At 41.2% G+C, this 64,894-nt stretch overlaps 1 protein-coding gene across 1 annotated transcript; it reads left to right on the top strand.

Moving 5' to 3' along the window:
• Positions 1–8,163: 8,163 nt before the first annotated feature.
• LOC147430982 (uncharacterized) lies at positions 8,164–11,504 on the top strand. The gene has a single exon (XM_086494490.1). The coding sequence runs from the start codon at positions 9,648–9,650 to the stop codon at positions 10,329–10,331; it is 684 nt and encodes a 227-aa protein (XP_086350616.1). The 5' UTR covers positions 8,164–9,647; the 3' UTR covers positions 10,332–11,504.
• The last annotated feature ends 53,390 nt before the right edge of the window (positions 11,505–64,894 follow it).

The raw sequence follows: 64,894 nt of genomic DNA, 5'->3' as shown, positions 1-64,894 counted from the left end.
CAAATGTCTGTAATTATTAGACAAAAGAATAGTCCATCTGGGACCTTTGAGAGCTGGTTTCGCCATTGTGCTATGCTGGAAGTTACTGTGATCATCTTCCCATATGAGAACAACCATCACTGGAGTCTCATATGCCTTGATGTTGACCAACCAGCAGTGTGGGTGTTCAATTCAATAAAAGGAACCCACCCTGAAATTAAGCTGTAAGTGTTTTGTGTCAGAAAGTGTTTATTATAGATATCCATGTAAATTTGAAGACTCATGCTAACATCTTGACATTGCCTTGTGCAGTTGTATAAAGAGGTTGTTGCTTGCCTATGGCAAGCTATGTGGAAGGTATGAACTATACAAGGCCACAATCAAAGAAGTACCTGTCCCAAATCAAACCGATGGGAATTCTTGCGGCTGGAGATGTCTTCTCCATGCAGAATATGTCCTGCAAAGCTACTTTGCATTAAAACCTTTCATGACTAAGGTACCCATTTTGCAATGCATTCAGTTAGTTTTGGTTTAGTCTATAAAAGAATTCTCATCATGTGGTCTTTCAATTTTGCAGAGTGCTTTAAAAAACTACACATATGATTATTTGCAAAGATACCGGGTAAGTTTAATACAACACCTGCTTACTATGTCTAGCCCTAGAGAGCTTGAAGATAGCGGCTTGGATGAGCGCACTATTGATCTTACAAAACATGACGTGCCACCACGACAAGCCCCTACATCCGATACAGTGGAATCGCATCGGGCCGAGGGTGTCATATCAGCAGAAGATCAAAGAGTCGAGGATGAGGAAAGGACAAATGAGCATATGGAAGCTGCTAAGGTTCAACCGGAGGAGACAATGAAAGAGGCAAGTCAGCCTGTGGAACAGCCAAAAGAGCCTATGGCTGAAACCGAAGATGAGGAAAGCAGGCCTATAGATGAGCAAAAGGATATGGATGAGGAAAGCAGGCCTCGGGATGAGCAAAATGATATGGATCAGGGAAGGATGTATGAGGCAAGCCGATCAACCTTGAATCAGGCAGAAAGGGCCATGGGGGAGACCCCTGATGAAGATTTGAATGATGACTATGAAGATAAAGCGGAGGAGAGCAACAACGACATGAACACTACAGAGACCCAGTATGGACCCTTGCTACCTGTAGATACGGTTGTTCCGGTAATGTCTATTCAAGTATGGCAAAATATGTTCAGCTTCTAACTACTTATATGTACTTGTCAACTTTTACAGAGGTTGATTATCTTGGACGTCAATGGATTGCTGTTGATGCGGGTGCCTCTCGGTGACAGAGGACCCTTTGAGGATTTGCAAACGTTTCGGATGGGAACTTGTCGAGTCGTGGTTCGTCCAGGAACCAAGGAGTTTATTGAGTTTCTTCTTCCGCGCTTCAGAGTTGGCATATGGTCTTCAATGCAAAGGCAAAACTTATCGCCACTAGTGGCAATAGTTTGCAGTGTATGCCAAGCTCACACGTCAGATTTTGCCTTTTTGTATGATCAAAGAAAATGCGTTACTGTTGAGGGCCACTACCACCCTAAAAAACCAGGATTACCTCTTTTGTACAAACCGTTTAGCCAAATCGGTGTACCCTTTGATGCAACTAATACACTACTAATTGATGATACTCCCGAAAAGGGAGAACTAAATCCGCCGGGAACAACTATCTCACCACCGTCTTTCGAGGGGCATTCCTTCGATTTTTACCTTGAAGACATTCTGATTCCATACTTACAGAAATTGTATCTCAGTCCATTGTTCACGGACGAGTTTGTACTTTCTAATGAATTAAGATGATTCTTCTATCTGTCTTTGTCTTGTCTAACATATATATATATATATATATATATATATATATAATATAGATAGACAGAGAGAGAGAGAGAGAGAGAGAGAGAGAGAGAGAGAGAGAGAGAGAGAGAGAGAGAGAGAGAGAGAGAGAGAGAGAGAGAGAGAGAGAGAGAGAGAGATTTGACGTGGTAAAGAAATGTATTTCAAGCACACTTTTTCACAGGGCACAATTGAAAAATGAGATCAATAAACTTCATGTCTTGAAAGTCATTTGTATACACTTGGGTTTACAAGAATATCTGTTACATTGACACTACTTCAACCCGACCATCCAACTCTTTGCACAAAATATCTTTTTCTCTTCGCCGCATCACCTTACGGCCAGCTAAGAAAAAGGAAAAATCTGATAGTTCCTTGTCCATTGACTCTTCAATGATGTCATTTCGCAAATGCTGAAGACTGCATAGCTCCCTTATTGTAACCACCAATAGTAGGCCATTCTCTTTATCAATCACTTCCACATCCACAGTAGGATTATCTTCCAAACCTGCAGAAACTTGGTCCATAGGAATGTACTTACCGTTTAGCATTTGTGATCGCATATACCAAAATGAGAGTAATAGTGATTGGCTTGCAATCATGTACTTGACAACTAGAGTATCAAGCGCGACCTCGCACTGTAAACCAATCTCTTCCTTTGCATACCATCCTTTGTTAAGAAGTTTGTCACAGGATGACTGCTGAAATGACTTGCACATGAACATAGTTTTTGTAACTCTGATGTTGTAGCTATGAAACAGCTCTATGAAGAGTGCAACAGGACAAAAGTTTGCAATTCGAACCAGTTTGGTAGGAATAGAGCTACGTAGAGACCTTTGTATATCCTTGTAGAGCTTACTTCGCATTGCCTCCACCATTGTTTCCTCGGGAACTGGCCAGTCCACAGTGTTCCAATCGGTCGGTAGAGGCAGTTTCACCAACATGCCATTCTTATTGCCTGAGCTGAGTTGGTAAAAGTGGTCATAAAAAAAGATTCCCTCATCAGCCAATCTTTTGCTGCTCCTCTCTGAATACTGTAGAGAACCAATATGGGCATGTACAACATGGAAGAGGCCTATTATGCACTCCACAGGCTCCCATTGCTCATAAGAAGAGGGATAAACATCTGCAATATATATAAGAAGAGTTAAACTAAGAGTATCAATAAGTACAAATGACAAATCTAATGTAATTGAGTTGTGAAGAGTAGAGACATTACTCATAACAAGCGGAGAAACATTGCAAAATATATAAGAAAAGTTATAATGAGAGTATCAGTAAGTTCACATGTCAAGAGTACTTACAATTGCAACGTGGTTGATGTATATTTGATACATTTCCACCGTTTGCTATCACCTCTGGATGGGTAAACACATGCTGAACAAGAACTTCCTTTACAGATCTTTTGCCGATCTCAACTTTGAAATCCAACACCCTGGCCTTCCATGCTGAGCGGTAAACGTTGATACCACTAAACCTCTTGGGTCTTCTTGGTTGCATGAGGACCCATGAACCTTTGTTTATCCTTTGTCCAACCCATTGATTGTCTGCACTTATTGAAGCTGGTATTGTAATTGAGGATATGCTACTACTTGGCCTTCTAGGCAAAGTGCCGTTGTTGTTTGTTGGTGTGAGAGACAGTAAACACCTTGAGGCTCTTGGGCGAGAAGACGTGGATGCCATAACTCTCAGAGAAAAGCTTTAGTGGAGGGAGATTCACTTTGAAAGCATTCTAATGGAGGAAAAGTGTTTTAAAATTCCAATATCTTGTGCGGGCTTAATGGTCACCCTCCAGTACGTTAATGACCATGAGAGAATATCAGAAGTGGGACCACACGCAAGCACCTAAAAGCTCGGTAAAAGTAAGGAAATTACTATGCTACAATCCTAGTTTCGTGAAAGTTTTATGCTATTTTCCTATTTTTTGAGTCTTTCCAGGTACTTTTCTACGTAACGTAGCCTTCATGCTCATTGGACGCGCTCTATTTTTCTCTCTCTTCATATGGCCCTCCAAATGACCTCCAAAATTTCCTAATGGGTTTCTCTCTCTCGAGCTCTCTCTCTTGAGCCAAAATAAAGCAAGAGCTTCTCTCTCTAATTTGCATGGAAAAGCAAAGTTAAATTGTGTAGCCAAAATCAGTCAAAAAAAGTAAACTGCCGCACGCTGCTACCACGTCAGCACTTCGTAATGTGCACCGCAAATTTCGAGTATGCCATGTCAGCAGTCAGTTCGTATTGTAGGCCACGTCAGCATTTTCCCAGGCTCTCTGTAGGGCTATTTTTAGCAACAGGCAGCCACGTCATCATTTCTACATCCTATGCCAGAGGGTGTGTGTGTACTAAGTAGCCACGTCACAGACTTGTGACATCCAACAACAACAACAATAATTAGTCCAAGGAGAAGGGAGTTTACAAAGGCAAAAACAAATTCTCTCCTGAAGAGCTTGAAGCTTTTCGCAAGGACCATAAGTGTTTCAAGTGTGGGGAGCAAGGACATGGCTATCGTTCTTACCCCAAGAAGAATTTTCGCAATGAGACTCCTAGGGCTTCCACCATCGAAGCTCCAAAAGAGGATGTTCATTGCAAAGGATCATCATTTTCCTATGCTTGGGGAACGGTAAGAGAGCATGATGCCTTCATCTTGTTTGACCCTGGCTCTACTCACAACTTCATATCAATGGAGTTGGCCACCAAGTTGGGCATTCAAGCTTTCGAGATGGGAGATGTGGTAACGGATGACACAACTTTCAAGGGACAACAAGCCTCCGTTACTCCCTTGATTGGGAAGTTGAGGCTTCACGTCCAAAGCTATGTTGGCAAAGAAGACTTTTTCATCTCTCCTCTCCAACATGAGGATGCTATTCTAGGGGCGCCATGGTTTGATCGCATGGCTGCCAATATGAAGTTCCCTAAAAGGAGAATCGAGCAGAGACATGTACGCTCACTAGCATCCATATACATGTTCACTATCGAGCACTAAACCATATCACTATCAAAAACAAATTTCCCGTACCTCGGGTTGACGATTTTTTTGATAAGCTACAAGGCTCTACCTACTTCAGTAGGATTGACCTTAAAAGTGGCTATCATCAAATAAGGATAGCGGATGAAATTATCTTAAAGACCGCGTTTTGCACAACATTTGGTCTTTATGAATATCTAGTCATGCCTTTTGGCTTGACTAATGCACCAGCTACGTTCAATCGTCTAATGGAGAAATTTTTTAGACCCTACTGCAAATTCACTGGAGTGTTCTTTGATGATATTATCATCTACTCCAAGTATTTGGAGGAATATAAGCAACATCTCCAAGTGATTTTTCAAGCATTGAGGGAGAACAAGCTTTTTCTCAACCAAAAGAAAAGCAAAGTTTTCCTTCAAGAGATTCAATACCTAGGTCATATTATCTCTCTCAAGATGGTATTTGTATGGATCCATCAAAGTTAGAGGTAATAAAAGCATGGCCTAATCCAAGGAATCTACATGAGCTAAGAAGCTTTATTGGTATGTGTGCATACTATAGACACTTCATAGAAAAATTCTCTCAAATAGCAGGACCACTACACGACTTAACTAAGAAGAACGTTAAGTATATATGGACTGCTAAGGAACAAAATGCTTTTTATAAGCTCAAAGAAAAGCTTACCTCTCAGCCAGTCCTCATGCTTCCGGATCTCTCAAAGCCATTTGAGGTCCAATGTGATGCTTGTGGTGATTGCCTTCAAGAAGGGCATGCCATAGCATATGAGAGCCGAAGGCTCAATACCGATGAATGCGTCTTGGGAATTTATGAGAAAGAGCTTTTAGATGCTCTACATACCCTAGACACATGGAAGCACTATGTATTGGGGACTCCATTTATTCTACGAACCGACCACCAAAGTCTCAAGTATTTCATGACGCAAACCAAGCTTTCCGACAAACAAATGAGGTGGGCAAATTTTCTTTCATAATTTAATTTCCATATTGCTCACATCGTTGGTAAGCACAATCAAGTGGCCGATCCACTTTCACGACAACCAAAAGTTAATGCGGTGTCTATAGCTACTCACAATGATCTATCCTCTATGATAGATGAGTATGTTACTAACCCTGACTTTAGAGACATAATGTCAGCCCTTGCTTTGGGGAAGAAAGAAGAACAATTTACCTTGCAGGATGGTTATCTTCTCCACAGCAATAGGCTATGTGTTACCCATTCCCTGAGAAAGTTATGTATGAATCCCATGCTCCTTCCTATGCAGGGCATAGAGGTATTCAACCTACTCTTCGAGGAGTAGAGACATATTTCTATTGGCCTACCATGAAAGTGGACATATAAGTGTATGTTTCAAAATGTGTAGTATGCCAAAAGACCAAGTATGATAGAGGGAAGCAACCTGGATTACTCCAGCCATTGTCTATCCCAAATTCACCACGGGAGAGTATATCCATGGATTTCATCTTTGGATTACCCAAGTCTATCCATGAAAATACGGGAATATGGACAATAGTCGATAGGTTTAGCAAGCAATCACACTTTACTCCTTCAAAAAGACTATTAAGGCACACCAAATGGCAACTCTCTTCATATCTCAGATTTTCAAACACCATAGATTACCAACATCCATCGTATCAGATAGAGATCCTAGAATGACTAGTAATTTTTGGAAAGGTCTCTTTGAAAATCTAGGAACAAGATTGAATTTCTCTTCGGTCTATCACCCACAAATGGTTGGCCAAAGTGAGATAGCCAATCTTACAATACTCGATCTACTCAAGACTTATGTTACCGAAGTAGATCAACGCTCACAAAACGAGAAAAGTACTTAACTCTTGTAGAGTATGCCTACAATAATACTGTACATACTTCTACGGGAAAAGTCCCTTGCTACTCAAAGTACATGGGAAGATCTTTGCCGCCGATGAGTATAACCGTGACCTACAAGAATCTTTTCAAAAGATTAAGGAGGCTATATCCATCTCTCAACAAAGGCAAAAAGCTGTTGTCAACAAGCACAAAAGGGCCTTAGCATTCAAAGAAAATGATTGGGTCTTGATTAAGTTTCCTAAGGCTTGATTGAGGCAAACCACGGGCAAAAATCCTACAGGCCATCAAAAGTATTATGCTAAGCTAGCAAAAAGATCCTATGGTTCTTTCCAAATTTTGAAGCCTATCAATGAGACGGCCTACAAACTCAAGTTGCCCAAGCATTGGCTCTTACACAATGCTTTTCATGTGAGCCTACTCAATCCTTACAAAGGAGAGCCCCCAAGTGAACCAATTATTGAAGTCCCTCCCAAAGTTGAAGACCAAGAAGAGGTGCTACAACCCGAAGTTATCCTTCGGCATGACGACAAGGTACTACGACATGGTAAGATTATTCGATGGTATCTTATTAAGTTTAAAAATCATCCTTTTAAAGATGCTAGATGGATGCAAGGAATATAGCTTAAGGATAGTAAGAACCTTGTCAATGCTCTCAATGCTACATTAGAGTAAGCAAATGTACAAATTTCTTTTAAATGACCCATCTTTTTGTCTTATAAGACTAGTTCTCTTTTTAATTGTGCACAAATTTAAATAGTATGCATGCTTAGAATCATGTTTGTGATGACGACGTTGGTACATTTGAAGATGATCGACCTATGGAAGTGCAAGAGGTCCAGGCATGGCCGTTTGCAGGTAGGTGATGGGTACATTGGGCAGTTATTTGATTGAGCCAGGAGAGAAGAGTAAGTATAGATATCACAAGCTTGGGAATGGGACGAGGAGTGCTAGATACAGGTGCTATCAGGTTTGTAATATGGGATTTGGGGCAGGCTGTCTGCATGACACTCTACTGCCTGGATGTGTATGCCAAATGCGACATTGTACAGGTCATTTGTGGTTCTCAAGACTTGGAAGGCGAAAGGTGCTATAATGTGTATGTCGGATCGGACATCAAGAGCAGCATGTGTAGGGCTTATCATGTGCTTGAGGATATGTGTTTTCTGTTTGTCGATCGAGTCCTCGGGCAAGAGGATATCCCTTTGATGTTGTCAACGTTTGTGCCGATTGGCGCTTCTATTGGCGCATATCTTGACACCTTGAAGCTTTTTTTATGCTCTTTTGTGGCTATCAAGCCTTGGTATAGGATGCGCTTTTGTGGTATGATATGAAAAGCCGATATCAGTATAGCCGAATGTCGGTTGCTCTCATGGTGGGATGCTTGCCACAAGGAATTGAAAGTGTGTGCCAGAGGAGAAGTCGAAGGGGATTTCTTCAACCGATCGACAAGGGTCAGTAAAGGACAGTGTGGGAAAGCGGCCCAAGTTTAAGGGTTTGATAAAAAGAGAATGCTTGCAAGGTGGTGGGCTGCAGTTTGTCAGGAAAAAGAAAGCCTCGCTAGTTGGAGGTTTGCATGGAGGGCGGCAGTTGCATGAAGGGAGGGAGTTTCTATAGAGGGAAAAAATCCATGGGATGGCATGCCAGGAGGGAGGTCGCCATGGCACCACTGAGCAGAGCTTAGGGAGGTGAAGGGGCCAGAATGAGGGGTTCCACCTGCTGGAAGGGCCGCCAGAGCGCCACTCAGGAGAAGGAGGCCGTGAGCTGCATGGGGAGGGAACCTCGGTGGTGAGCAAGCAGGGCCAACCGGTTGTGGAGGAGGGCTGATGCAGAGCCCCTATGTGCAAAAAGCGCCAGAGAAGGCGGGTTGGTTGAAGTCATTGAGGAGCAAGGTGGGCCGCCTTGTGGCGAGCAGGGACAAGGAGGGCTAGTAGCAAGGAAGGGGAGAGCCACTCCAGAGGGAAAAGGTGGCGAGGGCTGCGGAGCCTCCAATTGAGAAGGGGCGGGTCCAGAAGGAGAGAAAAGGAATGCCGCGAGGGCTGCAGTAGACGGGCAGAGAAGGGGGGGCCTGAGACCTGGTGCAGTTGACGAGGGAGTCAGGTGATGGTGTTGCTGAGGGGGAACAACACCATAAACAAGGGAGGCCTTTGATTATCGCAAAGGGAGGGCTGCCTTGGGGTAGTCCGTGGAAGGAAGAAGCCGCCAAAAGGAGCCCGTGAAGGCGGGCAACAGGGAAGGCAAGTTCGGGAGCAAGGAAAGAACCGCCAAGGTTTTGTGTAAGGGTGAAGGAAGCGTGGATGATGCCTTGTGCACGGGCGATAGCCCGCATCATTGTTCCGAGGTTTTTAATGGATAAGTGAACTTACGGTTGTTAGTTGGCTCCAATCTATTCTTCGTCTAGTCTTTTGCCGAAGATCCGCGGTAGCTGCAGCTCCGGATAGTATGTGTGTGTGTGCAAAGAGAGAGGGAGAGATAATATTGTGTGAGCGAAGTCTTGGGGGTGGTCGAGATGTGTGTCGTCTCCTAGTGTGAGTGCATTCACAGGTTGGGGAATTGTAGGTATCCATTGGTGTCGAGATCTAAGGGTTTGTTGATGGATTTATTGTACTGAAGTGTTCATGTGGTGGGTAGTCGTGATTGCTCGAGGGTGGTGTGTGTTGTGAAGGTTGGAAGATAGTGTGCATGTGTGTGTGATTCTGTGTGGGTAGGGGTGCAGACTATTACCTTGGGCTATAGAGAGGTAGTGTATTGTGTGCAGGGTGTTGTATCCTTTTCCCCCATCCCATCACTGGTGCCGCCACTGAGGATCTTGCTCCTCAGTGAAGTTTTAAAGCCTGAAGATGATGCATGATATTGACTTGGTGCTTGTTGGATTGGTTTTCCGATCTGGAGCTATACCTGTTGCAGTTGGGAATTTGTGGACATGAAGCCAAATTGAAGGCCCTACCATTGGTTCTACAAGGATGAGCCAAAGCCTGGTTTGAAGGATTGAAGGTTGCAGATCGTCAGTCGATGAGCGAGATTCACAAACAGTTTGTTGAAGCCTTTCAAAAGCAAGTTTCTCCATTGGACTTGGGTGAGAAATTGAGCAAGCTCAAACAGGATGTAAGTGAAGATTTTGCTTTGTTTTTGGATAAATTTGAGTCTATTTGGGAGAGACTAGCTGCTGTTACATGTGTGCGAAATGGAGACCATTTCAAGCAAGAGCAGTTTCTAGCATGCTTGCATCCGGGAATCAAAGCAAAGGTCGAGTGCGGTGGTGTAGAGGACTATGCGCAAATGGTTTGCTTGGCAAAGGCAAAGAGCAGGAAAGCAAAGAAGAAGCTAGAGATGGGTTTGTCAAAGCCGGCAGACTATGGATATAGCTCGGCAATGGAGTTGCGTCATGCCATGAAGCCAAAGGGGAGTTCAAGCGTCAAAGAGGTGGCTGCTTTGCCATTGGTAAGCTATTCTGGTCATTCATTTCCATTTGTGCCTCCAGTTTGGTGTGCTGCTATACAAGAGTCTGTTAGCTCGACTAGCAAGGATGCAGTCCTAGCCAAAGAGTGTATGCATGAAGAATCCAATGAAGCTATGGATCAGAGCTCGCAGGACAAGTTTGACGATGTTGGCAAAGCGATGGTCAAAGATGTAAAGGGAGAAGCTAGCCAGGGGGTTGGGCAACCTTGCCCTACCGATTGTGTTGAAGAGTGGTAGTGCATTCCAGAAGGTATTGCTGATGTCGGTCTACCAAAAGATGAGGTAATAGATCATGGCTTTTTCTTTTGCTTAGCAGATGATATGGTCGTAGAAGAAGTCCTTGAAGAGCAGGCAAAGGTGGTTGAGCAATCCAATTTGCTCTCGCATAAAGTGGTTGAAGATGAAGTGTCAAAGGCTATGGCAGACAAAGATTGGCATGGTGAGTCAGGTATGGAGTGTATGCCATTTGAAGAACCTACAATAGAGGGTATGCTTGGAACACATGTAGGCTTGGATATGCAGCAGGTGGAGGCAAATTGCAGTGTGTTGCTACTTTATGCCATGACATGGATACATATGGTGTTGAGGGTTGCTCTAAAGGTATCTTTGCATCGGTTGCTAGGATTTTTTTGAAGAGGATTATGCTATGGAGAGCTCTCTAGCAGGTGAGAAAATCATGATGTATGGTGGAAATGCTTCACAGGTTGGTATACAAGCTTGTTTGTGTATGAAGCCGGTGTATGGATACAGGTTGAAGGTCGATGTTATGTCAAGTTGCACGAGAGCTTGATTTTTGGGCTTACATGTGCAAAAAAAGAGACTGATTATGCATGTACTAGAGACAGATGGCTATGTTCAACGCCATGTATTTGACCCAGATGGGGCCTACACTGCGCTTGGGGAAGCTCGAGGCTTTCCATTCGATCCGGGGGGTTTATGCAGCTGTCCCTCTCTATCTATCTATATAGTTCTACATACTACATATAACCTCTTATTATACTATTAGGTTCTCGCTTCTTATGCAATTTTCTATTATCTAAATAATGCTATGGTTGAGCATGAATGCTCAACGTGGGGTTGGGCAATGATGGTACTGCTGAAGATGATCGACCTATGGAAGTGCAAGAGGTCCAGGCATGGCCGTTTGCAGGCAGGTGATGGGTACATTGGGCAGTTATTTGAAGGAGCCAAGAGACAAGAGTAAGTATAGATATCACAAGCTTGGGAATGGGACGAGGAGTGCTAGATACAAGTGCTATCAGGTTTGTGATATGGGATTTGGGGTAGGCTATCTGCACGACACTCTACTGCCCGGATGTGTATGCCAAATGTGACATTGTACAGGTCATTTGTGGTTCTCAAGACTTGGAAGGCGAAAGGTGCTATAATGTGTATGTTGGATCGGACATCAAGATCAGCATGTGCAGGGCTTTTCATGTGCTTGAGGATATGTGTTTTTTGTTTGTCGATCGAGAACTCGGGCAAGAGGATATCCCTTTGATGTTGTCAACGTTTGTGCCGATTGGCGCTTCTATTGGCGGATATCTTGACACCTTGAAGCTTTTCTTATGCTCTTTTGTGGCTATCAAGACTTGGCATAGGATGCGCTTTTGTGGTATGATATGGAAAGCCGATATCAGTATAGCCGAATGTCGGTTGCTCTCATGGTGGGATGCTTGCCACAAGGAATTGAAAGTGTGTGCCGGAGGAGAAGTCGAAGGGGTTTTCTTCAACCGATCGACAAGGGTCACTAAAGGATGGCCTGGGAAAGCGGCCCAAGTTTAAGAAAGAATTCTTGCAAGGTGGTGGGCTGCAGTCCGCCCTCAGGAAAAAGAAAACCTCTCCAATTGGAGGTTTGCATGGACGGCAGCAGTTGCGTGAAGGGAGGGAGTTTTTACAGAGGAAAAAAAGCCACGGGATGGCATGCCAAGAGGGAGGTCACCATGGCACCACTGAGCAGAGCTTAGGGAGGTGAAGGGGCCATGACGAGGGGTTCCACCTGCTGGAAGGGCCGCCAGAGCGCCACTTAGGAGAAGGAGGCCGTGAGCTGCATGGGGAGGGAACCTCGTGCTACAAACAGAGAACGCGGTGGCCCTGCAAAACAGAGAAAACAACATATGGCAAGCCTAAGAATCGACAAAGCTGAATACCTGACAACCATCCTCGCACATATCCCACGCCATACACAACATAGAGAGACATCGAGCGAGAGAGAGAAGTAGAGCACGTGCAGATACGCCTCCTAGAGCGGAGTGCCACACCGGCACGACGAGAGAGAGAGAGAGAGAGAGAGAGAGAGAGAGAGAGAGAGAGAGAGAGAGAGAGAGAGAGAGAGAGAGAGAGAGAGAGAGAGAGTAGACACAGGCGCTGGGTGCAATCTCCCCCCGTGCAAGAGTGACCCTTTCCCTCTTGCACGTATTTGATTTATAGATTCTTGAATAGTCAAAGTGAGTACAAACTGACTGGCCGGACATAATTGGCCAAAGCTCACAAAGAGCACTTGAATAATCAAATATACATAAAATGTAACATCCTTCTGCATAATCCATTATCTGTTGATGCTCTTGCCACCTGTCAGTTACAATAGATAATAAAATATCAATTCTATAACATACCTCTCCGTTGGAAAGCAACTGTCCTCAGTTGCGAAGATAAAAATCTGCAAACAATACTTGTAAAAAACAGTAATTAGTATGTTGTGTCAAAAATAGCACATAATAAAAGAAAAATTTATGAAACTAAACAACATTAGCTTATGCCTGTCGTCATCTACATACTACCTATTCTAGTGTCCCATACCACTAGAATAAGAAGTATATGTCATACCCTGATGAATCAGGATATCATTGGTCACACTCATCATTTAATAATCTATTCCCATCATTCTCAAGTTCAATACTATCACGATAGAAAATCAACATATATCCATTCCAAATCCAAATCCAAACATCTGTCAACATGTACCCATTTCAAATCGAAATTCAAATATCCTTCAATTGTGTACCCGGGTAACAAAATCATACCAGTTAAAGTGGTCACCAGCCACTGCAGCATGATTTTGTGATTGGTGTTGCCTCATCCGGCGAGTCTACACCAATAAAACGTGCTGCCTAAATCGGCGAATCTGCACTAATGCTGCCTAAATCGACATATCTGCATTGGGTATTTTTTAAAAATTATAGATCTGAAGTTTATTATTGTGCTGCCTAAATTGGCGGATCTGCACCGAGATGAGTATCTACACACTACTTAGATCGGCGAATCTGTGTGTGTGTGACCAATGGACTAGGCAAGACATAAAGGAAAAATATTTACTATGTTGTTGACATCACAGTGCAGTATGTCAAAGCACTTACAAATTGTTATGCACTATCCCAGAGTATTGTAGCTCATATGAGTAGCTACATAGCTTACTGACAAAGCATCTCAAAATTATCTCACAAATTTCCTTTGAATTTGATTAAAGTCAAGCAAAACAAATAATTTTTAATATTTTCTTGTGAATTACGATAAACCGAATAAAGGTATGGGGGTTGAGCAGTGCTATTGTACATTAAATAATGAGCCATTCGAAGAGGAGAGAAACCAATAAAATCTTCAAAATTTGGTAAGTCCTACAAATTGCAAGTCCGAATGAAGAATGCAGAACATTTGACAACGGTGGTCGACAGAAGGAATCGCAAAAGAGCATGCAATATAGCCATGTCACAATTAGATGAAGTTGCGAAAAGGGTCACCGAGCAAGCTGGCAGTAGTAGTATGAGCATGAACTAACATGTGTTAATATTAACCAACTTAAAATAAAATGCGAATAGCATTGCTACGTACCCAAAATCATGCAAGTCTTGCCAGAAATATCTAAAGATTAGAAGTAAAATTAAATTTCTGCAAATAGTGTGATGGAATCCATTGAAGATATTAGAGTTATATAAACCTAATTCTTATGAGCACTTTATGAAGCTTGAGTGTGGTCGTCTCCAGCATAATTCGTAGTGGTGTTCCAAATGCTTTTTGCCTTAGTCATATTGTAATCGTCGATGGGGCATATCGTCAACGTAATTCTGAGGGGGGGAAGGGGGGGGGGGGGGGGGGGGAAGGGAAAGGGGACGGGGGAATACGAGTAGAGACTAGGGTATAGAGACTAGGGTATAGAGACAAAGATAAAGCTACATCACATGTGTCGTCGTCCAGTATACTATGAGATATGAAGCCACTTGCATTGCCTATTTAGTGTGTGAGACCACTCATTAGAGTTATGAGAGTCCTCAGGTTGTTTATGCTAGAGTGGGGCAACACGAGGAGAGACATTCACAGAGGGAGATGTTTGACTGTGTGAGGGTAGAGACTAGACATTTAGAATAATGAGATCAAACGGATAGAATCTGGGTGGATCTAATCCAATATATGGGTGCCGGTAAGAAACTCATTGCAAGTAAGTCGTTCAATTGCGTGGCTAAGAAATGCAAAATCTCATCCATCTCCTTTAAACTCCACCAAACACCATGTGTTTTGCCGGCTTAAGACCAGGTAGAGGTGTCACTGAGGTTTCAACATGATGTAAGGTGTCCCCAACTAGTGCTTCATGGGTAGATCTCATTCCAGTAACAATGTACCCTACTTGACCACTCAATAGCAGTCGAATAGGTGTAAGCTCTGGATACATAATCCCTACATCCATGACTTCATAACTTTTTCTTGTACCCGTTGATGCTATCGTGTCCCCCTTTCGCAACATACCAGCAACATGGCAAATGACACCTCTGTACTCATCGTAATAAGAATCAAGAAGCAACATACGTAAAAGAGAAGCAAGCAATCCTTCTCGAGAAGGGATCCTCTCAACAACAGAGCGTAAAACCTTTGAGAGGCCTTCCCCTGTCTTGGTGGACGTAAGAAGTGCACCTTTCGGATTTTTTCGAATATGGACTTCAGCTGTTCTTTGACTCTTCCAGGTTCAGCTTTAGCTTGATCTATTTTATTAGGAACTGGAATGATAATCAGATCAGCCTCAAATGCTAAGTAAAAATTAGCCACGGTTTGAGCTTGCACACCCTGTGCTACATCAACTACAAGTAGCAAGCGACCTTGAAACCTCATAACTAAATTCCACATGGCCTGGTGTGTCAATAAGATGCAGAAGATAGGATCTTCCTGCAAGAGGAGAAGCGCAACTTGCTTCATCAAGATTTTCCCTCATAACAGTGATGCCTCTTTCCCTTTCCACCTGGAGCTTGTCGAGATACTGAGGCTGTCCATGGCCCTTCTTGATGGTGCCTGGGAGTACAAGAAGGCGATTAGCCACGGTGGATTTTCCGTGGTCAATGTGGGCGATGATGGAAAAGTTTTGGGTAATGTCAGGAAGGTAATCATTGCGGTCGATGTGAGGAAGGCGTGCTGCATGGCTGTTGCCTCAAGCCTCTATTTATCTTAGCGAGCTCATGTTTGTCTGTGTGTGTCTGTGTGTGTGTGGTTGGGCACCAACATGCTTCACCCAAAGTCAATGTGGGCAGCCCATGGCTGCAGAGATTTCGGCATCATGCTGGGCTGCTGGGATGGTTATGTGATGTTGGCGCAGCAAGGGCAGCCCACAAAAGGTGCGGCAGTGGAAATGGCCGCAGTAGGTGGCAGCGTAGGACTTGAGGAACATCTCGGGGTAGGTGTTCTGTAGAACAGTGGATGCATGGGAAGAGAGGCTTAAGGGGCCACCAGCTGACGAGCGACACAGAGAGAGCAACTATCTGGTTGGTTGAGGCTTGCCAATGTAATGTACCCAACATTTACCCTTATAAATCATTTCAGATATTTTACAAAGTAATTGAGATTCTCAATTTTGTGAGTCATCATGAGTTTATCAGAGCAATCGGATTGAAAATCGGGTTCCGAATCCATTTGTTTATGATTTTTCTTTAGGTGGAACTATAGGTTTATGTGGGAACCTAATCTATGTGTGAAGAAAAAGCTTGGAGATAATATTTTTAGGAAGGAAAGAGAGGTGAGTCAAAATTAGGATACTTCTTTCTTTCTCTCTTTCAAAATAAAATGAGAACTTGTAAGTATAGAGCTTTTTAAAATCGCGCATAGGATTCGCGAACGCAAAAAAAAAAAAAAAAAAAAAAAACAGAGGCCGCGACGACGCACGAGCTTTTTTCTTCTCCTATTCTTGAAACCTCTCAGTATTCTTAGCAACCCCCTAGGGACTATATAAAGGACCCTTCCCCTCTCACTTTTAACACACACATCTACAAAAGCGGAAGCTCTCTCGCAACAACGCACCGGAGGAAACCTCTCTCCCTTAACCCCTCACCTTCAAGCCATCTCCATCTCCAATCTTCGACGTGCCTTCACTCGATTTGTGAACACCCTCTCTCTCTCTCTCTCTCTCTCTCTCTCTCTCTCTCTCTCTCTCCATCAACGCGCTTTTCCTTTCTCCATTCCGAAGCTATGGCTCCGAAGCGTGTAACGCGAAGTTCTAAGGACGCCCATGCCGTTACACCACCAAGGAAGGTGGGAAGAAGGGTGTCAACTCCGAATGTAGCTCATGCGGAAGCATCAACCGAAGAAGAAGTCGAAGCCGTCCAAACTCCAGCACAGGAGTTAGCTATACGCGTTCCAAATCCGGTAAGACAAGTTATAATTCTGCATTGCTATTCATGTTGACTTGGGAAGCTAAGCATAGAGAACCCTTAAACCGTCCGAGAAATGTGATTCTATCACATGAAACAAGCATATGTTTTCATAGACTAGTGAAAGGACTGTTTGATAAATTGTTACTGTTTGGGATTGTTATTGTTTTTTATTGTTTGATAAGCAATTTCTGATTGATATGAAGAATTGGTTGATTATGTTTGATGAATCATTAATGAGATGAATTGTTGAAAGAATATATTTTGTTCTCGCGGGTAGCGAGATGATTCTGCGGATAGCGGAGATTAAAGCTGAGGTTATCGGCTCTCTTTTATTCCTCGCGGTTAGCGAGATGCCTCGCGGGTAGCGGGATGCCTGGCGGTTAGCAAGATGCCTCGCGGTTAGCGAGATGCCTCGCGGGTAGCGGGATGCTTGGCAGTTAGCAAGATGCCTCGCGGGTAGCGGGATGCCTCGCGGTTAGCGAGATGGGAAGGTTGTGCAATTCGCGGTTAGCGAATAAATCCTTTGCAAAGGCTCTGTTGGTTAGACAGAGAAAGTCCGCGGGTAGCGGCAAAATGATGAGAAATTGGAAAAGTTGTTTTTGTTGAATAATAGGGTTGCCTTCATTAGCATTGTTTGAATTGTTTTGGTATTGTTTGAAGGGCTGGATAAAATAACCTGTGTTTGGAATTAATTAAGGAACACTGTTTGTATATGTAGAACAGTGTGGAAAAAAAAAGTGTGTGTGTGGGGTGGAAAGTGGGGACTGGCTCAGGTTTCCAGTCAAGGATGGGTGGAATCGATTAGTCGAGTACTTTTCACTTTGTTTTAGTTAGTTAGAGATTTATCTCTTGTCATATTTCGGAATCAAGGATGGCCGCCGTGCCTCTTAAACGCGGGGAAAAAGGCGTTGTTTTTGGATCCCTAATATGTGAAAGGGATTTCTTCTCTTATAATGTAGGATCTAGAGTCCATAGAATCTTTAACTCATCGACTTGGCTTGTGGCATAGGGTCTTGCAACTATGGACACAATATGTGGAAGCCTTCTTCTCTTTCGTTGCTCGTATCCTTGCTTCGCCTTATCGGAGTAGGGTGTTGTCAACGGATTTAGAGGATAAAGAAGGATATCTTCCAAGTCGCCCCGATCTTTTAGGGTGGGGACCTTACAGCCGACGCCATGCATAACATGAAAATAATTAATAATAAAATGTGGACAAAAGTGATTGTGTGTGTGTGGCGAAGAGATTGAGAGTGGGCGATCACTCTGCATGGCACAATTTGCTGGTTGTCGTCAAAAGCAGGGCGAGCAGCGTATAGGCACGCTATAGGTGGTGGAAGGTAGGGAGTGAGAGTTGGAAGATAAACATGCACTCGAAGTAGGAGAGGTTGTGTGGCCTGCATGGACCATTTGTTTGCCGATGTGTGCAATCCTCACGTTTGTGGGGCTCAGACTAGCTGAGACGACAACCAGTGGTGGTTGCAGACAACAATGGTGGTGCTCCGTGTGGCCCATGGTGCCGTCGTACAACATGGTCTGGGACGACGGAGGCCGACCCCTCTAGTCAGTTGTGCTAGCCTATGAAGTCTTGCAAAATTGGATTTTTCCTAAACGTGCAGGGAGTCTGGTCTATTGCCCACTAATTGGCAATTCCCGCAGTGTGTAGTCTTCCAATCCACCTTTGCTAGCTTTGCTATACGTTTGTTTCCACAGTGGGTACCATACCAAATGGAAGCCTGGATTCAGTTCTTGAATAAACAGGAAGCTAAAGAGTTTTATCCTAGGTGCGTTTCCACGATGGAGAAAAGTTGGGGTAGCCTTGTAGCTTCCCACTCAACCCCTACACGATGCAGCCCCATCAACCACAGCAAGAGCCATAACCAAGATTATGCTCCATCTCTGGTTACTGGATGATGCTAGGATCAATGATTATGATCGCAAATGACACAAGGATTTCTCAATCATGAAAGCCTGGGGGATGACACCTGCACTTCCTCTCCCCCTTTTTTTTGTTTTTTTACCAAACTTTCTTATCTAACCTTTCCTAGTCTCTAAGATGTTTATCCTCTATACTTCTTACATAATAATTTTCTCTGCTTGGCCTAGTTCAACTTACCATACAGGCAAAAACTATCCTATTATGTCGTCTTACTCAGGCATTAATTGCTTCCTAATCACGCAAATCTCTTCAAAAGACAAGGAAGAAAATAAAATCATATGGTGCAAAAACAAAAAAATATTGTTTTGACTTAGCTTTAATGATATTTTGGTTGCTTGGATCTTCATAACTCTATGTCATCACATCTTAGGGAGCGAACCAAGGCTCTGATACCACTGCTACAAACGGAGAACGCGGTGGCCCTGCAAAACAGAGAAAACAACATATGGCAAGCCTAAGAATCGACAAAGCTGAATACCTGACAACCATCCTCGCACATATCCCACGCCATACACAACATAGAGAGACATCGAGCGAGAGAGAGAAGTAGAGCACGTGCAGATACGCCTCCTAGAGCGGAGTGCCACACCGGCACGGCAAGAGAGAGAGAGAGAGAGAGAGAGAGAGAGAGAGAGAGAGAGAGAGAGAGAGAGAGAGAGAGAGAGAGAGAGAGAGAGAGAGAGAGAGAGAGAGAGAGAGAGAGAGAGAGAGAGAGAGAGAGAAGAATAGAAACATGGCGCTGGGTGCAATCTCCCCCCGTGCAAGAGTGATCCTTTCCCTCTTGCACGTATTTGATTTATAGATTCTTGAATGGTCAAAGTGAGTACAAACTGGCCGGCCGGACATAATTGGCCAAAGCTCACAAAGAGCACTTGAATAATCAAATATACATAAAATGTAACATCCTTCTGCATAATCCATTATCTGTTGATGCTCTTGCCACCTGTCAGGTGCAATAGATAATAAAATATCAATTCTATAACACCTCGGTGGTGAGCAAGCAGGGCCAACCGGCTGTGGAGGAGGGCTGATGCAGAGCCCCTATGTGCAAAAAGCGCCAGAGGTGGTAGGTTGGTTGAAGTCAGAGAGGAGCAAGGTGGGACTCCTTGTGGAGAGCAGGGACAAGGAGGGCTAGTAGCAAGGATGGGGAGAGCCGCTCTAGAGGGAAAAGGTGGTGGGGGCTGCAGAGCCGCCAGTTGAGAAGGGGCGGGCCCAGAAGGAGAGAAAAGGAATGCCGCGAGGGTTGCAGTAGATGGGGAGAGAAGGGGGGGCCTGAGGCCTAGTACACTTGACGAGGGAGTCAAGTGATGGTGCTATTAAGGGGGAACAACACCATAAACAAGGGAGGCCTTTGATTATTGCAAAGGGAGGGCTGCCTTGGGGTAGTCTGTGGAAGGAAGAAGCCGCCAAAAGGAGCCCGTGAAGGCGGGAAACAGGGAAGGCAAGTTCGGAAGCAAGGAAAGAACCGCCAGGGTTTTGTGTAAGGGTGAAGGAAGCGTGGATGATGCCTTGTGCACGGGCGATAGCCCGCATCATTGTTCCGGGGTTTTTTATGCATAAGTGAACTTACGGTTGTTAGTTGGCTCCAATCTGTTCTTCGTCTTGTCTTTTGCCGAAGATCCGTGGTAGTTGCGGCCCCGGATAGTATGTGTGTGTGTGTGCAAAGAGAGAGGGAGAGAGATTGTGTGAGCAAAGTCTTGGGGGTGGTCGAGACGTGTGTGGTCTCCCGGTGTGAGTGCATTCACAGGTTGGGGAATTGTACGCATCCATTGGTGTCGGGATCTAAGGGTTTGTTGATGGATTTATTGTACTGAAGTGTTCATGTGGTGGGTAGTCGTGATTGCTCGAGGGTGGTGTGTGTTGTGAAGGTCGGAAGATAGTGTGCATGTGTGTGTGATTCTGTGTGGGTAGGGGTGCAGACTATTACCTTGGGCTATAGAGAGGTAGTGTATTGTGTGCAGGGTGTTGTATCCTTTTCCCCCATCCCAACGTCTCTCAAACACCAAGTAGAATTTGTCACTCTACTTTGGAAGAATGAAATGGACTAAAGATCAGACATGCTTGTGGCAGCTATGTCTCCCAAGCACCAAATGGATTAGTCATCCATCTTGGAAAGATGTCATAGGGTAAAAAGGGATCCTCTACCCGCTAAGTAAGATTGACTAATGACTAAGGATTTATCTCCTCTACCTCATAATTGAGGACGACTATGATTTCAAGAGAGAGGTAAGGTCATAAAATCTAATATCTAACCAACCCAAATGATTTTCTCATATTAAACTGATCATTTAATGTGGGAGAATAAACGGGAACAAGGGTTAAGATATATACATGTGCTTATAGATCTATCTCAACACAGGGCTAATGGTAAAAGGGCCCAAATGAGAGATGGTCTATCAAACAACAAGGTTAAACAATGGAGCATAAAGAACTTAGGGTTAGCTTCATTGAAGACCTCCAATAGTTAGTGTAAAAGTCCTTTGACCTCAAATAAGCTAGGGATGAGCTTAAGGTGGGAACCCGGCCCAAGCTTAAGGTGCCTGAGGTGCTTGTCGTGCTTGATGACTAAGGTGCTTGAGGTGCTTGATGATTGAGATGCCGAGGTGCTTGATGACTGGAATGCTTGAGGTGCTTGTCATGATTGAGATGCTAGGGTTGTACTTGAGGTGGGAACCCGTCCCAAGCTTGAGGGGCTTAAGGGCCAAGCTTGTGGTAGGAACCAAGCCCAAGGTTGAGTGGCTTGAGGTGTGCAAAAGTCAATGTCAATCCCTACAAGGAGGGGGCGAGTCCTACATGAGGGGGGATGAGAGAGAACACACACACACACACACACTCACACTCACACAAGGCATGCCTAGTACAAAGAAAGAGAAAGGGACACTTGTCAAGTTCCTCCTCATGTTTCCCTCATGGTATGCTTGAAGCCTATTAATTGGCCACCCAAGGGGTCCAATGATAATTTAGGAGATTTAATTAATTGTCTTTGCATTTGTCAAGTCCTCTCTCTCAAAGGGGAAAGGTGGACACATGTCCCAAGGCTACCCTTGTTGCTTGGTATGACTCTGCTTATGATTGGCTAGGCTTGGAGGGGTCCAATGAGCTTCAAGCATGAGCCAGGGAGGGGGGCTAACCAAAGCTAGTAGGGGGCTTTCTTAGGGGGTATACTCTCCCACACACACTCCTACGCACTCTCATTGTGTGAAGTGCAAAGTGTAAGAGCTCCCTCTCCTTCTCCAAGCAAGTAGAGAGGTTGAGAGCCTACACCAACACTCTTGGCTATGGAGTGCAAATCCAACCAAGTGCCATGCTTCAATGCTTAAGCTTTCCATATTCCTTATCTTCATTACTATTATATTATGTATGCTAGCAAGAAGAGTGATAAGATAAGTGAGGAACTAATTCTTTCTCCTATGAAATGTTTCTTCTTCCTCTTCCCTACCCTCATTTCTTGCTAGCTCTCTCCACCTTCAAAGGTGATTGAGGTCCTGGGACTGAGGCTTGGGATAGTTAATGCTTTCCTCAAATTTTATGTTATGCTCGTGATGCATGAAGCTTTCCATCCTCATTGCATCACCTAGGTCACAAGGAACACAAAGATTGTATTGTAACAAGTCTCTCTTGATGGGAGAAATCATAATACAAATGCCTATTGGAGGGGGGACTGGCTCCACATGAATCCGGTCCTCAAACGTTGTCATGTTCTCTAAATTCTCTCTCTTGCAAAAGTATTGTTCATGCCAAGTTAACTAAATGCTATGTTTATGTTGCTACCATCAATTATGTTCACCCGCTATGCTCACAAAGTAATTTCTCAAAAGTAATCTCATTAATTTACGCTACTCTCAAGTTAATAGGCCAGTTTCATTACACCCTTACAATTGGTGACATTGTTTGCCCACTATAGCATGATATGGAAAGTGACATACAAATGAGAAGATGTTTGTTGCTATCTAGCTCACCCAACATTCTCTTCCAAAAATTCCCATGAAATGGCTTGTCCTCACTCTATATAGTAGTGTGTGTCCTCCTCATGACCAAGATAGTGTGTGTTCCTAGAAACAACTCCTTGCATCACATCAGCCATGCTAGGATTGGCATACCAAGGAGGCAAAGCTATCTTAGGTTACAATGCACTGGTTCACACAATATAGTGTTTTTTAATGCACAATACGAACATACCTTGTCTTATTCAATGTGGGTGCTAACTTGCAAGAGTGCTATTAACAATATTGCTAAGGTTCTAGAAAGAGCAAGTACTGGTGAAGTGCAAATGCAAGGCTGCATCAAGGAATGGAAAGACATTGTATCCAATATGGTAAAGTCTTGTAAAATGTTTAATTTATATTTTTTACCAATGTAACCTTGTATAGTGTGATGGGGGCTCATCAAGAGTTTTAAGTTGGAATCAAGATGTCATTTGTGTGTGTAGGTTAGTAGATATAGCTAGGATGGAGCCCTCAAGGCCTTGGGTATCATAACAATGCATAAGTGACACCCGAGGTGTAGAAGGATATCTGGAAAGTGGGATGAATATAAGATGGTAGGACACTCTCATTGTGTGTAAAATCTCTAAGTTTAAGAGCTAACTTAAGAGTGCAACTATGGCTATGTAGTCTTGAGCTTCTCCATGCTCATGTGACTTGTTAGTCAATGCAATTGTCTCTATTTTCTTCATTAATCTCTACTATTTTATATTTTTCTTGTGTACATGTGACGAGCTTGATCTCATTCTCCACTTAGAAGTTTAGTTATGTGTAGTTCTCTCCCAAGTGGTCTCTTTTTCCTTGCATTTGATTAGCGATATGATTAGTGTGTAGGCTAATGGTTGCTATGCTTGATTGATGGATGCTTAACTCATTAGATGTGTGTATAACATGATCATAATGAAATAATATTCTAGTTATCCTATACATCAGGATTACACCAGTTGATGTGGATGAAATAAGCCTTCATCTCCAATGTCGGAGACTATCGCTAAGCTGAACTATTTAAAGCAAAGATAAAATTCTCACCTACATCCATGTAAACAAAACAAAAAATTCATTAGCCTTGGATACGCTTTATAGGTGTCAAAGAACCTATCAATTGTGATCCATGGCATACTTAAAAATTATTAGATTAGCTACCACCGTCAAACAATAAAAATAATTGTCAATCTCCAATTTCTTCTTTTAAAAAGTTCTATGAACCAGTAGAAAACATGTCTCCTTTCATGTTTTCAAAGTGATATCCGATCAATCTGAAGAGGCAACCAAGTAGCCTTGATCCTTTATAAAGTTTTAAGTGGTTCATCTAGCTAGAACATAAACTACTTTTTTAAGGTTCTCATTTTTCTTTGTGTTTCATGGTATCAAAGTTTTAAAGGTTTTATGTTAAAAAAAATTTCCAAATGATTCTTTTGAAACCACCAAGAGGGTAGTCTCTGTGTGAGCAAAATGTTACAAGTTTTTTCCTTTGGAAAGGTCTTAAGTCAATGTCTCAAGCCATCATTCCATATTCTTAGAGCAATACCCAGATGATCAGAAGAAGATAGAAACTTTCATCATGGAGTTAAAGTGTACAAGCTTTGAAAAGAGTGGCAATGCCTCGGTACTCCTTTGCAATAGATAATCAGAGTTTCATCCACCATCCCTTATTTTTTAATCAATACTCTTGGCAAAGCAGTGTAAAATGCATTTGTGTACCAAAGATCTATAGGTACTACTTGCATATTATACCAAAATGCCACACCATAGAGAACACACTATTTCAAGGGCTAAAATCAAATGCCACATTATTGCAACATTTTTTTAATGTTCACAATGCCAAAGCTAGACAAGCACCTCAATAGCCAAAAGATCCAATCTTAACACTCCTAGTAGGAATGTAGAATCTAAAGTATATTTTCTTTCTTGCCTATCACAGCCCAAAGGCCATGCATAGTTTTTCCAGGGTAGGAAGTAATTAGAAGACAACAACAAATTAGTAAAGCAAGTAGAGCACCCTTTTCCTTTAGTTCCTTTAAGCAAGTCAGGTCAAAACCTAGGTCTTGTTAGAATAAAGAGCATCAAAACATCAAAATGTTACAAGAGAAAAAAAAGATTTCCGAGATAGTCAAGTATCCCAGCGTGTCAAGGTGGTCGGATGCCTAGAACCCTCTGATGTTGGGCAAAGAGGGAAAAATGCAGTGCATTTCAAAGGAAGTAGAGTGAGGTTGCATCAGTCTATAAGGAAAGCCAATCTTGGCAAGTGGTGTCGGATCCCATCTACCCATGCCATGAGTAGCACACACCATTGATCTGGCTCCGTTTGGATCACTGTAGCTCCAAGAGTTGGCGGCGATGGAAGAATGCAACAAAGAAAATGTGCATTCCTCTCATTGGCAAGCGACAAGTGGTTCCCTTGGAAAATGAAGCATATGAATTGCATGTTTCCAGAGTGTTGAGTAGGCATGTTTAGTGTCAAGTTGGTCGGACACCTAGAACCCTCAAATGTTGGTCAATGAGGGACACTTGCAGTGCGTTTCAGAGGGACTAGATTGAGGTTGCGTCGACGTATGAGGAAAGACGATCTTGGCAACTGGTGTTGTATCCCATCTACCCATGCCATGAGAAGCACACACCATTGATATGGCTCGCTTTGGATCGTTGTAGCTCTAAGGTCGACAGCGATGAGAAAACGTAGCGAATTCCAAAGAAAATTTGCATTCCTCTCATTGGCGAGCAACGAGTGGTTCCCTTGGCAAACGAAGCACATGAATTGCATTTTTCCAGAGTGTTGAGTAGGCATGTTTAGCATCAAGCTGGTCGAATGCCTAGAACTCTCAGACACTAGTCAAAGAGGGACACTTGCAATGCATTTCAGAGGGAGTAGAGTAAGGTTGCATCGGCCTATAAGAAAAGGCGATATTGACAAATGGTGTTGGATCCTATCTACCCATTCCATGAGTAGTAGACACCATTCATCTGGTTCCGTTTGGATCGAGTAGCTCCAAGAGTTGGTGGCAACAAAAAAATGCAGCGTTTTTCAGAGAAAATGTGCATTCCTTTCTTTGGCGAGCGATGAGTGGTACCCTTGGCGAACGAAGCACATGAATTGCATGTTTGGTGTCAAGGTGGTAAGTTGCTTGGAACCCTTAGATGTTGGTATGGTCAAAGAGGGACACTTGTAGTGCATTTAGGGAGTAGAGTGAGTTTGCATCAGCCTATAAGGAAATCTGATCTTGGCAAGCAATGTTGGATCCGTCTACCCATGCCATAAGTAGCACACACCATTGATGTGGCTCCATTTTGATCACCTTAGCTTCAGAATCGGTGGCAACAAAAAGAAAAAGTGGATCTCAAAGAAAATGGGCATTCCTCTCATTGGCAAGCGATGAGTGGTTCCCTTGGCAAACAAACCACATTGATTTCATATTTCCTGAGTGTTGATTAGGCATGTTTGCTGTCAAGGTGGTCGGATGCCTAGAACCTTGAGATGTTGGGCAAAGAGGAAAAGATGCAGAGCGTTTTAGAGGAAGTAAAGTGTGGTTGCATCGACCTATAAGGAAAGCTGATCTTGGCAAGTGGTGTTGGATCCCGTCTACCCCCTGTCTACCCATGCCATGAGCAGCACACACCGTTGATATGCCTCCATTTGGATATCCGTAGCACTAAGAGATGGCGGCGACAAAAAAACACAATAGATTTTAGGGGAAATGGACATTCCTCTCATTGGTGAGTGATAAGTGGTTCCATTGGAAAATGGGGTACATGAATTGCATGTTTCTAGAGTTTTGAGAAGGCATGTTTAGTGTCAAGGTGTTCGAATGCTTGGAACCCTAAGATGTTGGGCAAAGAAGGAAAAATGCAATGCGTTTTAGAGGGAGTAGAGTGAGGTTGCATCATAAGGAAAGATGATCTTAGCAAGTGGTGTTGGATCCCGTCTACCCAAGGTGTGGGTAGCACACACCATTGATCTGGCTTTGTTTGGACTTCCGTATCTCCAAGAGTCAACTGTGACGAAAAACGCAGCGGACTTCAAAGAAAATAGGCATTCCTTTCATTGGTGAGCGACGAGTGGTTCCCTTGGCAAACGAATCACATGCATTACATCCTCTCTCTCTCTCTCTCTCTCTCTCTCTCTCTCTCTCTCTCTCTCTCTCTCTCTCTCTCTCTCTCTCTCTCTCTCTCTCTCTGAGCAAGATTTCTTAGCGAGCTCTTTTGGTGAAGCCATAGAAAAAAGCTCGCTCCATGGACAAAGAACTCACTCGAAAGGCTCGCTAAGCTCGCTAATTTTGTGAAGCCATAGAAATAAGCTCACTCCATGGAGAAAAAGCTCACTCAAAAAGCTCACTCTGTACTCTTCCCTGATTGGAATCCCTAATCCCCAAAGTGGTTCCCAAAGACGTTGGAAATTTTGGAGCTAGTATCTAAGTATGTGTCATGTACTTCTTCCAGGATAGTAGACAGTCTGTCTCCTAGGTTCACAACACTCTACCACATCTGAAGTTCATAAAGATGATTAATGACTACTCAGATAATAGCAAACTTGAGATTGACTCCTTGTTGGCTGAAGGATTATCTATTGCGGCAATCACCGGCTCATTGCTTCTTCACTGCTCCAACTTCTACAACTTAGCACTTAAAGCAGTATGTGATTCGACAAAGATTCAAAATGCACTTTTGACTTCAAAATGGAACCATTTCCCTACTAGAGCTAGAAATTTGCAAAATTAGTATGTTTTGCTCTTCTCCAAAATAGGCCTACTTATTTTGGTTGAAGGAAATTTGGGGCTTTTAGCCCAATTCTTAGTTTCCTTTGGCTTCCCTAGGAGAGTTATAATCTTCTATAAATCTTTATTAAGTTTGGTCCTCTAGATTGTGTTTTTCTGACTAGTTTGATCAGTAGACTCTCAATGTCATGTAAAAAGTTTAGGTCAACTCAAAAAGTCAAAAAAGTCTTCGTAGGTTGAGAATACAGAATAGGCGCACCTATTTTGGGCCACACCAGAAAATAACATTTTTCCCCTTTTGATGATGTCTTGGATAATTACACACTATTAGGCTTCCACTAAGGAAAGGGATTGTCTTTTGTTCACTAGAATCTCATATTACTCCTTTTTTTAACTTATTTCAACAATTTGTTACCAAATTTTGCCTTGTACTAGATTTTAGTGGTCCAAATGACTTTAAATTTGCTGATTATGGTCTATTCAATGCATATAATTTTGTAACTGGCTCAAAAGTGAGATTTGGGATACAAATTGGTGTACTCAAAATATGATGGCTGGTGAGATTTGGAGCCCTATGTCTACTTTCTACACATGTTAGCAAAATAGAAAAATAGATCCTGTTTGGTGAAGTGACTTGTGTAAAATTGTGTGTAGCACAATAGGCATGCCTATTTTCCAAGGTGATTTTCAATTTGCAATTTTTGCACATAATCACGTTCTTAGTACTATTTGGAGTGCTTCAGTCAGCCTAGATATGTAGTTGGGGTTCAAACTTGTCAAACCAAAATAGGTGCGCCTATTTTGGAATTGGTTGTTACCATATATGTGGTAGTGATGTGTGTGAACACACGTAGGACCATCATGACACCTTTTTCCTCACTAAGAGGTTTCTTCCCCGTGCATTATATATATGCCTATCACTCTAGGGCTAGCTTAGATTTCTAAATTTGTATGCTAAGAAATATGTTGTGTGTCTTAAGCTTATTCATATTCTCCAAGTTGTGTTTACATCCCTGCAATCCTAATTCCAATATTTGGTATTAGAGTAGGTTGCATCCTCTCGGGCATAGTCACCAACGTCACTAGGACCCCCATGTTCACTTTCTCAAGATTCAATTAGCTTTGATGAGCCTCAACTGGTTGAGTAATACTTTCCAAAGTCTCTTGGAGCTTTGTGTGCTCAAAATTTTGATTTGGGCTTATTTTAGCCTATGTCTCCACTATAGGCAATACTGATTGCACAGGCAATTTCATCTTTTTGTGCAGATTTTTTGTCAATGCAATTTTTTGTAGAATATGTCTCTTATAATTCTCTTCAAGTTGTGCTACATAGCACATGTTAATTCTACTTTGTTTTTTCCTCTTTTGGAGTAGTTTTCACATCTGATGAAATTGATTGCCATGGCTCACAACAACACAAATATCTTTAAGATGTATGATGTTGAGGACAAATTGGATGGTGATAAATACCCAATGTGTTCTTACATGATGACACAGGTTCTTGTCTTAAAGAGTTTCTAGAATGATGTGCAAGGCATTGATGTACAACCGCCTTCTATGGATATAGAGGCTCTGTTGAAGATGTTGCAAGTTCTAGCAAGTATGTTGCTGTTAGAGTTGTTTTGCCTACAACTGAGCAATCTTGTTGGGATGTTAGAGATGTGTAGGCTCATTCACTAATTGCATTATCTTTGAAGTGCACTACTACTCCTCACATTCGCTCAAAAAAATAATCTTGGAATACTCTGGCTTAATTTGCATTATTGCGTAAAGAGTTGGAGTCAAAGATTATACAAGAGGAAGATGACATGGACACTTTTCTTGCTAGTGAGGAATGCTTTTCCATGCATGGGAACCCCCCCATATATTTTTGCCCTTTTATCAAAATATTTCCCATTATATAAGTTACTTTTGATTTTTTCTTCCTTTTTCACAAACATTTTAGCCTTTATTAAATAAATAATACTTATGCTAATCAATCACGATGTAGCATAATAAGTAAGCTTTCTTTGTTGATCTCTCTTTTGACCTTAAAAATATTAAATATATATTTTTTAATATTTTTTTTTTCATGTATGTATATTATTCCACTCTACCAAATATTTTATTCACTAGTTTTCATTTTCAAACTTCAACCCCACTTTCAAATTTCAATAATACCTCCATCTAGATGATTGCCAATCTTTTCAACACTCTAGGTCATGTTTTCATACACATGAAGGAGCTTACACTTGAAGGCAAGAGAGAAGTCCACTCAAAGGGGACCACCAAAAGACTTTTGCAGCCACAAATAATACATTATTTGGCTGAATTTTTTAAGTAAAGAAGAACCCCGAATCTGAAGGAGCGTTCAACATGAAAGATGTAGCTCGTGATCTCAACTTTTAGCTCAAATTTTTTCAGAATTTTTGGAGTTATGAACACGGAGATATGATTTTTGTAGTGGACCCCAGTTTTCTTGTGTAATGGTGACATAGGCCATCCCCACTTTTCTTCCTTCTAGAATGGCTATGGTTATACAAGTCTTCAAGCATGATTACAAGAGACAAGGCTCTTTTAATGAGGTCTTGGCTAGTCTAGAGTAATTCTATCACCGTTTTTGGAGGATCCATCCTCATCAACAAATATCCACCTTCGACAACCTCTCTTATAATTTTCTTACCTCTCTCTTCTCTCCCTAATAAGCTTATGTCTATCCAAATCTAGACTATTGTAAATATTTCCTATCCTCTACATCCTACCCACATTCTCTCTTTTTCTCTCTCTATTGATTCTGGTATTTTAAATAATGAGGAGACAAGATGGGAGCCACAGTCACATGCACCCCATTTTCCTAGTCACCAAAGTGGGACACTCACCTCAAATAGAAATATTGCTAAATCCTTCCCTCCTTCCCTATATAAGGAGGCCATGAGAGCTCACTTGGGGGAGGGAGAACACACACACACACACCTATCCATACACACTCTTGTGCTACATGCTTGTAACATGAACCCTAATCACATAATCACAACACTATCATCATCACCATCACCATGCACAAAAGATGAGCACCACACCTCCACACCACTTGTAATTAAGGGTTGAAGGCACAATTTCAAGAAGAAGAAGGGTGGACACACTCATGATATTCCTCACCATCAACTCCCATCTCTCCATTATGCCCCCTACGATCTTGCTCCCTTCTCATTTTCCTGCCATACACTACCTATTGTATTCATCTTTTGCAAGCAATCAACACACTCCATCTTGGTGCCATACTTTGTGTCGCTTTGGATACATCTCATTGTGAGTATGGTATATGCTTGTTCCTTGCCATTTTTTTTTCCTGCTTATGTTAAGGTGTGCGGATTCGCCACCACACACACACACACTCTCTCTCCCTCTCATATTCCTATCATCTTGCTACTTCCATCTTAAGGTGGGCGGATTCGCCACCTTTTGTATGAGAAGTGAGCATACTTGCATGTATCCCTCACCTCGTTATCTTCCTTACTACATGCACGCGTAGCGAGCCCATTCTCACTCACTCACCACTCCTCTCACCTTATTCTCCGACCACCCCATTCCACATTTGGGCTTGGATCTTGAAATTGTTTTCCATGCATGCTTCATTGTGTATATGTATGCGTCCTAGCCGCATATCTTGCTAGGTGGTGCCCTTATTGTGTATTCCCCATGATGAGGCCATTGTGCATAGTCTTGGTGTAGAGGCCACCGGGTCTATTTTTTCACTTCCGCCTCTCACTAGTATCAAGGATATCAACAAGAAACTCATTTTGGTAGGTGAAGTTATTTTTGATAGATTGTTCTTGATGTGTTGCTAGACTCTTACCAGAATTTTGTTAGTACTTAGAGAGTTATGACCCAAGGAATGTCTCAAGCTATCAAGTTTGATGCATTATGATCCTTATGTCCATGATGCATGTATCTCAGTTCCTACAGAGTCACACATTTGGTACTTTGATAATGATGCTACAGAGAACATTACTCTGCATCGTGATTTGTTTGCCTCTCTTGAGACTGTCCCTCACAGGAATACGTTCACTTGTGCCAACAATGCCTCTTATCCGATCAAGAGAGTTGGAAAGATGGTGCTAAGTGCTACAAACGGTAGTTCTTTCATGCTTGATGTACTTAATGTACCAAGAATTAAAAAAAACCTTTTGGCTACATTTGCACTTGCAAGACTTGGTTTTGTTGTCAAATTTGTGGATGATAGATGTTCAATTCATGATTTCAATTTTGGTGATGAAATTGTTTCACTTTGTATGACATGTGTGGCCAAAATTTCCCAAATGCAGTTGTGGATTCAAAAGCTATTTCAAATGCCAAACTTTGGCAAAATTGCAAACTTTATCTTTGGGTAATTACCTATACTTTATTGCTTTCATTGATGATTACTCTGTCATGCATGTGTGTATCCGCCTAAAGTGAATTCCGAAGTGTTCTTGTGTCTCAAGAAATTTCTCGTTTTATGATTGAAAATGTCTCTAAATGTACTATGGACACCCTCAGTTTAGATCAAAGGGGGGAGTATATGTCTCATAAGTTTAATGCATTTATGGCTATTCGTGAGATAAAACACCAATGTATAGTGCCCTATTCACCACAAAAAAATTGTATTTTTGAAAGAAAAAATAGGTTGCTTAGGGAGATGGCATGATATACGGTCAAGAGTCAAGCTTTACCACATTTGTTTCGGCTTGAGGTTTTCATGTGTGCTACTTATGTACTCCTACCGAGTCCTTTCAATATATGACTCCTAATGAAGCATGGCATGATAAGAAGCCATCTATTGATCACATGTGTGTTTTTGGTTGTTTAGCTTATGTCGCAAACATAGTGTAATAAATTAGATTATCAATCTGTTTTTTTGTTACATTCCTCAAAGAAAAGTTTACAAATTATACCATATGCAAACAAAATATATCCTGGTTTCATGAGATGTTGTGTTTGTGGAAGATTCTATTTAGCCTCTGTTATCATGTACTAGAGATAATAATATAATCTTTTAGGGAATTTATAATAATTTTTTGCCTCTGGATGCACCTATGCCTAGTCATACTCATTCAAGTTCTAGCCATGCATCATATCTGCTTTGACTGTTTTTCGTTTATGTGATGAAGAGGAATCTCTTTCTTTGGATGAGGCACAAAATTCAAAAAAATTGATGGATGCAATGCAATTAGAATATGATTCACTTGTAGAGAATGAAACATGGACTTTATGTGATTTGCCTCCTGGCAAAAAGACCATTGGTATTATGAAGTGGGTTTATAAGTTGAAACATAAGCCATATGGTGAGATTGATTACTATGAGACTAGACTTGTTACAAAAGGTTATGCACAACAAAAAGTAATTGACTATAAAGAGACTTTTACTCCCACTTGTCATATGACTACTGTTTGTTTTCTATGTGCATTGGAAGCTCATTTTAAATGAAATGTATATCAAGCAGACATTGTTACTTCTTTCTTGAATGGTGGTATATATGAGGAAGTATATGTAATGCAGCCTCACGATTTTGTAATTTCTCGCTGATTGCACTTCCTCTCATGACCCTTTTAAAAAATAAATTACTTTAATTGGGACAGAGATCATTTTTCATTCGGACAAAGACCATTTTTTATTGGGATGAAGACCATTGAAATGTCTTTTGAAACTTAAACATATACTCACACCTACACTCGTCCTTTGATTTTTGCAATACTTTTTTAGATCTTTCTTGCTAATTGTTACTAATTCTTGTGGGTTATAAATATGTACTAATAATATGCAAGATAAGTACCCGATTGATGTTACCATATTCATGTGGTAGTGATGTGTGTAACACACTTAGGATTTCCAGGAGAAATTTTCCCCTCACTAGGAGGTTTTTGCCCCCTATGCATAATGTAAGGGTGTCTGGAATATTGTGCAAGGCATTGATGGACATAATGTCCTCGTGTCAAAGGGTGTCTAGAATATTGTGCAAGGCATTGATGGACATACTGGTTCTGAGGATGTAAGTGATGTTGAAGATGTTGCAGGTTTTGGTGGCAAGATTGTCGCTACCAGAGTTGTTTTGCTACAACAGAGCAAGCTTGTTGGGATGTAAGAGATGCACAAGCACATGTATTGATTGCGTTGTCTCTGAAGTGCACTATTACTCCTCAAATTCGTTCGACAATATTTGCAAAACAGGCTTGGGATATTATGGTTGGTCTTTATGCAAGTCGCAATGAGGCTAAAATTGCATTGCTGGGTAAACAACTGGTATCAAAGATTATGCATAAGGAAGATGAGATGGATACTTTCCTTGCTAGTGTCAAGGTTATTAATGAGCAACTTATGTTTGTAGCAGGCGAAGTCATTTATGACAGCTCCCTTGTGCAGACTGTTCTTGATGCTTTGCCAGATTCGTACAAAACTTTTGCTAGTACTTGGAGACTTATGACCCAAGGATATCCAAAATTTATCAATCTTGATGCATTATGCACATTGTTGTTGCAAGGGTCACTTTCCAAAAAAAAAAGGACTAAACAACATGCAGTTGAACATGCCTTTATTGTTGCTCCAAAGAAAAGGTGGCAATAGCAATGTAGCCACTTCTCATGGAAGCAATTCGTCTGGGATTTCTGGTGAAAAGGACAAAAAGAAGATACATTTCCATTATTATAAAGATAATGATCACTTGATCAAGCAGTGTTCAAAATTGAAGGCAAAAGAGGTTAAGAAGAAAGAGGTTGGTTCCACTACAAGTGCAGCTATTGTTGAGTCTTATGTGAAAGGAGATTGTGATGCTAATGCTGATGAAGAATGAGACTTATGATCGTTCTATCCATGATGCATGTATGCCAGTTGCTGTAGATGTTCATGTGTGGTACTATGATAGTGGTGCTACAAAGCACATTACCTCTCATAGTGACTTGTTTACCTTTCTTGAGGATATCTCTCATGGGAATTCAGTCACTTGTGCCAACAATGCCTACTCCTGCAAATGGTAGTTCTTTCACACTTGTTGATGCATTTTATGTACCTCGAATTAAGAAGAATGTTTTGTTTGTATCTGCACTTTCTAGACTTGGTTTTGTAGTCAAATTGTCATCCACTTGTTTGTGGATGACAGATGTGTTCTGTCAAACATGTTTGTGGAGGTTGTATTTGGGTAATATACAGCATTCAAAGTTTCCAAAGAATGGTTCAGTTAGGGCTACATGCAGGTTGCAGCTTGTGCATAGTGATGTTTGTGTGCCCATGCAAACTCTGTCCGTAGGCAATTACTTGTACTTTGTGAGTTTGATTACACTAGGCATGCATGTGTATATCCACTTAAAGCTAAGGTCAAAGTAGGGGGGGGGAGTATGTGTCTCATGAATTTAATGCATTTCTAGCTAGTCATGGGATAAAACACCAATGTATAGTGTCGTATACACTTAAGCCAAATGGTATTGTTGAGAGCAAAAATAGGTCTCTTATAGAAATGACATGATGTATGGTCAAAAGTCAAGCTTTACCACATTCGTTTTGTCTTGAGGCTATTATGTGTGCCACTTATGTATTTAAAAGGTGTCCTACAAAAGTTTTGCAGTCTATGACTTCTTATGAAGCACGGCATGACAGAAAGCCTTCTATTTAGCACATGCGCATTTTTGATTGTTTCGCTTATGCTTTGGTGCCACAAATGCAACACAAAAAATCGGATGATAAAGCTGTCAAATGTATCTTTGATGGTTATAGTGTTGAAAGCAAAGATTACAGGTTGTATCATCCGCAAACAAAGTGTATCTTGGTCTCATGGGATGTTATGTTTGTGGAAGATTTTTTTCAGTCCCCCTTGTTGTCATGTACTAGAGATAGTAATGTAAGCTCACAGGACATGTATGACAATTTGTTGTCTCTTTTCAATAGTAGAAGTTTGAATATAAATTCAATGAGGCAAATGTGCAGCATATGGAGGTTTCTAAAAATGTTACTGATCAGTTAAATTTTGATGCAGATGTACATGCTGTACTTGATGAGGAAAGGGCTGAGAATGAGAAAGGTAGAGGTATGCCAAAATGAATGGTGCATACTTTGCGTGACAGTAAGTTGGATGCTTTGTTGTCTAGTCATACTCGTTCAAGTTTGATGCATCTTATGTATCAGATTGTTATGCTTTGGTTGTGTCTAGATTATGTGACGTTGAGGAACCTCTGTCTTTTTTATGAAGCACATAAGTAAAAAGATTGGATGGCTGCCATGCAATTAGAGTATAATGCACTTATAGAAAATGACACGTGGACTTTATGTGATTTTCCTCTTGGCAAAAAGGCCATTGGTACGAAGTGGGTTTACAAGTTGAAACGCAAGCTGGATGGTGAGATTGATCGCTATAAGGCTCGACTTGTTATAAAGGGTTATGCACAACAAAAAGGCATAGATTATGTAGAGACTTTTGCTGCCACTCGAGAACTTTTTATTTTCTATGTGCTTTGGCAGCTCATTTTGGTTGGGATGTACATCAGTCAGACATTGTTACTACTTTCTTGAATGGTGACATATTTGAGGAAGTTTATGTAACGCAGCCTCACCGTTTTGTCATTAAAGGATAGGAAGATAAAGTGTGCAAATGTAAGAAACCTTTGTATGGATTGAAGCAATCTCCTCATGCTTGGTATGAGAAGGCGTCTGACACCCATTTGGTCAAACAACGCTTTCATAACAATCCAACAAAAAGCACATTGTATGTAAAGCATGAGGGTGATGTACTTCTCATTGTTGTAAAAGACATATTGCTGAATTTAAGGCTGATTTGAATGCTACTTTCAAGATGAAAGATTTGGGATTGTTGCATCATTACTTGGACATACAGTTTAAGCATTATGATGGTTGTATTGCCTTGTGTTAGACAAAGTTACATAGAGACATCGTTATGCAAGTTTGGACTTGAGGATTGCAAACCTATTGCCACTCCCATGGAATTAGGTTTGAAATTGAGTCCTTATGATGATGGGTGATCCTATCGATGTCACTCTCTACCAAACTGCTATTGACTGCCTTATTTATGTATGCAACACGAGGTCGGATATTCAATTTGCAGTCTCACAAGTAGCAAATTTATGCACAGCCTAGGGTCTAAGCATTGGCAAACTGTCAAGTGGATCTTTCACTACTTGAGCGGCACTTTACACCTTGGGTTGTTTTTTCCCAAGGAGGGTCATTGCTGCAAGGTTTGCATGCTTTTTTGGACTCATATTGGGCTAGTTGTTTTGACACGTGAGTATCCACAAGTGGTTTTTGTTTCATGCTTGACAGTTCATGCATTTCATGGTTGAGCAAGAAGCAACCTACTTTGGCCACTTCCAATTGTGAGGCTGAGTACAAGGCAATCTTCACAACTATGGTTGAGTGTGTATGGCTCATACGCCTTATGGACGATTTGGGTATTGGACAAGACTTTGTCAACAATATCTACATTGATAGTCAGAGCGCATTGGTAGTTGCAAGGAACCGTAGTTTTTCATGCTTGCACAAAGCACATTGAGATGAATTACCACTATGTCAGGGAAAGGCTCTCAACAAGAGAGATCAATTGGCTTATGTGCCAACACAGGACAACCTTGCATATTTTTTCACAAAGGCATTGTCTTATGAGAGGCTCGAACTTCATTTGTAGAAATAAGTTTCTCATTGATATCCTTGACACTAGCAAGGAAGTGTCCATCTAATCTTCCTCATGCATAATCTTTAACTCCAACTCTTTATGCATCAATGCAATTTTAGCCTCATTGTAACTTGCATAAAGACCAACTAGAATGTCCCAGGTTATGGACCCACCACACTTTTGTTGCGCTCTCGTTCACTGTATCACTCCCAGGGGGGATTTGTTACCATATACATGTGGTAGTGATGTGTGTGAACACACTTAGGACTGCCGGGGTATTTTTTTCTCTCACTCGGAGGTTTTTTCCCCCGTGCATTGTATATACGCCCATCACACTAGGGCTATTTATCTTTCCATTGCACACTAAGTAATACATTCTTTGTTGTGTGACTTGAGCTTCCTTTGTCTTCTTCAAGCTGTGTGTGTTTTCTTGCAACCCTAATTCCAACAATTTGTATCACAGCAGGTTGCATCCTCGCGGGCTTAGTAGATTCCATTCATTCACTAATATTATACTAATATTACTTCTTTTGATCATGTTGATCGTTCTCCCACTTGGACTGCAATGCATACAAATTGGGTACCAACTAATGGTTACTCATATTTTGATGTTGTTATCTTCTTTTGTGGTATGTTATGTGTCATTGTACCATTTTGATAATCACTATTGAAAGAAATGCTTATGCCACCATATACATTGGGGAAAATTTGGACTCTAGATTCTAGACGGAGTTGTCACATCACAAGAGAATAAAAAATAGAATCTTCCAAAATATGAGGAATCTCATGGCGTGTTATATATCAATAGAAAGAGCTTGAAAGAGTAGATTCTAACGGTCAAATCTCTACCAAGTTTAGAGTTGATTTACAAAAATTTTACTGCACGCCCGTTTTGAACATCAGAGAGGAATTCAAACTCCTTATAAGGCCCCTTTGTGAGTTCAAATTTTCCCTAATGTGGGTCACAAATTCAACGACACACTCTACTTTGTTGGCTTGACATGAACACTTTGTACATCAAGTTTATGGATACTTGCATTGGGAATCAGTGTGTTAAAGATACACATGGAAAGTCCTAAGGACTTCTCATGCCTTTGCCTATAAGTTTTGGGTCTTAACAAGAGATATCCATGGAAATCATCAGCAATATGGCATATTGGAATGCATGCAAGAAAACATTGAATACACCATAACCTATCAATTTTTTAATATTAAATTTTTTTTTTCTCATCCTAGTTTCCCTAAAGTGATCATATTTAGTAGAGGTTCATGTTTTTATAATTAATTTTGAATAGTTATGTTTTCTAACTTAAGATGTGAATGGATCTTAGTTTTGATTTTTATCTTGAAAGTAATGCTAGATCAAAGCCACTAATAGCATAATTTTAAACCTTTTTAGATCTTACACAATTAACTATGAACAAAATTATAATGAGCACTTTTTATTCCAATTTTCTTGTAAGGATATTGTCACTCCACACTAGAGAAGCACTTTTTTTTTTTAATGGTCAAAAGTTGTACAACCTATTGTAAAGCTTGTGCGTAAAGTTCTCAAGGCTAGTAGAATAACACAGACCATAGCCAAACCCTTTCTTAAGGGACTCAGTATGTTAAAACTCATCAAGCACAATATGAAAGATGGGTCAATCGAAATGTGAACAAAGGACTTATGAAGAAAACCAGTGTGTATGGCTTCAAATTGAGAAAAGGAGACTCAAGAACATAGAAAAATCAAAAGGTAAGCTCACTCTTGTGTTGGAATCAGGGTTGCAAGGATGCACACACAACTTGGAGAAGATGAAGAAGCTAAAGGCACACACTAGAGAGTGTATGGTTTACCACGCAAATAGAAAGATAAGTTAGCCCTATAGTGATGGATGTATATACAACGCATGGGGGGGAAACCTTTTGGTGGGGAAAAGAGTGCCGAACAATCCTAAGTGTATTCACACATTACTACCACATACATGGTAGCAAATCCCCCCCTAAGAGTGATGCGGTGAACAAGAACTAGAGCATAGTGCATAGGGAAGTGCCATGCTCTAAGGAGATGATCAATCCATAGAGGGAAGCAATTTCAAAGCTTTGCAAAAAGCTCTGAACTACGCACAAGACAATGCCTTTGTGAATAGATTTGCAAGGTTGTTCTCTATCGGCACATAATTGAGAGGTTGTGTTACATATACTTCCTCAAATAGATCACCATCCAAGAAAGCAGTAACAATGTCTGATTGATGTACATTCCATCCAAAATGAGCTATCAACTCACATAGAAAATGAGCAGTAGTCATATGATAAGTGGGAGAAAAATTCTCTTTATAGTTAATGACTTTTTTATGAGCATAACCTTTTGCAACAAGTCTAGCCTTGTAGCGATAAATCTCACCATCCAACTTATGTTTCAACTTGTAAACCCACTTTGTACCAATGGCCTTTTTGCTAAGAGGAAAATCACATAAAGTCCATGTTTCATTGTAGACAGTGGGAACACGCCTTAGTCGAGGGCACTAGTGCATAGTCAAATCAATGAGTCAGATTTGGATGTAATAACCACCATAATTATACAGTGAAAAGTCATTCAAAGCCCAATAAAGGTACTTATAAATAGGACCCACTACTCCATTTTGGGCTATCATTCTACAATTGTTCATTCAATTGTCATTCTAGAGTCTAGAGTCAACCCTTGTAATCATTGAGCAGTTGCTCTTAGAAATCATTGCTCTATTTTGTAACTCCACTTGATTCCAATTGTACTACTTCTAGCATATGAATAGACCATTTCAATCTTGTGTTCAATCTATCTTTGCATCTCCATTTGAGTCTCTATTTGATTCTTGTGTTATCTAAAGTATGATTTGAACTAATTAGAAACTTCAAGTAGTCCACTTGGAATAACCGTTAGAAGTGACTAACTCATTCCATTTTGGCAATCAGAGTGGTGAGCTCAAGCTCTTGATAGGGATCCTATCTCCTAGTTGGAGTTTGGAGTTAGTTGAAGGTTCACGATGCCACCCACACAATCAAGAAGAGGGAGGAGACCAACCACGGTGTTAAAAACTCCATCAGACCTTGGTCAATAAATCACCATAGGTATGCTTAGTAGGCATGGACCTTATCAGATTAGTGGTTAAAATTAGGCACGACCTACTGTTGTAATAGGGGAAAAAAGAGAGAGTGGGAGGGAATCAAGAGGGGTGATAAAGTATTGTGAGTGTTTGTATCAGCATTGGCATAGTTGAGAGAAGGCTGCTTCTAGGACGTAAAGACAGACATGATCGCTATGTGCAGAGGGAGAAGGATAGAGAAACACACGCATGTTGGTCCCAATGCAGCTAAAAGGGGAAACAAAAGATGTTTATCAATAATACTTCTCATTTGAAGGAGTTGGTGGCAATTACAAGTTCCACTCAAAGAGCTCCACCCCAAATAACTAGTCCAAATAAGATAAGTTCCCATGGAATTGATTGGAACAAGTAACATGGTAATTCCCAACCTATCAATTTTTATCCATGTCCTACTTAAGAACTTTTTTAACTTAAACCTACTATCCTTTTTAGAGTATCAAATAGTGCAAAGTATTAAGGAGACTAACAGCCCATTCAAGAGTAAATATATAATCCAAATGAAGTGTACATCCATATTTTTTGATAGTGACCAGAAGGCCACAACCCCTTCTGACCCAAGTGTCAAAGTTTCACTTAATTGTAGTGTTATTCATTATGATCAAAAGGGCACCACCCCTTATGATCCAAGTGTGTCGAAAATATCCCTAAACAAATTTAAGTCTACAAAATATATTGTAGATGGTGGAGACAGTCGCGGATGCAGTCTCACTAGGTGAGAACCAGCTCTTGAAAGCGGAGCAGCGGACCAGTCAGTAATTACCATGGTGGTTACCATAGTAACTCCAAGAGGATATAAATAGGACCCATTACATTGTAATCGGGTTGGCTGTACTTTTGGGCTGTTTTATCTTTTGACTTCTTACTCTTAGTTGTGTGATTGTAGTCCTGAAGCTGTTCCCGAGCTACATTATCCTCACTTGTACTCTTACTTTGTAATCCTTAATACACTAGTCGAGTATACTTCAGCCATATATACTTTGTAACCATTCCTTCTGAGTCTGAACTTGAATCTAAAATTGAATCTGAACCCTAATTCCAGTCATTTAGTTTGTCTCTCTTTCAGCAAATGTATTTCAGTTCATGTAACTATTCCAGTTCAATTTCTATCTTTTCCTCCAGTTCTATTGATTGAACTAATAAATCACCATTAGCTGTAAATTCTAACACTGGAATTAGCTATCTAAAGAGATCAGCTCCAATTCCATTTTGGCGATCACGGTGGCTAGAGTTGTTGCTCGTTGACCAGTAAACTCCTCTCCCAGTTTGAGTTTTCAGCTGCAGTAATGGCACCCAAACCTAGTCGTGGCCGAAAACCATCCTACTGCGTTGACCCTATCCCTGAGGAGTCAGAGAGAGATTTTGATCCCAAGGATGAACAAGTGACTGACACTGAGGCTCAGGAGGAGCACAGTCATGCTAATGAGGCAAAGGACTCTCAGCATTTTAGTCAGTCCAGAAGACAAAGGGTTGAAAGGGAAGAACACAAGGCCAAGAGTTCTCGGACCACACAGGGGGACGAAGGAGCGAAAGGCAATAAAGGAAGTCGTCATAGTTCTAGTAGAAAAGCGAGGGAGGAAATAACAACTGAGACGGAGGCAAAAATTAATTGGAATGCAGACATAGACCATTATAAGAAAGCTTCAAAAAGGAGTCAGGATCCCAAGGTGAGAAGAGGAAGAAATGATGCTGATAGACATGATTACACATCTTCATTGAAAATTTCTTTTCCCGTTGTGAGCGGGATGGAAACACACAGAACGCCTCTATAACAACCCGACACACACTCTTGGAAAGATACACACACACACACACACACACTATGGGGCACCACTCGGCTGACACAACACACCTAGCCGAGACAGGGAACGCACCGATGGAGCGAGAGGAGAGAGACTATCCGCTTACCCACTCCACACACACACACACACACACACACACACACACACACCCAAAAAACTCAGCCCAAAAGAGGATAATTTCTGATGTTTAGATACAAATGAGCTTGGGCCAACACCAATGGGGCAAATAGCTCACACAATATGGGTAAAATATGCTAGATACAATCACAAACTGGAGAAGAAGCTTCGCTCATAGGAGAAACTTACACATCCAAAACAGCAGAAAAAAAGTGAGGAATTTGGCAAAATGGACAGCGCCATCGCGTCCGGAATGGCCCAAAACCCCAGTCTACAATGTCAAAGTGCTCAAATTCGACCTCGGATGAGTAGTTTACGGCCAAAACAGGCTCCAAAAATCCCAAAAACACAGTTGCGGCTGTTCCTCCTCTTCTCTCCACCATTTTTCTGTTCTTCTCTCTATTTTTTCAGTTCCCACACTTAGCTTTATTACTTGGGACCCTTGGCCTTTTAGATGACCTCAAACGGACCCCGAACAGGCCAAAAACTGACCTTGCAGTGCATAGTTGTCACCTTTTTGCATCCATCCGCACACCTGGCACTCAACTTTTGCCAATAATGCATCCCGCCACCACATGAATTGGACCCAAAAGATGGTCCTCATGATGAACTTTCTGCATGATTATCACAAGAAAACACCCACGTTGTGTCCGTACTCATCCACGTGCAAATATTGACCTCGTTCGGCCTCCTGACGCCACTAGATGCCATCTGATGCACCTGCTTACCTCATGTCGTCGGCCCGCGGATAGATTCCTCGAGAAGTTTTACGCGCTACCAACTCCTCATTATTGTAGAGAAAACACACTGGTACTGGTAACAGTGAAAATCAATGCACTATGTACATGCTGTCCTACCTTTACACATGTGGGCCCCACGTAACCACCTGGCTCTGGAAAATGGGCAATCCTTTATTTGATGCACCATGCATGTGTATGTACATATGCACAATCCCTTGCTCCAAAAAACTCCTGACATAATTTTCCCATCCCCTAGCCTGCTAGATCATTCATGATCAGCAGCAGCAAAAAGAGATATGAGACTCGCCTCATCACAGGTCTCCTCATCCCTCACAGACATTGCTTGCTCCACAGACAGCTCATCTTGCTTCACCATCATTAATCTAGCATGATAAAATTTAAGACGCAATCCATTTACCCTTGACTTATGTAAAATCCCATCCAAGTTAGCCAATTGATATGTACCATTCGGAAAACACTCCACTACCTTGAAAGGGCCTTCCCACTTAATTTGAAACTTCTTTTGGAAGGTGTTGTCCAGCTTACTGTTGTAGCGCAAAACCAAGTCATGCTTCTTCATACCCTTACTCTTGACCTTTTCATTTATCTTTGCCAAAGCCCTATCCTGCATCTGCCCATAATGTTCCAATGCACTCATCCTATCCAGCTGAACCTCTTGTAACTGCAAGAGCCTCTCTTTCAATGCATCACTAGGCGGCCCAAGAAACTTCTCTAACATCTTGACTACAGGCAACTCCACTTCCACAGGCAATAATGCTTCCTTTCCATATACCAAATGAAATGGAGTAAGCCATGTACCCGTCTTCACTGAAGTACGGTAGGCCCATAATGCACTAGGCAATTCCAAATCCCAATTCTTTCCTTGGTGCTCTGTCACTTTCGAAAGAATTTGCACCAACTCACCATTGAATCTTTCATTTAAGCCATTACACTGCGGGTAATAAGGAGTGGTATGCTAATGCCCAATCTTCATCTTTGCGCATAAAAAGTCTAGCAGCTTAGCTCTAAATTCTGGCCCCTTATCTGAAAGTAGCTCCAGTGGCACCCCAAACTTGCAACATATTTCATCATACACAAATTTTTCCACATCCTTTGCAGTGATTTGTTTTACTGCTATAGCCTCTACAGATCTAGAGAGATAGTCCACTGCAGTCAAAATATAGCTTTTGCCCCTGCTTATGATAGGTAATGGGCCTATTCCATCAATCCCCCACTTTTCAAACACATCAAATGCCATAATGGTTTTTCGTAACTCTGGCTTCAACACTCTCTTCCCAAATGCTTGACACCTATTGCAAGACCTACACCAATGGTGAACATCCTTGTGCAAACTAGGCCAGACATACCCCTCTTGCAAGATATTATGCAAGGTCATCTTTAGAGCAAAATGGCCGCCACATGCGCCTTCATTATTCTCTTCCAACACTCTGTAAAGCTCCTCCCTCCAAGGTACACGTCTCAACACGAGATCAGCCCCTTTCATGTACAAGACATCACCAATCAATTTGTACCTGTATGCTCTATGCACAAAACCATACTTCTTAGACTTCTGAATGTCCTTCGGAATGATTCCTGTTAGCAAAAACTCTTCTTCTTGAGCCAAACTTTCCCGGCCATGATAAAGAGGTAAAGTGGTCCTCAACACAAATAGCTCCCCAATCATGCTTTGAGCTGCTTCATGTGCCTCTCCATTTAGAGCACGTTCAATGTGTCTGATGCTCCATGCTTCAAAATTTTTTAACGGGCCTTTAATTCTGAAACACATTTCCTTCAATGAGTTTTTCTTTCTCTTCCACACACCCAGCACTTGCTTCACCACTAACAAGGCATCACCTTTTATGCTCAACCTTCGAACCCCATGCTTCAAACAAATGTGTAATCCGGCTTCCAGAGTAGCATATTCAGCCTCATTTTTACTATGAGCATCCAATTTGAACCCTCTCTTGCATACTAGCTTCCCCTCTGGATCATAAAGTGCTATACCCCCTGAAGCTGCATCATGGCTCTTTCTGTATGAACCATCAAAGAACAACACATGTGCATTGCTGATCTGTGGCACTTCTTCAACTACCTTTCTCACCACCTCTTCCATAACAATAAGGGGATTCTCCTTGTAGGTCAACAAATCGGCTAGGGTAGCCCTTGTACTGTCTTCCACAAGAAAAGAGAACTCAAACTCTTGCAGCTCAATCACCCATTTCTTCACCACATTTGACATTTTAGTGCCATTAATTAATTGTGGAAAAAAGGCATAACTCGTCAAGAAAACAAAAGGTCGTGGTAGGAAGTAATGATGAAATCGTCGACCGACAAGCAAATATTACACTGGCCATTACTAGCTCTACTTCAGAGAACTTTCTCTCTGCTACCAATTTCACTCGGCTGTCACAATACACTAGCCATATAATGACTGTCCTTTTGCAATAGCATGGCTCCAATGGCATCATCCCCTATTGATGGATTTACATAAAACACTTGCTCCCAATCAGGAGCCTGCATGGCTGACAGACCCCCTAACACCTCTTTCACCTCTTGAAACACTTCTTCACGCTTGTCATCCCATTGCAATGGATCATGCTTTGCCACTTGCTGTAATGGATAAAGAAGCTGCAAAGACAATGGAATAAACCGTGCCATGTACTTCACTTTGTGTATAAAAGTTGCCAATTGCTTCGTACTCGTAGGTGATGGAAGAAGAATAATAGACTTAACCTTGTCTGGATCAGCCTCAATGCCATTTTCTGACACCATATGGCCCAATAACTTCACCCTTGGCTATGCGAGATGACATTTCTTTGGATTTAGTTGTCCTCCACATTCATCATATCGAGCCAATACCATCTGCAGCTTCTCATGGTGTTCAGTCCTACTGCTGTATACAAAGAAGTCATCCATAAAAGCTTTAACACAATTGCCAATGAATGGTTCCAATACCCAATTTTCTCTCTCTTGATAGAAAGATGGTCCATTTGACAACCCAAATGGTCATACCGTGTAGCAATAGCAGCCGCATGGCGTAATAAAAGTTGGCTTTGTGCGGTCTTTAAGAGCAATCTTCAATTGAAAATAGCCTGAAAACCATCACGCACACTGTATCTCTCATAACCTCCACTGAATCCAAGATTTGATCAATGAATGGAAGAGGATATGGGTTCTTCTTAGTGGCTGCGTTTAAGGGTTTAAAATCTACACAAATCCTCCACTTCAATAGCTTGTCCACCTCTTCCCGCAAGGCTTCCATCTGCTCTTGGCCCATCCTTCTTAGTCTTTGCCGCACTGGCTTAGTACCTTCTTTCAGCTCTATATGCATCTCTTCTCCCTTGAACCCTCTGATCTCTTCATATGAAGTAATAAACAAACCAGGAAAACTAGCCAGCATGTGCAAATATATCTCCTTCTCCATAGTTGAGAGGTCTCCACTGATCATTGTTTTTATCAATTCTTTCTTCTTTGACAACTCAACCTTGGTTTGCATCAGCCCTTCAATCACTTCATAAGGCCCTTCACTTTCATCTTCAACTTCATTCGCAAATGCAACTAAACCAGACTCCTGGATTTCTTTATCCATCAAAAGAAATGCAACATCAGCATCCTCATCACTGTTGGTAGTGCTATCACTGTCCTCATCTGTCACACCGTGGAATAGTCTTCATCACTAGACTCATCCTCATCTTCATAAAGCTCCTCCAATCGTTTCCTTGTGTCCATATTATATAGCTTCTTGGCACTTGTCTTTCCATAGAGGCTAATCGTACCACGTCTCCAATCTTGAACAGCTCCCACTGCACGTAACCATGGTCTGCCTAGTATAATAGGATATGCTCCCAACCCTGCTGGCATCAAATGAAAATCAACCACTGTCTTTGCATCATATGCCTCCACTTCTAAGCTCTTTACAACACCCAAGCATTTTACTTTTTGATGGTTTGCCAATCTGATCCGAAAACCTGACACCCCAGTCACTGTAAGACCCATCTTCTCAACGCATGAGTGTGTTATCACACATATTTGGGCTCCGCCATCCACATAACCTTGTCCCAGATTTTTTCTTTTATGCCACACATCTACGATTGGACAAATGTTTGGTAGCTCATCCATTGCCAACACCTTCACTGAACCTCTCTCTGGCTCTTTCTCCATTGGGTTAACCATCCTCTTCCACTGTCGCTTTAGCTTAGGCATCATCTCTATAAGCTGCCCAAAAGTAACATCGGCTTTTCTGCTCGTCAGATCCTCCTTCAAGTCATAGCTTAATTGCCCATCCCCTAGTGGAAAATCTGAAACATGAAACTTGCGACGAGCCCTTCTTTTCCTCTTGGTGTTGACATCCTCGCCTTCATGACTCTTTCCCTTCTTCTTACTGGGACCTGGGGTACTTCTTCCTTCGTTTTCCTCTGTGGTCCTCTTCCCAATAGGCATCACTAATGTATCCTCTAGCTTTGATGCCTTCTCCAAGGTGACTACACTTATCACTTTTGTCTTTCCCTTTTCCTCCTGGGTTAATCCACTGGTTCCTTCTTCACCCTTGATTTCAATGGCATAATCATTTGACTTGGTTAGCACATGTCTTGGCAATGGATACATGTCTCCCCCCCATCCTTGGTGGCTTATCACATTGTGGGCTGATGTGACCCAACTCTCCACAATTATAACATGTGGGCGTCTGCCTCCAGTACCTACCATTGCTTTGTCCAACACCATTCCTAGGCCTTTCTTCACCTCCTGTGGCTGATTTTCAAACCTCCCTCGACCTCGATTATTTCCCACTTGACCTAGCATGTTTAGGCCGAGATTCTTCATTAAATCTACCACTTGCCTCATGTCTTGCCTTAGCCCATCATCTTGCACTGCTGTAGTGACCACTGTTGGCATAACCTGAGGAGTAACAGAAACCATTGGTTCATGATTAACCCGACCTTGCAAAGAATCCATAGGCTGAAATTCAGACCTCATGGGCAAAGACTCCACCCCTAACTGGCTCATTTTCCTCAACTTCCACTCTTTGTTCCTTGCTACCTCTAGTGCATCTTCATATGTCCTAGGCTTCTTTAGCTCCACTCTCCAACGTATATTCTCCCAAAGACCAGCCAAGAACCTGTCCTTCTTCATCATGTCAGGCGGGGGTACCTGTGGTGCTAAGGCCTTGCACATCCTCTCCCATGCCAATGAGAACTTACGTATGTACGCATCTACTGGCTCACCTTCCTTTTGCACTAAATCCTGAAAATCAGAATAGTAATTCAAAGCTCAGAGGATCGTCCTGGGATTATGCCGAGGAGTCAACCAAGAGAAAGGGTGGAAGGCCTAATTGGTTGCTTCCAAATGATCAGGAGATAGAGGAATGGAATTTGGGGTCTGAGGAAAACCCTAAAATGATCAAGGTTAATAAACATTTGAATCCTACAATGAAAGAGAAGGCACTACATATGTTCCAGCACTATAAAGATGTGTTCGCATGGGAACATACTAATCTCAAAGGAGTGGATCCAGAGGTCTGTCAACATCGAATACCATTGAAACCCGATGCCAGGCCTGTATAGCTGCAGCGCTATTGAATGAATCCAAATTATGCTAAGAAGGTCAAGGAAGAGATTGACAACCTTCTAAAAGCTGGGTTCATTACTGAAGTAGCCAGTATTGATTGGTTGTTTCCTATTGTGCTTGTGTCTAAGAAGAATGGGAAGCTGAGAGTATGTGTAGATTATAGGAAACTGAATGCTCAAACCATCAAGGACCCATTTCCATTACCCTTCAATATATGTTACTTGATGAAATTGCAGGATATGAGATGTATAGCTTTATGAATGGGTATAGTGGTTATAACCAGTTACAAATTGCTCTTGAGGATCGGGGAAAGACCACTTTTATTACGAAATGGGGAGCATTTATGTATCTGGTAATGTCATTTGGCCTTTGCAATGCACCGGCCACTTTTCAAAGATGTATGATGGAAATCTTCAGTGAATTTCTTCATCAGTTCCTCGCCATATTCAAGGATGACTTCACTGTATATTCCACAGAGGAAAAGCATTTACTATTTCTGGAGATGGTTTTTAAGCGCTGTCAGGAAAAGCGGATTTGTCTGAATCCATTCAAATCTGTTTTCTTAGTCTGAAAAGGACAGCTATTGAGACATGTGGTGTCCAAAAATGGAATAGAAATGGCCAATGACAATATCTAGTGCTTTTAACAGGCCAAGGCGCCTAGAAATGCATCAGAATTAAGTTTCTTTATGGGATATAATAATTTTTAAAGAAGATTTGTGCACCAGTTTGCCTCCAAAGCATTACCATTGTATGAACTTACAAAGAAAACCAGCAAGTTCAGTTGGACTGCGGAATGTGAAGAAAGTTTTCAGAAATTAAAGAATGACATCATCAATAAACCAGTTCTTCGACAACCAAATTGGGATGTCATTTTTCATGTACATGTGGATGCTTTGGTACTGGCGATGGGAGCAATACTAGCTCAGCCAGAAGGAAGAACTGATTATCCAGTATACTTTGCCAGTCACAGGTTCAGTCAAGCTGAACAAGGTATATACAACTACTGAAAGAGAAGCCTTAGGGATGGTTTTTAGTGCTACCAAATTCAGACATTATTTGTTGGGCAAGTTGTTTCATTTCTATGTGGATCATCAAGCCTTATTATTTTTTATTAATAAAGTCATTATTCAAGGCAGGTTGATACGGTGGATGATGTTCCTCATGGAATTTGAATTTTGTATTTTCCATAAACCTGGAAAAAACCATTGTGGTGCTGATTTCTTGTCTAGGAGTACGAAAGGCTACTCTGAGGAGTCTTTAAGAGACGAGCCAGTAGATGCATAACTATTTCAGCTAGAAGCGGCAGATTCAATTGATCTAGAATTGTATGAAGTATATCAGTTCTTGTGTAAGGGTTTTCCCAGATGATTGGACTCAGAATCAGAAGAAGGCTCTGGTTATTAAAAGTCTAAAGTTTATTATCATTGGCGGCTCACTCTACAGATTGAGTGTCGATGGGATTGTTCGTCGATGTGTGCCTATAGAGGGTAGAATGAAAATTATTGCAGAGGCACATAATGGGGAATCTGGTGGACATTTTTCTACTGATATTACTTTCAAGAAGATTCTGCAGGCTGGGTTATGGTGGCAGACTTTAATATCTAATGTTAGAAGATTTTGCAAAACCTGTGATATATGCCAAAGAATGGGCAGACCCACAGCAGCAGATATGACTCCTTTAACACCAGTCCAACCACTGGGTGTTTTCATGAAATGGGGTCTGGATTTCATGGGTCCATTCAAAAAGATTACTCCCAGAATCTCTTATGTGACCAAGTGGGTTGAGGCTAAGGCTCTTCCCGACAACATAGCAAAATTCACGGCTATGTTCCTATTTGATAATATTGTCTGCTGATACGGATGTCCTGTGGGAGATTGTGTCAGACCAAGGTACACACTTTATAAATGAAACTATGGATATTCTCATGGATATTCTTTCAGTCAAGCATCGAAAATCAACACCTTATTATCCTATATGCAAGGGGCAAGCGGAAAGCAGTAACAAGATTGTCAAGACTATCCTTACCAAGATTGTGCAGAAAAAGCCAGAGCAGTGGGACTTGAAACTTCAAACTGCTCATGGGCATATAGAACAGCTTATAAGGTCACTACGGTGTTAACACCATTTAGAATGGTGTATGGCACTAAAGATATTGTACCAATGGAATTTGTCATACCCAGTCTCAGAATGGCAATCGAGCATGGCTTGGATTTTAATCACAATCTAAAAAAGAGATTGGAAGAGCTAACACACCTAGATGAGCTGAGACAGAGGGCTATGCTGGAACAAGAAATTGTTCAGCAAAGAAGAAAATACTAGCATGACAGACAAATTAAGGTCAGGGAGTTTCAGAAAGGCAATCTGGTTCTCTTATATCAATCAAAATTAGGCCCTATGAAACCAAACTTAAAGATAGCATGGGCAGGACCATTTGAAGTTGATTGGGTGTTCTCCAATGGCACAGTAAGGCTGAAAGATTTGTCTGGATTATTGTTGCCCGGGGTATATAATGGAGCTAAAATCAAGCTCTATTATTCAGAAGCCAGGGAAGCTTTTGGGTATTGATGGTCTGGGAACAGAAGACCAGAAAAATCCAGAATCAACTATTTTAGGTCTTTTTTATGTACAACCAGTTCTAGAGCCGGTCAAAAAGTCAGAACAGTACCAGTGCGACCAAACCCTGTCCATACCAGAACCAAAAAAATATGGAAACCAATATCAGTTCTTAGCAAAACAACGGTCGGAAGGACTATCAGTAGTAATCATTCCAAAGACAAGAGACAATCTTGTCCAATGCATGTCTGCCACGTCACTTGTGGTGCACAGAACTCTAGGAACGGTCAGTGGTGGAGCTTCTATGGCACGAACGCATATAACAGTAAGGCAAGTAAGCATTTTTCCTCGCAAGTCTCCTGCGCAACGCCTGCAGACTGTCCTTCATTCGCCATCACTGAGCTCTGAAGTTTCTTTGCTACAGCCGCAAACCTCTTCATCCAAGGAGACCGTGGACTGCTGTTTATCCTTGCCAGCCACACCAGGATACGGGTTTGACAAATCAAGTAAGTCATCTTCTTCTTTGTATGCCGATTCATCGTCTTCATGGTGTATGGGTAGGAAGAAAATGTCGGAGAAGATACAGGAAACTATAGAAGAAACCCAATACCTTATTGCTGTTGCAAAAGCGACTCTTTCGCTTATTCCTCACAACAAAATACAGAGATATGTGTTTATTGAGCAAGCAGAGGCCTTACTTAGACTGTGGTATTTGCATGTGGTTGTGCAAGCAACAAGGATAGAGTTTGACACAGCAATTATAAGGCAAGTTTTGGATTCCTTCAATGCCAAAGACGGAAGTGCTATGGTCTATGGTAGGAAAGTGTCAGTCACTCCAGAGAATATTTCTTTTGCATTCAGAATGCCAAATGGGCCAAAGCCATCTGTGGCAACTGCAGAGAAAATCAGTGTAGCCTTGAAAGAAGATGATGCTGCCGAAAAGAAACGAAAAGCCCAGTGCACAAGGAGTACCAGTAGTAGCAGGTATGGACATTCTTGCTGCCTACCACTTTGTGGCTGAAGATGTGAGTCTTCAAAATAATCCTACTTATGTGTCAGAAAAGCTATTTTCTATGCTCTTAGCAAAAACATTGGACTCTACAGTTCCTATCAATCTCTGTCAGATATTATCACACAATGTGCTTCAGCACACTGCCAAGTTGAAGTCTCAGAATGTCTTCAAAGCTTGGTATGTTTGGCAGTTTCTTTACTGGGCATCTGCTCCAGACGCCCATGCCCAGGTAAGATGGGCTTGGAGCCAGAAGCCATGTCCAGTTCCTAGCAATGTGGAATTATCATCAGATGAAGAGTCCCCAGAAAACCAGTTAGCTCTCACTGGACAAAAGAGAAAGGCCACACAAGAGGAGGCTGGCAATTCTAAAAGACCAAGGACGACATTGACTAAAAGCACTGCTCTTCTTAAGCAGTTAGAAAGCCAGATCCAAAAAATTTCTACTGAAAAGACATCTGCCAGTCAGACTGAACAACCTCTCACTGGTGGAGTCGGCCAGTCAACAGGGCAGATTTCAGCAACCACCAGTACAGGACAAGACCAGTCAGATAGGGCCAGTGCTGAGCAGCCAGCAGATCTGATTGATAAGGGAAAAGGACCAGCACATTCAAGTCCACTTGGAAAGGTTTCCATTCCTTATAATGAAGCGGCCCTACGATTAACAAAGAAAGATAGGTTACAGCAGCTGCAGACTCATCCTCTCAAAGGACGTCTACTTTCGCAGAAATCTGATTATTCTACATCACCGCATATGGCTCTTGTCATGGTTTATGAGCCAACTGCCTGTGACCCAGCCAGAGTGAAGGATGGTTGTTCTGTACTAATTCAATCATCTTGGAACACTATTGTGAATGCCATATGACAAATGTTGGATACTTCAGTGTCAGATGATGAATTAACCAAGGCAAAAAATTGAACTGAAGGAAGTTGAGTAGCAGATTGAGAAGATGGAGCAGGAGAGGGCTGCCCAGAATCTGCGCCACAGTATCATTGAATCTCAGTCAGTTAGGACCATTCAGCAATTAGAAAATAGGTTATCCAAGGTGGAGTCTAAGATACGGACCTTGAGGGAAGAAAAGGTAGAAGTTGAAAGGGCTCCAAACAGATTCGAAACTCTGCTGAGAATGAAGCGAGTTGATTTCAACTCATTGCTGAATACCCACATTGCTCTGAAAGCCACCTTAATGGAAAGATACATCTATAATAATCTGGTTGAGATATTAAATCCAGAAGGGAATGTTGTTTTTAATATGGATAATTTGAGGACTCTCATGGAAACAATGCAAAGTGACTTGCAAGACAAACTCTCTGAATATAACAGTGCTCTGGCAAACCAAGGTATCCTTGATTATATTGGGCAGCAGAAAAACCTTGAGGAAGATGATGATAAGGCAGAAGCTGACGAAGAAGAGAAGGAGGAGGAATCAGAAGAAGGGCATGGTGATGATGACTCTCCTCCATCTCCACCTTCACGACCTGTTAATGGTGGAGCGGGGGCTACCAGAGGGAATCAGTCCAAGGTAGACCAATCAGACCAGCATGAAGGACAACAGTCGGGTGACCAACAGGTGGGAGATCAACAAACCAACAATGCTAGAAATTCATCAATACACCAGTCACACAGCAGAATATAGATGATAAAGGGAAAGGCAAAGCTGTGATTGAGATTCCAACAAGTGATGAGCAACATTCATTACAGCTCATCACGGTGAACAAGAGATTACAACATCAGCAAGATCCTATAACCAGGATGTATCTAGAGTATGATGATCTTATCACTGATCTAGAGTGATTTTAGTGACTATATGTTGGCACTAGGGAAATGGTTCAACATTGGAAATCAGCTGCTTTCCATGATCAGGAGGTGTGCCAATTGCCTGAGCATCCTAGTACAATACGACTGCTAGAGAAAGTACCTGAATGGATATTAACTACTGATGAGAAAGTAGTTAATCCACATTGGCAGAGGCATTCTATTACAGATTGTCATTCCCTTTCCATGGAATTAGAGCTTCTGCTGGGGAATAAGCCGACATATAAATGTATGAAAGATGTCAGAAGTCAGTTAAAAGAGGTCTTAGTACAAATGCAGATTGCTAAGGGAGCTTTGGATCAGAGGGTGAGAGCTAATCTTGAAGACCAGACTACTACCAGCAAAGGACCTCAAACTCAAATGGCAGTAGGAGAACAGGCAACTGCTCTCCGGAGATTATTTCAGTTGGTTAAAGTTACCAGGAAAATGATGCAGCAGGAGAACCAGGCTGTCCTTAATTTTCTAGAGTTTGTATCTGATTCCCCAATTCTCCTGTATGCTTTACCAGCAAGAGAAGTGGAGCTGCCAAGGTTTTTTCCAAAACTATATCCTCAACATACAAAACCAGTAGATCGGCTTACATACTTTAAGATTACTGATGATCTTCAGGATTGCTATGAGCGATCAACTGTGGAATGGAAAACTTGGCAAACGCTATTCAATGATGCTCTTCAATTAAATGATTTCCAGGAAATAAAAGATGAGGTGCAGAAGATCAAGATGTGTATGGGACAATGGAAATTCAAGTTAGAGGCCTCACTAAGATCACAAACCAGCTACTGCAACACACAATTGAGTCCTCTAAAGTTCCTGAAAAGGACATTACGGCTAAACCAGGCCTAGGACCCCAGTACAGAGAGATGGATGAGATTCTCTTTGAAGCTAGAATCAAAACAAATCAGCATCTTTCAGAAGGATGGATCCATACAGGTTTGCATTGTCACAAATTGGCCAGGACTCGTCTAACAAAAGGCAGACGCACGCTCTATGATCCTGACACCAAAACTTATCATCCCCTCACGCCTTATGAATTCAAAATGACCACAGAGAGGCGGGATCAGCTTGAGAAAGAGGCCATTTACAGACTCATTCAGAAGGACAATGCTGGCACTAGGACTTCTGAGACACCATCAAGACCTGAGGGCAAAAGGAAGCGGGTTCAGTGGAAGGATACTGGGTAGTTCTATCTCAGAATTTGATGGAGGAATTTTCTAGTCGTTCTGAGAATCAGATAGTGGATTTTTCCAAGAATTTTCAGAATTAGACGGTGGATTTTCTCAACTAGGTGTTGGTATCTCTTTGGCTGGGCACCCTTTGAATTACAATTATAGGGGGTGTCAAGCACTCAACAAGCATGAAATATGGCATAAAGCTATATTTCTAGAAGGATCAGATGGTGGATTTTTTTTCAAAAATTTTGGAGTCTTACCAAATTCAAGAAAGGAGGGAAGGATGTAGATGGTGGAGGCAGTCTCACTAGGTGGGAACCAGCTTTTGAAAGCCAAGCGGACCAATCAGTAATTACCACAGCGGTTACCACAGTAACTCCAAGAGGCTATAAATAGGACCCATTACATTGTAATCGGGTTGGCTGTACTTTTGGGTTGTTTTATCTTTTGACTTCTTACTCTTAGTTGTGTGATTGTGTTCCCGAGCTACATTATCCTCACTTGTACTCTTACTTTGTAATCCCTAATACAGTAGTCGAGTATACTTCAGCCAGATATACTTTGTATCCATTCCTTCTGAATCTGAACCTGAATCTGAACACTAATTCTAGTCATCAGTTTGTCTCTCTCTTAGAAGATGTATTTCAATTCATGTAACTGTTCCAGTTCAGTTTCTATTTTTTTCCTCCAATTCTACTAATTGAACTAATGAATCACCAATAGCTGTAAATTCTAGCACTGGAATCTGCTATCTAAAGAGATCAGCTCCAATTCCATATATCTATATGTTTTAATAATGATAAGAAGGCCACCACCCCTTCTGATCCAAGTGTCAAAAGTACCCCTTAATTTTAAAGATTATTCATTGTGATCAAAAGGCCGCCACCCCTTCTGACCCAATTGTGAGAGAGAGGACCCCCCCCCCCCCCCTTTGTTTTTTTAACATTATGTTGAGGTTTAGGTATAGAAAAACACCAACACTTGGATAAATTTTCCTAGTATAAACACAACAAAAGAAACCAGTATAGTAAAGTATGGTACTATAGTACCAAAGATTTGATGAATTTAAGGATCCGATCAACATATTTAAACAATGAGCTACACACTTGTATTATCCCATAGGCATTATATAGTTTTAAAACCTAGGATCACATATGCCATCTATATTCCCATCCAACCCCATTGGTGAGGTCCACTCCCGATATTCACTAAAAGGTATTCCAACCACTACCCATAAGTTTAGGCAACAGTTTAGACCAAGAAGCACCCATATTTGATGTAAAAATCTTCCATTAGAAGTTAATAACTCCCTAATCTAATAGTGTTAGGGAGATTTTAGTAATTTATTTAAATGAGTAGAGAATATCCATTGTCTGATCGGTAGATTAAATAGGTCATGTCCATAAAAAGACTATAAGTATAATCCTCCAAAAGTTAAGTATCTTCCAACATTTATCAATCAAGAACAATAAGTCAGTGACACAATATCCAACCATGAGTTAAAAACAATGAAACCCTAATATTTGGTCAGCCCCTTACTTTTTACCGACCTGCCAGAGAAAAGAGATCATTCATCAATGTGTGAGAACCAATACCCCAAAGTTTTGAGGACCTAAGGCAAGGAGCATACATGACTCAATCAATCCCAAGAAAAATGTCAAAAATTACATCCAAAGGTACATCTTTAACACATCAATAAAAAAACCAATATGTTACTGAGATTTTATCATCATTTGAAACCAAAAGCATTCAAACAATATTTAGCCTGCTTTATGCCTAATGGAGTTTCCTCAAAGCCACCAAAGTGATATAACATCAACATCAACATCAACCAGTCAAGGCATGAAGCATCATATGGAATGGTTTTAATTTTTTCTAAACAAAAAACAAAAAAGGAGAGATCGTTTATCATTGAGTGAGAACTAGCACCCCAAAGTATTGAGAGGGACCTAAGGGAAGGAGCATACATTGCTCAATCAATCCTTTAAAAAATGTCAAAACCAGCATACGAAAGGATCATCTTTAACATTTCTAGTACAAAAAAAACAAGTTACTGAGATTTAATCATCATTTGAAACCAACAAAAATTGAACAGTATTCAGCCAAAAGTTGCCTAGGGAAATTGACATACCATCAACATCAACCAGTCAAGTCATATAGCCTCGTATGGAATAGCTTTAATTTCTCTAAACCAAAAGGTAAAACAATTCGACCTCAGCCACCATAGTCATCATCAACCTCCAGCCAAGGCAAAGAGCATCAGATGAAAACGATCTAATTTTTTCAAAACCTAAAAGAAAAAACATATTGGCCTCAACAAGCATGTTTTCTTGCTTCACAATAGAAGTTTGGTCATTAACACTAGTTCTGTAATTGGACTCTTAAGTGTCCTGAGATACTAAAGTGTCCTGTTTCCTTCCAAGTTTTGGCAATTTATTTGTCAAGCTAGAAAGAAGTTTTGTATTCCTTACTTCTACCATAGGTTGGTCATGAGGGAAAGAAAACGCTCAATTTTTCTCCATGTCAAAATATAATTTTTATGGATAGAATTCTGGTAAGTTCTAAGTCATAAATTTTAGTAAAATTTCAAGCTGTTTTGCCCAAAAAATCATAAAATTCTTATATTTTTTGTAGAGATGGCCCTTTTTATGTTTATATAGGCCAAGTGTTAGCATTTAGTGTTACAAAACAATGGAATACACTTTAAAGACAAGTTTCCAAGTCACACACAAGTTATAGACATAATTCATACTTGAACACGTGCTAGATTAGAGCATAATTTTGGTCTTCCAAAGCTTCCCTCATGGAATTGGGGCTATTCTAGTGCAATTTGGCAACTAAAAATGACTTTATACGTTGAAGCCAAGAAACTACGTATTTTTTGGGCTCCCTAATTCAATCAAATCTCGTTGCTTGAACTCTATCTTGAATTTTTTATCGTGGAAAAACTCTTGAAAATCTAGAGTTCTCCATAATAACTATAAAACCAAGGTTTTGGGCCCCCAATTGTGTATCTACCATGTACTTTGATACATTTAGTTGATCTACATAGAAAGTTTGATATTATTTGAGGTTTTGAATGCTTATGTCTCAAGAATGAAAATATCAAAGTTCTCTCTTATGCTGTTCTAAATATTTAAAATAATCCAATAATTGTTGCATACCAAAGCCCTTCTATTTGCCACCTTGAGTCCTAAATGGAAAGGGTAAGCAATGCATCACTTTCTAAAACTCACAAATACATCAAAACATATTTTTCTTTGTATACAACGATATACTTGAAATGGCTATATCAAACACATAGAACTTTCCATTATTTTATATACTCCCAAGTCAATTTTTTTGCACATGAAACTTTCAATTATCTATAGCAAAATTGTGGAAAAGACACCTAAAGTTTTCTACAAGGTCGCTTCATTTTTTCTTGAGCTTATAAAGTCGATTTCTTAAAACCATCAATCGCAGTCTTACGAGGGTCAACTTGATGAGTATAGTTCTCGATTATGGTAGATTCTATAATGCAAGGTTATATTTTTAAAAGACCCTTTAGTTAACATATTTAAGAATATCAAGAGGGTTTTCTTAAATAAACTGTCTAATGCAAGTAGCATTTAATTTAAATTTGTAAAAAAAGGACACTTACATGTCCTGTTTTGGTACCAAACTAGTGTTAAGGGAGAATGAGGGGAAAGCAATAACATGCATATTAATGCTAAAAATATACCAAGTCTGAGTTGCTACAATTTTCAGCACCAACCTAAGAAGCTTCACCGTTCTCAATGAGCTCCATATAGAAGATGGCAAGTCAATAAGCAACTATGGCCCTCACTCACAGAGTGCAAGACAAAACAAGATTCAAGGCTAAGTGAGGGGAAGATTCAACACTCACCTCAATAAATAGCAAAAGGTGGAAGCCAGTCCAACCTATTATGAGTAGAGAATCCCCCAAGCTTTTCTTAGAGATCGTCTCGAGTACCTCTCCTTGTTGTGTATAGAGCATTCAACCAAGCCCGGCCAAAAAAAACCCATTATATCTTGGTTAATAAATCACCATAGGTATGCTTAGTAGGCAAGGACCTTTTCAGATCAGTGTTTCAAAATAGGCACCACCTACTTTGTAACAGGAGAACAAAGAGAGAGCCAGAGGGAAGCAAGAGGGGTGATAAGCATTGTGAGTTTTTGTATTAGCATCAGCATAGGTGAGAGAACCCAAACACTAGGTTGGTTCTAGGAGGTAAAGTTAGACAAGATCGTTATGTAAAGAGGGAGAAGGATAGAGAAACACAGGCAGGCCGCCCCGATGCAGCTAAAAGGGGAAAAAGAAGATATTTATCAATATTGCTTCTCATTTAAAGGATTTGGTGGTATTACAAGTTCTACTCAAAGAGCCCCACCCCAAATAACTAGAATTGTTTTATTGATTAAGTGTAAGGTGTGTTTCTTTTAGTTCTTTTTGGATTCATTTTTAACCTCAGATCAAAAAGGTCATCACTCCTTTAAGATTCAAGTGAGTTTTATAGGTTATAAATAAGGCTACTGATTATCCAAAAAATATAATGACTTTTATATTTATTAAATTAGATCAAGTTTTGATCACAAGGCCACTACCCTTTTGATCCAACTGTCATCCCTATTTTTGTCCCATAGGTTTTTGTGTTTATGTGTTTATGTAGTTTTTTTTGTTAAAGCCACTTCCAAAAAATATATGTCTGCTAAAGTCACCAACTGGCGGAAACAAATAAAAGACCTAAACAATGGATATCTTAATTGAGTTTTTTTTGGATTATAATGAGCAAAAAGACTTCCCATGAAACCTCAAAACAATTATATGCCTAAAAACCAGCAACCAGGCTGCTATTTATCATTTTAAACTTAGAATAGAAAAAGTAAAGACTCAAAAAATTTGTTTAGAGAGTTTGTATGAGCCAAACCTTTGTCAAGTGTTTTGGAGAGGGCACAACATCAAAGAAGCTATGGCAATTGTTGACGGAGATGAAGCAAGGTAGTATGCTAGAGTACGCATCATACGAGTCAAAGTTTGTAAATCTATGGGCGCGATGGATTTCATTGTTGAGACAGGATGAGGGGGCACCTGATTTCCTAAAGAAGGATCAGTTTGTGGCTGGGTTATGGCCAACTCTTAAAGAGAAGGTAAAGGAAAGATTTCCTGCTACATATGAGCTAGCAGTTGAAGTGGCCCACCTTAAAGACATAAGTTGCACCTACAATCCAGGAATGCCGATGAAGAGGAAGCTGGTAGGACTCGACAACCTCTAGCACCACTTGCAATAGAAACCCAGAGGAGTCAAGCACAAGAATCAGTCAAAGATCAACAAGACTTTCTCAACCGAATCACCAACCAACTTGAGAATCTCTTAGTCCATTTGGTGCAACAAGGGCATGCACACAACAACAATCAAGATCAAGGGAGAGGAAAATGAAGGCTGAACCACGAGTACCACTGCTACAATTGTGGAGAAGACGGCCATGGTATGTATTACTGCCCACACACAAGAAGACATAATTTAAATAGAGGAGCAAGGCAAAACCAAATTTCACCATCGAGAGCAAGACCACCACCACCTACACCACCAGAACAAGAACCACCCATAAAAATTCTAGAACCACTGGTTCAACCACACCCACCACCACAAAAAACTCTCACTCCACCCTTAACCCCACCACCAGGCAGCCAGGCAGTGAGTTTTATCATCCTTGAAGGTAAGGGAGGGGCAAAAATGAAGGAACACATTAAAGGAGTGGAAAAGGGTAAGACCAAGGTAGAACGAGTAGATGCCATGGGGGTAAAGTGTGCGAGGCATGGTGAATCTTTCCAAAAGGAAGAAAAGATGAAAACTAAAGGAGAATCTAGCAAAACGTTGTCCAAGTTATGATGCAAAATTGACATTATAGATTTCTCTTTGGGTGAATGTTATAAATAGTTGTCTCAAGGTGTCTCTATGTAGGGCCCAAAGATCACTTGGCCTCAATTACTTCACCTTGCATGTAGGGTGAGGAGACAATGGACAAAAATGGTTAGCACGAGATGGCCAAATCCAAAGATAGTTGGGGCTATCTCTTGGAGTAACCTAGAGGATATACTATCGGTAATGGCTTCTCACATCAAAGGGTAACACATCTCCAATATCTACATCAATGGTGATGCACAAATATGCATCATGAGTGAGAGAGGGTTTGTTTTTATTACAAGCCTCTTAATGCAGCCACAAAGAGGGACCATTTTCCACTCCCTTTCCAAGATGAAATTCTCAATGAGGTAGCTAGACATGAGCCCTACACGATATGTGATGGTTACTCATGCTACTTCCAAATTAGCATCACTGAAGAAGATCAAAATAAGACAACCTTCATCACACCATGGGGATGTTTTGCTTATAGAGTTATTCCTTTTGGTCTCACCAATGCTACAACCACTTTTCAATGCTATGTGACATTTGTTTTCTAGCCATTCTTTGGCAAATCAATTCATGTTTTTATTGATGAGTTTTGTATCTATAGCTCTTGCTCTCTTCATTTGGAGAAAGTCTATGAAGGTCTAGCTAGGTTGCAGGCTTTGGGTGGCCAACTCAATGCCCGGGGGATTCACTCTATATACAAAACGGGATGCCACCTGCGAGCGGACAACTTTGATAAAACCCCTATATATGACTCATATTAGGGAAATTGACCCCCCTTTCTACGCTTATACGAAATTCAATGAAGAAAAATATCATACCCCTATCTTACATATAGAATTTAGGTCTCACATGATCTAACTAAGTAAAACTAGTCAAAAAGTGTGTAGCATAGTGACTGAAAACATATTAAGGAACCACTTATATTGATAACTAGATGTACCCTCAATGTATCTTAATTTCACATATGTGCTCGATCGGCCTGCACTCTGGCTACTCGTCCGATTATGACCCATCCAAAGCTGGTGTAAATCAACCGTTGACCTGCTCCAAATCAACCCTTATCTATGACCGACTTGATGCAAAATTTGATGTGTGACCTGATAAAAAAATTCCCCTAAATTCATTTGAGTTCTAGTGCATTTCGATGACCAATCATTATAAGTAATCAACCTAGGTCAGGTTCCCCCCCCCCCCCCCCCCCCCCCAAATATGATACCCCCATCCCTTATTTTTAAGCTTGGGAGATAAATTATTAGGGGCCTGCCCCTAATTATACGCTTATGTAACTTGTAAACCCCCCCCCCCCCCCCCCCCCCCCCCTCCTATGCACTTACGTGGTGCGGTAATTTTTTCATGGTGAATCCCCCGGGACTCAATGTAGAAAAGTGCCACATTGGTGAAAGCAAAGTCACTCTTCTTTGCCATGTAATCTTGGTCAAAGGTATTTATATTGAAGTTGACCTAAGGAAAGTTCAAGCTTTGGTTTCTTTACTATCACCCACGACGGCCAAAAAATTGGTCTCATTCCTTCAAAAGGTAAAATATTTGAGCAGGTTCATTCACTTGCTCTCCCAAATGGTTCTTCCTTTGTAGCAAGTTACCCATCAAGAGATCTTCACTTGGAGTGAAGATAATGAGCAACAGTTCACTAAGGTAAAACATTTCTTAGCCTCACTACCCACCATTGCACCTCCAAAATGGGATGAGCCATTTTATGTTAATCCTAGTGTGGAAAATGACACACTTGGGGCTGTATTAATGCAAAAGTATCCTCAAACTTCTTTCATGTGTCCTATCTACTTCTCTAGTTGCATGATCACTCCGTCAAAGAAGGGATACACAGTGGTGGAGCACATGGTGCTTGAACTAATGAATCCTAGTACAACCTAGAGGAAAACTCAATATTATAGTCCATTGGAGGTGTAGTGACAGTAGTTTTATTGGTTTCCTTTGGGACCCACTTATTTGTGATTACTGGTTGTTTTATTGATGTTGTTCGTTTGGGAACCCATACTTGTCCCTGCTTCCTTCGCGTTTGAAGATACTTCTTTGGGATCCACCTTGTCTTTGTGTGAGTCAGCACAATGGTTTTTGCTTCAGCCCTTGTATGCTTGGTTGAGGACTAGATTCAAGCTTTGGGAGTTGATACTTAACTGTTTTGGAATCCAAATAAACTCCTAACATTTTTGTGCTTGAATTAACTTCTTTGGAACCCAAACCTGAGTTTGCGACAACTTGCAACTTTGTGATTTTCTTAGCCATTCTTGCATACTTTGACTGTTTTCCTTTTGGCATTTGATCTTGTGATTTTTCATCAGAGATCTTTGTCTTCTTGATCCATACCTCCTTTTGGCAGAGCTGGCTCTTTGGTATCCAAATTTGTCAAACTTTTTGGCTCTAACTTGTTGTTTTTTGCTTTTGGCCTTCTTTGGTTGTTCCGAAAGCTTCTAGTGAGGGAGATGACCTGAGTGCCTGGTAGGGGATGTCATAAGAATCATCATTGTTGCTATTATCCTAAGCAATTTAAATTTTGGCACTTTCTCTTTGTGGTTTGATTGGTTATAAAAAGTTACTATCTGTATGGATTGTTGTTCCTAAAATGAATTTTCTAGCCAATTGATTAGAGTTTTGTTAGCTCATTGACATGGTTGTGTTCTTCTTGCTGATTCTTTTCTTCCTAGATAGGAGCCATGTATGAGGATGCTTGTTGCGGTTGCATCATCATTTGGGATTTTGGAATCCACATCTGATGCACTTTATTTGTGTAGCGATGACATTGGTTCCTAGGTCTTTGATGTGGACAATCATAAAACCATGCATTAGTTAAAGTGTCATTTATGTCACCTGTTGGGTTGTCCGGATTTCCATTGTCAACATCTTCTTAAAGCTCCAAGTGTTCTACAGAGTCATAGAAATCGTTTTCTTCTTTGTCTTTTGAGTCACGACGACACTCAAGAACTCGTTGATGTGTGGTTCTCTTTGTTTTCTTAGATCACACTCACTGCAAAGTAAGGAACAACATCATAGCCATCTTGATCACAAAACTTTGTTTTTGGACCATCTTGAATAGCGCACACATCCAAAGTAGCCAAGATGTGTTCCCATTTGAGTGGATCTAAAGCTTCCTCAGGAAAGGGTTCTGGGATATAATCCTTATCTTTGATCACCCTTTCTAAAATACATTCCTCTCACTTTAAGCTTCCACATTGCAAAGCTCCACACATCCACAGTTCTTTAGGCTTAACCAACCATGCTGAAAATTTTGAACATGTTATTGTAGTGGAATCAAATTCTTCTACAAGGGTTCTAGTCACATCCTTGGTCCTTCAAGTTTATCATTGTCATGATTTCCATATGTCTTAGGTAGATATGGTCATAACCCCAATCTTGGACCATTTTCAACGGTCGCATGAATGGTCTTCCTAGAATGATGTCATAGTTGTTCTTCTTGCCAAAGTCAACAATAGCAAAGGTATGCTCATATTCAATGCCACAAGAAGTAACAAGTACTTTTTCTAGCAATCATATTGGCCTTCCCTGTGTTTGTTTGCAAGCTGCAGTTTCATCTTGCTAGCCCTAACTGCTGGTTTTTCCTATTTTTTCCATATCTCCTTTGTTGTGATGGCAACACCAGCTCCACTGTCAATGATTGCCATGGTTTTTACACCTTGGAATTCCATAGTAAGAGTGGTGTTCCCATCTTCTCCCTCATAGTATTCCCCTACCTTGTTTAATGGCACTAGCCTAGTGTTTAGTTGAGGCATTTCAAGCTCTTTGATCCCTTCCTAACGTCATCATACAAGTGACTGGGGTAGATAGAATATCTATTAACCCTTTTCAATCAATGACCTTGTTGGAAGATATTCTATGTTGTTGGGACTACAATAACATCTGACTTGGCCTCGTGCTTTCCCGTATAGGACGATAGTGTTCTTAAAAAATGGGGTTGACTGTCCATAGACTGTACAGATCCTTTGTGTCCCCAATATGATTACACTTCTAGATTCATTTGAGATCCAGTCTCAATTTTCTGTATTGGTGGAAGAAAGACTCCTCTTTCATCATCGGTCTGGTTTACTCGTCTGCTTAGTTCACTAGCTTCA

This window comes from Adiantum capillus-veneris, chromosome 21, assembly GCF_014529385.1.
Source record: "Adiantum capillus-veneris isolate H3 chromosome 21, ASM1452938v2, whole genome shotgun sequence".
NCBI lineage: Eukaryota > Viridiplantae > Streptophyta > Polypodiopsida > Polypodiales > Pteridaceae > Adiantum > Adiantum capillus-veneris.
This window is presented reverse-complemented; position numbering and strand designations above follow the sequence as displayed.

What these genes read in the sequence shown, in the direction of transcription:
- LOC147430982 (XM_086494490.1), top strand. Translation starts at nt 9,648, where the DNA reads ATGAGCGAGATTCACAAACAGTTTGTTGAAGCCTTTCAAAAGCAAGTT.